Source organism: Aotus nancymaae, unplaced genomic scaffold, assembly GCF_030222135.1.
Source record: "Aotus nancymaae isolate 86718 unplaced genomic scaffold, 86718_ANA_hifiasm-v0.15.2.pri h1tg000115l, whole genome shotgun sequence".
NCBI lineage: Eukaryota > Metazoa > Chordata > Mammalia > Primates > Aotidae > Aotus > Aotus nancymaae.
The window spans coordinates 8,369,282-8,441,370 of record NW_026988530.1 but is presented as its reverse complement, the minus strand read 5'-3'; positions in this window follow the sequence as shown (position 1 = coordinate 8,441,370).

Sequence of the window (72,089 nt, the reverse complement as noted above, 5' to 3'; positions counted from 1 at the left end):
TACTTGAAATAGGGTTTCTACTGAATACATATCACTTTGCACCACAGCACATTTGAAGAATTATTAAGTCAAACCATCTTAAGTCAGGGACTCTCTGTACAGTTATAACAACTAAATTGATCAGCATTTTCTCCTATCTCCAAACATTAGTTTATGAGCCACTGAATGGGGACTAAGTCTCAGTGATACCCTAAAGCATTTTCTCAACATGAACATATTTTGCTGGATAATAACACGCTATTTTTTCTTTTATTTTTCTTCACCATCGTATATGATGATTCCCACTCATGTAACACTGGAAAAAGTTGACTCTCTACCAGAATCTCTAGACAGACCTTGGAAACTAGGATATCCACATGCCTAATATTGACTAATCAGTATTTTTTTCAGCTTTCACAATGTTGGACCATACCTTGTTTTCAAAATGTTAACAATTTGTTGTTTGCCAATGTTAAGAAATTTAATTAAGAGATTACACATAAGTATATGGATTTTTGGCTTAAAAAAATATAGACCTACATGCTTATACTTATAAATTGGCTAAATGTGAGTAATTTTCACTGGTCCCTACCCCTGTCCATTGGTCCCTGGCATTGAGTCTGACCATAACTACCATTTATCTTTATGCTAGTCCTGCTGTTTTACATACAATGCAGTTAAAATAAAAATGACTTCTTATCTCCATTAAGCTTCTGAATTTGCAATTTATAGGCATTTAAATTTGTCTCCCACAGTCTAGACATCATGAAATTAGAGCAAGGCCAATTATACTCCTTGGTTCACTGAAATTTTTCTCAAATAATTCCTAGAATACCACCATGTTTAAGAAAACATGCTTTTGTATGTTTCATGATGTCAGGGGAAGGTTTTTTTGGTGTTACTGGTGTGGACTCAGCTCCTAGAATAATGCTTAACATGTAGTAAATATTTTAAAAACTGTATGATGGATGACAAACTAGGATATGATGCCATTATTTACTATGGTCCTTATTTTCAACTTTTCTTTTCTTTTCTTTTCCTTTTTTGAGACAGATTTTCACCCTGTTTCCCAGGCTGGAAGGCAATGGTGTGATCTCGGCTCACTGAAACCTCCACCTCCCAGGTTCAAGTGATTCCTCTGCCTCAGCCTCCCGAGTAGTTGGGATTACAGGTACCCATCACCGTGCCTGACTAATTTTTTTGTATTTTTAGTAGAGATGGGGTTTCATCATCTGGCCAGGCTGGTCTTGAACCTCTAACCTTGTGATCCACCTGCCTCGGCTTCCCAAAGTGCTGGGATTACAGGTGTGAACCACCGCACCCAGCCTCAACTTTTCATAAGTACAGTCAAGTTTGGTTCTTAAGTGTTTCTCAGTCCAGCCACTTCTCTCTGGTCTTCACATCTACCTTAATCCAAATTTATACCTGTCTTAATAGGACTGTGAAATAGCTTCTTAAAAATCTTTCTGCCTCAAGACTGGTCTTTCTCCATACTATTCTCCACAGAACATCAGGGATATGCAAATATGCTCATTCCTACCCCACTGCCACCCTGTCTCCCATGACTCTTGGATATGAGTACCAATGGAGTTGGCACAAGGCATAGTACATAATCTATAGTAATCTATAGCATTATTTGATGGACAGAAAAAAACAACGCTCACTGATTCTTAATGGAGAAACCCTGTTAGAATTCTACAGACATTTGAAATTCTCATTTGATGCTGACATCTTCATCTGTGGACCCACTAGTCTTGGAGAAAAGAGAAAAGCTACTGGAGAATCATTTCTGGGAGTAGGCCCAGATTGGCTGAACAAGATTGAGTCAGTGCTTACAGGGGCCTATTATTTCTACCCTGAAATATCAAAGACTATGTTCAGATCATCAGTCTTCTTGGTGGATTTCCATGGGTTCATCTCATCTTGCTGTTGGATAATTAAGTTTGGGAGGTAGTGGACTTAGGGAAAAGGAGGCCTCTTAGCCAGCTGGGGTTATACACTACTTTAATCTGTCTGGAGCCTGGGAAGTGAAGCCACTCCCAGAAGTCCAGGATTGAGGGCTAGTGAGACCATGTACAGATTTGGGGACAAATCTTAAGGTGTAATAGTGAATTCCTTAGCCTAATAGTATTTCTCTCTCTTCTCCTCCCTCCCCTTCTTTCTCTCAACTAGCATTGGAAAGGCAGGCATTGAGAAATCCATATTTTAAATGAAAATCTGTTGAGAAAGAATACTTCTATGGACTCTTGGGAAACAATTTTCTTATCGGAAAGAAATTATAGTTTGAATTAATCATCCTTCCTGGCTGGCATCTGGGGGAACCCTATGGGACTCTGAAGAATATGAATCTACTGCTCTGTAAGAATATTCATGATCATCAAAACAACTATCATTACAATATACAAAGTTAATTTGTGTTCTACTAAAAAACCAAAGGTAAAGCTCTCTGTCAAAATAAGAGATACTAAGAAACTAGACTTTTATCGTCTCCATGTATATTTGAGCCTCACTCCATCATTTCACTTGCTCCCTTTATTTCCTTAATTGCCTTCTTCCTGCTTGTGATTGTTAATATTGAGTGTCAAATGGATTGTAATGAAGGATTCTAGTATTGATCCTGGGTGTGTCTGCAAGGCTGTTGCCAAAGGAGATTAACATTTGAGTCAGTGGGCTGGGAAAGGCAGACCCACCCTTAATCTGGGTAGGTACCATATAATCAGCTGCCAGTATGGACAGAATATAAAGCAGGCAGAAAACCGTGAAAAGGCTGGCTTAGCCTCTCAGCTTACATCTTTCTCCCATGCCGGATGCTTCCTGCCCTCAAACATCAGACTCCCAAGATTTTCAGCTTTGGGACTCTGACTGGTTCCCTTGCTCCTCAGCTTGCAGATGGCCTATTGTGGGACCTTGTGATCTTCTGAATTAATACTACTTAATAAACTCCTCTTTATATATATATATATATATATATATAGTATATATACAAATAGAATATATATATATAAGATATATACACAAATAGGATATATATATACACACACATATAAACTCCTCTTTATATATATATTTGTATATATATGTATATATATAGACACAAATAGGATATATATATGTATATATATAGACACAAATAGGATATATATATATAATGTATATATACTAATATGATACATATATGTGTGTGCATATATATATACATATAAACTCCTCTTTATATATATATATCCTATTTGTGTGTGTATATATATATCCTATCTATATATCCTATTTGTATATATACATAATATATGTATATATAATGTGTATATATATCCTATTTGTTCTGTCCCTCTAGAGAACCCTAATACATTGTTCCCTCCTACAACTTTTTGTTGGCAACATAAATCAAAAAGGTGTATGTAAGGCTAATAATTATTATGGATGAGCCATTGCATTTTTTGTTTGCATCTGTCATTTTGGCCTAGATAGAGTTTGAGTGATTTGAGGACACAAGATTCCATTTATTTGTTGTTGGGAAAAGTGAATCTATTACCCAGTCCGATGCTAGCTGGGTGCAACTTTGCTAACCTTTGCTCTATTCTTCTTTTATATTAAATTACTTTCTGGGCTATGATAACAATTTATCTCTCCTCTTCATTGCTGAATACATAAATTAAACAGAGAATTGTGCTCACATACTGTTACATAGAAAAGAACATTTTTGGAAATATTTTCTTGTGAAGAAAAACGAGATGTGTTTTACCTGCAGGTTCACAATCAGTAAATTAAAAATGAAGATAAACGGAGGGAACAGAACTATAAATGTAGAGGATTCTTGATTTGAATGCACCTGAAGGATTCTTGATTTGAATGCACCTGAATAACACTTCCTGGGAAAATACTTATGGGTATAGAGATTTATAACTTAAAAATATGATCTTGTTTTCATTTGTTGTGTTTTCACACTGCAGTAGGTGCTAAAAGCTTCCAGTCTGCTTCTGTCATTTCCTTACTGAGTCACCTTAAGTCAAGATGTAATGTAATAAGCAAAGTGTCCAGGAACCCACTAGGAGTTACCGGGAGATAAGCCACATCAAGTCACGCACTGTGTTTTAGATTCCCATCAGACAGCCTCTCCCTAGATGGCTATTCCACTAGAAGCTACAGAAATATCCCAGTGACTTACAGTTTCCGACTAAGTAGGGAAACATGAGAAGAATTTTCTGCAATGATAGAAATGTTCTATATCTGCACTGTTCAACGTAATAACTAGCACTTGATGTGTAGCTAGTTTGAGGAAGTGAATTTGTAATTTTATTTAATTTTCAGTGAGTGTGATTTAAATAGCAGTGTGTGGTTAGTGGCTACTGCAGTGTACGCTGCAGCTGTAGAGACTGTCTTGAACAATATATATGTCCACGTGTTCTCATTTTGCTCCTACTTATAAGAGAGAACATGTGGTATTTGGTTTTCTGTTCCTGCTTTAGTTTGCTAAGGATAATGGCCTCCAGCTTCGTCCACGTTCCTGCAAAAGACATGATCTTATTCTTTTTCATGGCTGCATAGTATTCCATGGTGTGTATGTACTACATTTTCTTTATCCAGTCTACCATTGATGAGCATTTGAGTTGATTCTATGTCTTTGCTATTGTGAGTAGTGTGGCAATGAACATACACATTTTTGAGTCTTTATGATAAAACAATTTTTCTCCCCCATTTAATGCTTCCGATTAAATTTTAAATAAAGTATTCTTACTTCAACAATTATTTGACTTGTTGAGGCCTCTCATTCCATGAATGCTTCCATCTTTTTCTTCTTCAATAGTTCAATACTATCTCCTCTTCTTTTTTTCAGCTTAGATATCATGTCTACTACATGTACCTGCCCTTAAGAAACACTTTCCAAGCTTTACTCTCTTTCCTTCTGTCCAAATTTATTACAAAACCAAAATCCTGGATACCCCTAATTATTGACAACAATGTTTCCTACCTAAGCAGTTGAGCAGTTGGAGCAATTGGAGAAACTTGAACTACCAAGGTGGCTTGTCTCAAATTCAATGAGCTCAGATCTCGAATAGGCACCTGGCACTGCCTGGCAATCTTACTCTATGTCCTTAGTAAGTTTGTTATCTCACACTCTAAAGGTGACCATCTGGCATCTCCTTACATCTTAAATTTGTAACATACTCCTTTGACATCAGCTGATAATCTTTCCTCATGCTTTACTGAGAAAACAGAAACAATCAGGCAAGCTCTCTTCCATCTCTTCACTGATAATAGTGTATCTGTGTATCTGTGTGTGTACAGGTATTTTGCTTTTTTTTAAACCCTATAAAACACTGATTCCTCACTTGCGATTTATATTCCTTTCAGACAGCAAACTATTCTGATCCCAGAAAGTTTTCCTCTCTTTCTTGCATCGTCAACTTCTTACTCTTTACTGGATCAATTTTATTGGTGTATAATACACTCCAGCACCACTCATCTTAAAAATAATTTCCAATCTCATGTCTTTCTCAGCTGTTTTCCCATTTCTCTGTTCTTCTCAAGACAGCCTCTCATTACTTTCTGTATCTGAAATTACTATCTTCTCCCTCTCCACTCTCTCTGTTTTTTGTTAATGGTGTCCAACTGAGATTCAGTTTCTATAATTTTATTGAAATTCCTCTTATACCAACCAACATCTTGGCATATCTCAGTTGTTAATATACCCAAATCTTCAAGAGCATTAAATATACTGTCCACTTTAATCCTTTGGAAGACATTTTCTTCATTCGGTCTTTTATCGTCCACACTTTTCTGTTTGATCCTCCTCTGTATGCGCTTCCTAAGGCTCCTTTCCCTGTCCGCTTCTTCTTTATATGACTTATAGTAAGTGAGTTCTAGGGTTGGTTTCCCTTCAGGGATCTCATTTATTCTCATGACTTTAAATGTAGCTGTGTGAAGACATAAAGCCCTATGTTTGAAAACTATCAGAAACAATATTTTAAATAATTTCTTTACGAATTATCTGATAGAGTTTTTTTCCCCTCCAAAAATATTATTCTGTTATTCTGGAGCATTTTAGAAATAAAGAAAAGAAAGGAAAAGAAAAAAATTAATGATGCTACTTACCCATTACACACATATTCCACAAACTAATCTAGTTTTTTAATTAAAATATTGTTTTATAACTACTTGAAATAATTTCAAACACATAACTTAAAGGTTATTTTGCAGATATAACTGTTTTAGTAAATTTAGACAAAAGAGAGAGCAATTTATTTCCTTACTTTGAATAGAAAGAATTAATGAGTTTTGTTTATTTGAGACATAGAATTTAGTTAAATTTAGTTCTCTCTAAGGCCTCAAAAGCAATTGCAACAAAACCAAAATTGACAAGGGAGACATAATTAAACTAAAGAGCTTCTGCATAGCAAAAGAAACCATCAACATGGTAAACAGAAAACCTACAGAATGGGAGAAAATATTTACAAATGATGCATTTGACAGAGGTGTAATACCCAGAATCTACAGGCAACTTAAACAATTGAACAAGCGAAAACCAAATAACCCCATTAAAAAAATAGGCAAAAGACATGAACAGACACTTTTCAAAGGAAAACATGCCAGCAGCCAACAAACCTGTGAAAAAATGCTCCACATCACCTATCATCAGAGGAATGCAAATCTAAACCACAGTGAGATACTTTCTCACAGTCGTCAGAATGGCTATTACTAAAAAGTCAAAAAGCAACAGCTGTTGGTGAGGCTGAAGAGAAAAGGACACATTTATACACTATTGGTTGGAACGTAAATTAGTTCAGCCACTGTGGAAAGCAGTCTGGAGATATCTCCAAGATCTTACAACTACGATTTGACCTAGAAATCCCATTACTGGGTATATATCCCAAAGAAAACAAATTGTTCTACCAGAAAAAAAAAAAAGCTACATCCGCTCACTCAATTGCAGCAGTATTCACAATAGCAAAGACATGGAATCAGCCTAGGTGCTCATCAATGGTGAATTGGATAGAGAAAATATGGTAGATATAGACCATGGAATACCACATAGCCATAACCAAGAATGAAATCATGTCTTTTTCAGCAACATGGATGCAACTGGGGGCCAATAGCCTAAGTGAATTAACACAGGAACAGAAAACCAAAGGTCGTATAGTCTCAGTTTAAGTGGCAGCTAAACACTGGGGACTCATGGACAAAAAGATGACAGTAGACACTAGGGACTACTAGCTGGGGGAAGGTGGGAGGGCTAGGGGTTGAAAAACTGTTGGGTGCTATGCACAGGACCCGGGTGATGGCATCATTTGTACCCCAAATCTCAATACCCAGGTAAGAATCCTGCATATGTACTCTCTGAATCGAAATGTTGCAAAAAAAGTTTAGTCTTCTTGGAGCCTTGCTTTAATTTTATTCTTTAGATTATAAAGCTTCTTTATTTAATTTTAGTTTTTCTATTAGCTCAAGGTAAGTTTGTGCTGTTTGAGTCCTGTATAAGAAATCTTTGCCTACCCCAAAATTACAAGGATTTTCTTCTATGTATTTTGTTGGGAAATTTTAGCTTTTACAATTAGTACTATAATTCTTCTCATGTTAAATTTTATGTGCAATGTTAGGTAAAGTTCACATTTACTTTTTTTTCATATGCACATACAGTTCTTCAAACACTATTTGTTGAAAACGTTTTACTTCCTTTTTGAATTATCTTGGTACCTTTGTTAAAATTCACTTGACAATATATATGTAGAACTCTATTTTTCTACTATTTTTCTTTTTTACAAAAGGAATAATTTTTATTTTAATAATGACTTTGTAAGTTAGTTATTATTTTTTCAAAATTTTACATGTGCTTATTTTAAAAAGGCCTAATAGTTTTATAAGAATTGTGATAAAACTACTGTACTCTGCATAAAACCTCTCACTCCTAATCTTCTCTTCACAAGCAATAACTTCACATTAGTTTTATGCTAATTCTTTTGCTATTTGCCTCCAGATATTATTCAGTAATTTGTCAAAGACATAAAATTAGAATTATAAAAATAAAAATAAGCAGATATTTAAATGTAAAAATCCAATGATAGGGTTGAAGGATAAAGTTGAGGAAATCGTCAATAAATTCTAAATGGCATAGTAATATAAAATTACAAAGAAGTATAAAATAAAAGAAATTGTGATATAGGATGAATAAGAGTGCCAGGAAGAGAAGAGAGAGAAACAGAATAAAGTAAGTCATCAAATAAGTAGTTCTAGAAAAATTTGCACAAGTGCGTATGAGTTTCCAGGTTAAAAGAGCTCATCAAAGTCTAAGACAACATATGAAAATAGATGCACACCAGGGCATTTAATAATAATATTTTAGAAAACTTGAAAAGATAAAACCTTTAAGTTTCCATAAAGAACAACAGTTTTTATCTCAGTGATAAGGATGGCATTAAGTTTCCACTTAGGACGAGGATTGGGAAACTAAGTAGTATACGTGTCAATGACGACTTTTGTGCTAAAATGGAAGAGTTGAGGGGTTTTGACAGAGAACATACGGTCTGCAAAGTCCAAAGTATTTACTCTCTATTTCTTTACTGAAAAAGTTTGCCAACACTTGCTTTAGAAAGACTAGTGTTGCAAGCAATAGATTAATTACTTCAAAATCCTGAAAGAACAATATATACAACTTAGAGTTCTGCAGTAAAATATTCAATGAAATGTGAGAGTGAATATCAAGACATGTTAAGATATATAACCTCTCAGAAGTTTACTTCTCGGCATACATAATTCTGTTTAATTCTTTCTCCCTTTATTGGTTTTTTGAACTTTCTCTTTTCCATTTAGCTTGTACAAATTTGTTAATTTTCTTAATAGTCCAATTATAAATAAAGAATTGGGAATATCTCAGCAGTGATTTTCTCATTGAAGGCACTATTTTTCATTAGAACCAACCACATCTGGAGTTAATGGGGTCAATTCCAGAGGTAGAATGGGCTACTCCATTGAAAATTTGGTTTGAATATTGAGATTAGTGACATAACACAACACACACGCGCACGCGCACACACACACACACACACACCCCAAAAAGTTATGAAAAGACTTATTACTCACATAAAGAGGTTTTCTGGGGAGAATAGGGAATGTGTCCAAACAGGTCTAAGTTGGTTAGAATGAGCAGGTATCAGAAACAATGAGAAAACTGGCTTGGGATTTTAGGAAAGTTACTTATAAAATATTTCATAAATTTTTTAAAAGTTATAGTTTATAAGGTTTTTTGATTGTTTGTTTTGAGATGGAGTCTTGTTCTGTCACCCAGGCTGGAATGCAGTGGCATGATCTCAGCTCACCACAAACTCCCCTCTCAGGTTCAAGTGATTCCCTTGCCTCAGCCTCCCGAGTAACTGGGATTACAGGCGCGCACCACCATGCCCAGCTAATGTTTTGTATTTTAGTAGAGATGGGGTTTCACCATGTTGGCCAGGATGGTCTTGATCTCCTGACCTTGTGGTCCGCCCACCTCGGCCTTCCAAAGTGCTGGGATTACAGGTGTTAGCCACTGTGCCTGGCCTATAGTTTATACGTTTTAAATTTGTTTGCAAGGCAGACAGTTCCAGTTTCTTTTATGAGGTCTAATATTATCATGACTCTTTATGAGGTAAATTTTCGATTTACAGAACATACCCAACAATGTGTTTTCTAGAATGGAATTGTTTGAAGCAAATATTAAGAGTTCTGCCATGTCTAGGGCTGATGTCTTTTCATAGTGGAAATCACATATTCAAGTCTGGGGACCCTGACACCTTGTCATTGTGGTAGCAGTGAGCAGGAGCTCTTGTGTACTTAAATGATAACTTTTCTGATGAATTTTCAGATGGATATAATCTCTAGGCAATGGATAACTCAATCATTCATTTGAGTCACGTGGTAAGGCATTTCACCTCTGTGACAACAGTATCTCAATAACCTAGATTCATACTTTGAGCAATTATAGTCCATCTATATGTAGTACTAAAATATCCCTTTATACTTTAACTCCCATAGGTAGGTTGCCTGTGGGTTGTGACAAAAAACCTTATGGTGTTCATACTAGTGTTTTTAATTTTTGTTTTATTTTATTTATTTTTACATAACACACATTTAAAAGTAGTATGAGTAGAATATTTGGAAATTTAAGTAATGTTTCCCTACAAAATTGGCATAATTTATTTTCCAAAATTTCTTTGTTGCATATTGGTAGACATTTGCTACAATTTCATGTACAAAACAATTGTTTTCATTGCTATAGACAGCCTAAGTATTTTCCTCACAGTCATTATGCTAGGCTTTATATATAAATAGATTTAATCAATTCTGAAAATAAACTTATAACTAAACATGACCAGAAGATTTTTCAGCTAACTAAAACAACCTGAATATATTAACAAATTTTTTTTCAATTTTTTGTTAGTAGAGATGGGGGTTTCACCATATTGGGCAGGCTGGTCTGAAACTCCTGATCTCAAGTGATCTGCCTGCCTCAGCCTCCCAAAGTAAGTGCTGGGATTACAGGCATGAGCCACCATGTCTGGTCTATATTAACAATTCTTAAGGGAAAATATTTAAAAAATATCAATATGTATTCAAAGCTCTTCAGAAAATATAATTAACTACAACTGTTATTTTCATGGATCCTTAAATTGTTGCAATCTGGCTATTAGATAACTCTTCTAAGTTGGTGTTATTCAGAATTAACACAGAACTCCTGAAACATGTGTATAACAATATGTACTAGACTTGCCCTCAAATCCTGTTCCAACCCTCTAAGAAATTCTGATTTCTTTCAGTAGAGGAAAAGAATGTGGAAGATAAAATTCTGTGTACCAAGGTCCATGTCCGACACACATAGCTGAGACAACATTGTTCTTAGGTTATACCAGTAAGCAAAGCTAAAAATTGTATATTTTTAAAAATTACAATGTGGACATTTTGATTTTAACAGTAACATTATCTTGACTACTAAAAATGTGTTGACTGTAACAAATTATAATTAAATAGCTTTTTCTCTGATACTTTAGCTCGCTGTACAATTACATTTTTATTGAAAATATTTAATAAACCTGAAATAATTAATTTATAAGTTAATAAAATAATGTTAAAGTTAATATAGAACAAGAATATTCTTACTTAAACTAAGAGCTTTAGTTTTTGTTGCAATGTCTTTGAGGACTTAGCCATAAATTATTTGTCAAGGCCAATATTGAGAAGGGTATTTCCTAGCTTTTCTTCTACAATTTTTATAGTTTGAAGTCCTACGTTTAAGTCTCTGTCTTAATTTTTGTATATGATGAGAGTAGGGGTCCAACTTCATACTTTTGCATATGGCTAGTCAGCAATCCCAGCAGCATTTATTGAATAGGGAGTGTTTTCCCCGATGCTTATATTTGTTGACTTTGTTGAAGATCAGATGACTGTAGGTATGTGGCTTTATTTCTGAGTTCTCTAGTTTGTTCCATTCATCTGTGTATCTGTTTTTGTACCAGTACCATGCTGTTTTGGATACCATAGCCTTGTAGTATAGTTTGAAACTGAGTAAGGCAATACCTCCTGTTTTGCTCTTTTTGCTTGAGATTGCTTAGCTATTCAGGCTTTTATTTTGGTTCCATACGAATTTTAGAATTAATTTTTCTAATTCTGCAAAAAATGACATTGGCATTTTGATAGGAATATCATTGAATCTGAACATTACTTTGGATATATGTCCATTTTAATGATGTTGAGGCTTCCAAACCATGAGAATGGAATGTTTTTCCATTTATTTGTGTCATCTCTGATTTCTTTCAGTAGCATTTTGTAGTTCTCCTTGTAGAGATCTTTCACCTCCTTTGTTAGCTGCATTCCTATGTATTTTATTCTTTTTGTGGCTATTGTACATGAGATCACATTCTTGATTTGGCTCTCAGCTTGGTGATTATTGGTATACAGAAATGGTACTAAATTTTGTACAACGATTTTGTATCCTGAAACTTTACTGAAGTTGCTTTATCAATTCCAGGAGCCACTTGGCAGAGTCTTCAGGGTTTTCTAGGTATAGAATCATATAATCAACAAAGAGAGATAGCTGGACTTCCCTTCCTATTTGGATGCCTTTTATTTCTTTCTCTGGCTAGAAGTTCCAGTACTGTGTTTAATAGGAGTGGGCCTTCTTGTTCCAGTTCTCAAGGGGAATAGTTCGAGATTTTTCCCATTCAATATGATATGGTAGTGGGTTTGTCATTGATGGCTGTTACTATTTTGAGGTATGTTCCTTCAACATCTAGTCTGTTGAAAGTTTATATCATGAAGGGATGTTGGATATTATCAAAAGATTTTTCTGTGTTTATTGAGATGATCGTATGATTTTTCTTTCTAATTCTGTTTATGTGGTAATCACATTTATTGATTTGCATGTGTTGAATTAACCTTGCATCCCAGGAATAAAACCTACATGATTATGGAGGATTATCTGTTTTAGGTGCTGTTGGATTCACTTTGCTAACATTTGTTAAGGATTTTTTGTGTCTACGTTCATCAGTGATACTGGCCTGAGGTTTTTTGTTTTTTCATTATGTCTCCGCCAGCTTTTGGTGTCAGGATGATGCCGGCTTTGTAGAATGAATTAGGGAGGAATCCCTCCTGCTCAATTTTTTTTTTTGAATATTTTCAGTAGAATTGGTACCTGCTCCTCTTTGTAGAACTTGGTTGTGAATTCATATGGTCTGGGGCTTCTTTTGGTTGGTAGATTTTTTTATTACTAATTCAGTTTTGGAACTCATTACAGGTCTTTTTCAGGTTTTCAATTTCTCCCTGATTCAATCTTGGCATTATTGTCTCCAGGAATTTATCCATTTCCTCTAGATTTCCTAATATGTGTGCATAGAGGTGTTCATAATAGTCTCTGAGGATCTTTTATATTTATGTGGGATCAGTTTTAATATCATCTTTGTCATCTCAGAATGTGCTGACTTGGATCTTGTCTTTTTTCTTTGTTCATCTAGCTAGTGGTCTACCAACTTTGTTCATCCTTTTAAAAAACCAACTTTGGTTTCATGAATTTTTTTATGGCATAGATTTTTGCATTTCAATGCCATTCAGTTCTGCTTTGATTATGGTTATTTTCTTCTTCTAGCTTTGGGATTGTTTTGTTGTTTTTTGTCTAGTTCCTCTAGTCGCAATATTGTAAATTTGAGATCTTTCTGACTTCTAGATGTAGGTGTTTAGCATTTTAAACTTTCCTCTTCATGTTGCTTTAGCTGCATTCCAAAGATTTTTGGTGTGCTGTGTCTCTGTTTTCATTAATTTCAAAGAATTTTTTGATGTCTATCTTAATTTTGTTGTTCACCCTAAAGTCGTTCAGGAGCAAATTATTGAATTTCCATGTCATCCTGTAGTTTTGAGAAATCTTCTTGGTATTGATTTCTGTTTTTATTGCACTGTATTCTGAGAATGAGTTCATTTTCTTGGCATGAGTTCATTTTTCAAAAAATATATTGAGATTTGCTGTATATGCAAGAATGCAGTTTATCAGTTTGGTTCTTTTTAAAACTGGTTATTTAATCTTTCAACTCTTGGATCATTTTGCTGGTTTCCTTGGATTCCTTGTATTGGGTTTCAGCTTCCTCCTGCATCTTATTGCGTTTCCTTGTCATCCATACTCTGAATTCTATGTCTATCATTTCAGCCATTTCAATCTGGTTAAAGACCACAGCTGGGGAGCCAGTGTGAGTGTTTAGAGGTAAGGAGACACTCTGACTTTTTGAATTGCTACAGGTCTTTGAATGATTCTTTCTCAATGATAGAGCTAGTGTTCCTTTATCTTTTAGAATTTGCTGTCATTTTGACGGGGCACTATGTTTTTATAGTCTTTATTTCTCTTGATGGTTTTACTATAGTGTAAGTTGAATACAGTCAATAGGCTTTGATTCTGGGTGTTTACTGAGGACCAAGGCTTTATACAGGAGGATCCTTATCTGTGGCTAAATTCCTGCATTGGGTTTCACAGGTCGTATATGCTTGTATTTTTTTTTCTTTGGTGGCATAATTCAGGTTACAATCCAGTAGATTGCACTTAAGAGTAAAGAGTGAAGGCAGGCAGCTAGGCTACCCACCTGCATGCATCTTTTATATTTCAGTGTGTTCACAGCAGTGCATTGTGGCGGGAGAGACAGGAAGGGAGTAGAGATGATCCCTTTGCCAGATCCATTCCCTGCCAGATACATTCCTGGGTCTTAAGGGAGCCCAATCACTGGCACTGCACCTTAGCCCCAAGTGTGGGGTGGCCTGAATGGATGGTTAGGTTGCCAGGAGGCCTGCAGCTCCCCGGTGGCCCACTGGTCCTCTATGTTTGGCAGAGTCAGAATGGATTGTGGGAAGTGTCCACAGGTGGTCTGTTAATGCAGTAGGTGAAGGAAGGGTATCTTGAGACAAAGTGGTGTTGCTGTATTTGTGGAGCTGGTGTGGCACCTGCAGCTTGGGTTTTTTGGTTTTTTTTCGCCCAACACACAGCTGCGGGTACCACCCAGCTCCCTCTCCCTCAACTGGGTCTCTTTCTGGTGTCTATTCCAGTATCTGGACCTATTTGCTACTTTTGTCCCAAGCCTTCTGTGCCCAGATAACTGGGTTATTAGATGCCTCAGGCCATGGGGGCAAGGGGCTCTCAGGCTGAGTCTGTGGCTTGTAGACAGGCCATGCCCTTTGCAGCCCTGAGTGGGGAGGCACACCCAGGTCCCACTCCAGCCTAAGAACCTGCACCCACTCTTCCCAGTGTTCTGAGAGTGAGGCTTCTTCCCATGCTGAAGCTCCAGGCACAGATTTCAGCTCTGCACTCCTGAGCTGTGTGCTATAACTCTAGAGTTTGGGACTGGACCTTCAGCTTTGTCCTCTGGCTCCTTGAAGTTAAGCACCCATTGTGCTGGGCATGCTGAGCTGCTCCCAGGCTGCCAGCAGAACATTCCAGCAAGGTTCACTGACAAAGCACTCCAGTGAGGCAGTGGAGGCTGTGCTGCCTCCCCTCTCCTGTGAGAGGGCCAGGCAGGGATCCCTGGAGGGGCCGGTAGAACTGGGGGCTGCAGATCTGATGTGCCCTGGTCTCTGTGAATGACAGCCATATTCTCTCCCAGTCTGGCAGTCAGCAAAGGCTGGAGCCACTCAGAGGAATATGGGAAGCCATGGGGGATGGGTGCTTATGGCCATCCATGTTTTCTTCAGTTGTCCAACCCCCCTGGGCTTCACACAGGGTCAAGCTCTGTCTCTGTTTACCCCCAGGGCAGTTCCCTTGCCAGATCCCCTGTCTGAACAGGGAGAGTGGGCTCTCTTGCAGCTAGGATCCTAGAAGTCCATGGTGAGAGTAGGTTGCCTCACAGTCACTGTACTCACTACTTCCTTAGGAGCCATTCAGGCCCAGAAACAAGTCCTTGCAATCAACAATCCCATGCAGGGTCCTAGCTTCTTTCCTCTTTTGCCTCCATGTGTCCTTTTCACTTCTCTATCAACTCTCAGTGTTTTTCTTGAAAGACCTGGTTAAAACGTGCTCCTTTACTCAATATTTTGGTCTCGCTTGGTGGAAGAGGCTCTTCCTAGTTGACCATCCTGTACCCTCCCTCAATGTAATTATTGTTGATATAGTTGCATTTATCTATTTTATAATTTATTTTTTGTTGTATTTACTCTCTTATTTTGCGTTTCCTTGTTTCCAACTGTCTTTTGAAATATTATGGCTTTTGCCTATCTTTCTTTACATATGTAAATATTTCTTATTTCTATTTATATATAAAAAATATTTAATTTTTAATTTTAAAATAAATTTATTAATGTTAATTTTCAAAGTTTAAATTTAAACACATTTAATTTTCAACACATATAAACATTTGAGTAAGATAATGACCTCAATAAATTATTTTGCCACTTATTATTCTTTTTATGAGATCTTAAATGATCATTTTACAAGGAGGTAAGACACACAAACAAAGCACAAATATAAATTGTATATGTGAAATTATGTTTTCCTGTTTAGTTTTATTTTTATCCAAGAACTTATAATAAGGTTCATGGTGTATAAATTTAGATAAACCTAGTTAGTCTGATTTTAATGAAAATCCTTAAATTTCCAGAAACTTTCATTTTCATATTGTGTTTAGATAGCACATTATATGATTATTAAATAGAGAAGTTATGGATATAAATAGATTTTGAGGTTTCTCCATTTTTTTAACACCTTGTACCAACCAGAACTACAGATGTAATTTCTATATATATATGTGTGTATATATATTATATATATATGTATGTGTATATATATTATATATATGTGTGTATATATATATTATATATATGTGTGTATATATATTATATATGTGTGTGTATATATATTATATATGTGTATGTATATATATTATATATATGTGTGTACATATATATTATATATGTGTGTATATATATTATATATATAATATATATATTAGTCTCTGGCTTTAAACTTTTATATATTTAAAGGTGTAGAGAAATATAGAAACTTTTTTTAGTTCAAAGTGTTCAAAAGTAAATAAAAGTGCCACAAATATCTGAGATTTTGAAGAAACTACTTTGTACAACCTACTAATTATTGAGATTATTATTTAATTTAGTTGCAGATCCATATTTAGGTTATATTACATGCCTTTAAGTATCATTCAGTTATGATAACTACTTTGACAACAAAGCAAATATAAGAAATTTAGAAACCATTCTTTCAGTTAATCTTTTTTTTACAAATATCTAAATTCTTACAAAAATTAAAATGCTGTACTTTCTAGTTAATCTTATGAAAATTTCCATTAGAGATTTAGAACCTTATCTGGGGTCTGAGGGATTTCGCCATGGAGAGATTGATCCTGCCAGTTCGCCATTGAAATCTAAATCACAGCACAAGTTTGTAGGGAGCACAAATAAAATTTTGCATTATAACCATTGCCAGAAAGTGTCAGAAGCTCTTTAATTTCATTATCATTTTCTTAGTCTTTTGCAAAATTGACATACATAATGGAAGCTGGCAACACGAAAAGTTTCTTGTGGCTTTCTCTGACTTTTTGGGGAACAAGGAATATAAAGGGAAAACTTACATACATAACATCATTCCCGCAGTGAAAATTATGGTCATGTATTTGATTAACTAACACTATTTCCTAGAATAAGAATTGTTCCGTCCCCAAGAAATTCTCTTAATAATGGAGGTTAGAGGCTACATTGAAGATATAGCTGTTGTAGTAAAATTTGACACAATGTCCTTGGAAAGATAGCACAAATGATAAAAGTCTGCTTCATGAAATATAGAGCAGGGTATGGTTAAATTCAGTCTTCTTGGGACCTTGTTTTAGCCTGATAAATCAACAAGTCAAATTTTAATTTCATGTCAGTGTCCTTATCAAGGAAAGCAAGTCTTTCCAGCATACAAATTGTGCGAATAAAGTACCTTTTAGTCTACAGAGATTGTTTCCTATTTGGAAAATAGTTGTTGTTTTTGTTGAAAAGCTGGAGACCTATATAGTTATGCAAATATATATTTTTATGTTTTTAGGATTTTTACACTTTACAAGAATATTATAAAATATTTGACATACTAAAAAAGTCATAGCAGCATTAATGGGGTTCAGGATCTGCTACCCTAAAATATGGCACTATGGCATTTGAGCAAACAGCAGGAGGAGGAAGGTAACACTGACTTTCCCATCTTCTCCAGAAAGCAGGTCATAACACCTAGGAAGGTCACTGTTTGCCCTTCTACTGCCCTTCTCCCCCAAAGTGGGTCATAAGATCCTCAACCAAAAGGTGCTATCCCTATACCTAAAGGAAAGGAGCGAAAGACACAGAGATGCCAAGGAGAAACTGAAGAAAAGGCCTTGCTGAGTTTTCCTGGAGTTTATTATCATTAGACGATATTCTTTTTTCCTCCAATTGTATTTCTCCATGACTATCTACTCTTCATTAAACTAAGGACAAAACACAAGTTTCCAAGTTTCCCTGAGTCTTCATTTTATGCTAATTTTAATATTTAATTTTTGTGAATATATTGTATGTATGTGTATATATATACACATTTATAAGGTACGAGATATATTTTGCTAAGGCATGCAATTTTTGTTTTTATGAAACCTCTAGATTAGTTACATTTTTACAAAAAGCTCCTTGACATTGCCAGGCGTCCATTAAAATTCAGCTTAGTTACTTGGTATTCTTTGTGCCCTATAAGGCATGCAATGTGTAATAGAGTAAATGAGGTAGCCATAACCTTAAGCATTTATCTTTTCTGTCACAAAAATCCAATTATGATCTTAGTTATTTTAAACACATAATTAAATTATGATTGTCTACTGTGCTATCAAATACTAAATCTCATTCATTCTTTCTACTTTTTTTGTACTGAGTCTTCATTTTCTTGTGGAGTCATCTTTATCATGTAAAACTTGCATTAAAAATTACATGGTGTTTTTCTTTTGTTAGTATTTCTTTTGTTATAAGGGGTCTTAGTCATGAACGTAGAGATTTATGTAGAGATAGATCTTTTTTTTCCCTACACCATACTAACAGAACAAAGAATCCACATGTGCCCTCCACCCAGCTGAAGGTCTAAAATATTACCAAAATATTAAAGAGATTTTGTAATTCTGTCTTATCCCATCTATCTTCCTCCTCCACAGAAATGACTACTATTTTATATTCATCATTTCCAAAAATGTCTTTATACTATTTTTAGAGAAGAATGCATGAATAGTTCCTATTAGAACTTCATATTGAAGTCTTTCTGTTTGTTGTATGCATTTCTGGCATGTTTTCCTGGGTTCCCTCTACCTCTGGAGTTTTTGTTCGTGTCTTTTCTTTAAAATCTTTAGTCTGTAAAGAAATATGTATCTTTTTTTGCCATAATTCAACTCTAATACCCTTCAGTTGTATTCTTTTACTGGAATTATTTAATTTTGCTGCTTAAATTCCATTGACTGTCTCTTTTTATTTGGACGATTATTTTCTTATATAAACTTTTGTTTTTATGAAACCTCTAGTTTAGTTACATTTTTTACAAAAGGGTTTTTGACATTAGCCAGGTGTCCATTAAAATTCAACTTAGTTATTTGGTATTCTTTGTGCCCCACAAGGTGTATCTGTCACTCATCATTAGGAATTTCCTCTTTCTCCCTCCCTCCCTCTCTCCCTGCCTCCCTTTCTCCTTCCTTTTTCTCCTTCCCTCACTTCCTTCCTTCCTCCTTCCCTCTCCTTCCCTCCCTCCCTCCCTCCCTCCCTCCCTCTGTTCCTCCCTCTTTCCCAACCTTCTTTCCTTCCTTCTCTGTATTTTAAATGTAGCTCAGGAAGAGGAGATAAAAGCATACGCTCATTTACAATCTTGATCTGGAGATGTCTTTAAGGGTTTCTGAAATAATCAGACTTACAGAAAAGATGTGAAAATAATACAAAGAATTCTCAAATATCCTCTGTCCAGATTCTCCAATTTAACATCAACACTTTTACTACATTTACATTACTTTTTTTCTGAAATGTTTGAAAGTTGTAGACAAGATATTCCTTTTTCTCTAAAGACTTCAGTCTACATTGCCTAAAAGTAAAGATTTTTTAAAAATTAACACAGAACAATTATTAAAATCAGGAAATTGACTTCGATACTGTTCTTTCAACTATAGGTAGTTAAAATTGATCAATTGTCCAACCATGCCATTCTATCCTAGTGGAAAACCTGTTTTCTCGTCCAAGGCCTAATTTGTGATTGTATATTGCATTTAGTTGTCATGTCTCTGGTTTACTTTGAAACGCTCCTAGGATTTTTTTCCATAACCTTGATATATTGTTAATAGAAGAGATCAATTATTTGTAAAATATCCTTCAGTTTGGGTTTGTCTTTTCTCATTATTAGATTCAGGTTAGGCATTTTTGGCAGGGATGCATCAGAAATTCTGTCGTCGTCACATCAGGGCAACGTATTAAAATTCACGTGGTGTCATTTGTCTATTTACTGGTGCTGACTTTGATCACACGGTTAAGATGGTGTTGAGGTCTCTGAAAATGCATAAGGAATTTTACACAAATGGTAATGAGTAGAGAGAAGTGACAGGGATGCAGAACTGCACAAAGTATTATAGGAATAAGGAGCTGAGGAAGTGAAGTCTCAAGAGAAGGAGTCAGAGGTTCAGACAGAGAGCGTTTGTCAGTGCTCCTGAAGAAGAGGCATGGGCGGAGCGCTGGATGGACCTATCAAGAAATTCCAGATGCCAAGCATGTCCAGTCACCAAAGGAGGAACATGAGGAAGGAACTTGGGGTGAGCTCTATAAGATCTTGTATCCATAGCTTATTGTCTCTGTAGATCCACAGAAAGGTTCTCGTACGAGGTCTGAGATTGCTACTGATCAGCAGAATGGGAACTATGTGGAAATAGGGAAGCCTTTCTTTTTCTTTTTTTAAGGCTTCCTTTAAACATTAATTGACAACCATACTACTTAAAATCATATTAAAAGATGACATTCCTAGGGATAAGTGTAACAAAATGTGTGCAAAAATTGTATACTGACAACTATAAATCATTGCTATATTAAAGGAGACCTAAATAGACAGAGGGATATACCATAGTAATAAACTGAGAGACTCAGTATTGTTCAGATGTCAATTATTTCAAAATTGATCTATAGTCAAATTCAATTCAAATAAAAATCCCAGCAGTCTTTTTTTTCTTTTTCTATAGAAATTGATCAGCTCTTTCAAGGTCACAGAATAACCCAAATAAGTTTCAAAAAGGAAGCAAACTTATAGGAGTCAACTGTCAGATTCCAAGAGTTTTGCTGTTCTTAATGCTACATTAATTAATACAGAATGGGTTTTCTTTAAGCAGTATAAGGAAGAAAAAGTAATATCTTTTCCTTACCTGTCACAAGGCCCATGGCTGATACCTCTATAGCAAATGGCAGATTAACAAGAAAAAGCATAACAAATTTATTTAGATAAGGTTTTACAGGACATGAAAGTCTTCAGGAATGAAGACTCAAAGATATGGGGAAAACTATGTATTTTGAATATGTACCAATGACACATATCTATGTATCTCAGTATGAGAAAAACAAGTCTTAGTATTTTGGAGAAGGTCAGTTCATCTAATTTAATATCTATAAATGACATATTTTGCTTTCAATAAGGGGTCTTTAAAGTCAGCTAGTTTATTGAGTGGTAATATAGGTTTAGGTTTGATAAAGAGTAGATAGTCACATAAAAGTGTGATTATCTGCAGAGAATTTAGCAAGACATGCCTGTTCAGATTTTTCTTGGTGTTTTCTGTCTTCATTTCTTTTCCCCAGTATATGGTAAGATCTGTCACACAAGGGTTTATGACCTACTTTCAAGGGAGGTAGATCAGAGAATTTTTTAAGAACAAGTTCTCATTCAGAAAGGTGGGAGAAAGAGAGTAATTTTTCTGCTTCTGCTGCTTTCTGAATTTCCAAGGTGCCATATTTTGAAGTAGTGATTTCTGTACCCTCTCAACATAGACATACATATCAGTGGAACAAAACAGAAATTCTAAAAACAGAGAGACAGCATGAATGAGAGAGCGAGAGAGCCAACTGCTTTCAGCAAAGGTGTCCAGGGACGTCGATGAGGAAACAAAATCAACTTTTTTTCTACATAAGATGCTGGAACAATTAAATATCTTTTTGCAACAGTATAAATCCTACTGTTACTTTACATCATATATACAAGTTAACTGAAAATGAATCAAAGTCTTAATTGTGATGCTAAAATTATGAAATTTCTAGAAGAAACCATAGGAGAAAATCCTGATGGACTTGCAATAGGTAAAAACTTTTAAGTAGGACTTAAAAATATAAGATTTTAAAATGATAAATTTATTTAACAAAAAAATGATAATTCCATAATACATTATTTTTATACCTGAAAAGCTTGAGGGTTGTTCTATAATTTCTGTCACCCAATTCCAAGAAGTAAAAAGTGAATCAATCCTGTAATTGTTCCCTTATTTGGTGTTTAAAGTCTAAATTATTTATAATAGAGGAAGTATTCTTTATAGAAAATTATTTTGTGAGCATTACCATATTTGAGAAAAATAGTAATATGTCTAGTATCTGTATAATTTGGAAAGCTGGGATACAAAATTCCACTTACCTGTTAAAATTCATTTTTCCCCAACGTGTAACAAAGTTTATAGTATTCAATCAATTTGTTGCATGATTGAATTAATAACTTAAAAAATTAAAAGAACTTATTGGGGCAAATAATTAAAAAAATAGAATTCATGTTATTTAAGTGAATAATATACAGAGAAGTACATTTAAAAAATCTGTTAACAGATAATAAGAAAAAATATTTTTGCATATTTATAAAAGCTTCATGTTATCTTTTGTCTCTTTATGGTAAACGTGCATATTGAAAACATTTTTAAAATTGTGAACTATAAAATGTATTATGAAGATACATAATTTGTATTTCTCATTCAGCTTTATTAGAATGCAATAATTAAATATAAAATTAAATGAATAGAGGTATATAGGCATATCTAAAATATATAGAAGTGAATTTAATAAATAATATTTTAAAATAACATAATGTTATGTGTTTAAAACTATGCCAAATTACTTTCTGGATTTTAATCATATAACAAATTGACATAAAGACAACACTTGTCTTTCAAGAATTATAAATAGCATATGTTTTCCTACTATTTTTAATTTTTTAAGTTTGGCATTTATTGGTCTGACATTTAAGAAATCTGAATATGAGAAAAACAACCGTCTTTTAGCATTTTGGAAAAGCTCAATTAATCTAATTTAATTTTTATAAATGACATCTTTTGCTTTCAGCAATGGGTCTTTAAAGTCAGTCAGTTCATTGAGTGATAAATGACGAACCTATTGTAAAAAATACCATCTTTATAGGAAATTGTATGATTAATTCTCTTTGAATGAATAAAATCAGAAGTAGATAATATCCATCAGCCTGTTAAGTCCCACTTTTATTCTGACATGTTAGGCTCAATTTTAGTGGATAATACACAAAAGGCTAGATTAATTCTGTTTTACAGTGGCCTTCTTAAAATGAGAGCCCAAGGAGAACTGTGCATATTACTCCACCGACTGTGTATAAAAAATTGTGTTAAAAGACTGTACTTACAAAAATAGCCAGATGCAGTGGCACAGGCCCGTAATCCCAGCTACTTGGGAGGCTGAGGTTGGAGAATCGCTTGAACCCAGGATGTGGAGGTTGCAGTGAGCCAAGATCGCACCAGTGCACTCCATCCTGGGCGACAGAGCAAGACTCTGTCTCAAAAAGAAAACTAACAACAACTGTATTTAGTAGTTTAAATTAAAAAAAAAAATTGTACAGGACCCCTGCTTAGTTCTAGAATACATTATCTAAAGGTTTATGATCAGCTAGCTTATAATCTAGCAGAATGACATACACACCGGTTTAATTATAATTTAATATGACAAAGCACATGATAAATTTAGCCAGATAGTTGCTTGAGATGCAAAAGCTAGTAGTCACCAAGTTTTGGAACCAAATGCAAGTGAACTTGCTCTATGTCTATAAATTACTTTCTTCCAGATACGGCCTTCAGTGTAAACAGAACTGTATGCAAAGTAAAACATAGTCAAAAGAAATATTTTACCCAGTTCCTCTCTATCAATGATTCTTTCTCCTACTTAGAATAAAATCCAAAGTTGTTGCAATGCCTTTTGAGGCAAACATATTGTGGCCCTGGCTATGGGTCCACCTTCCCCTTCCTCCACTCTCGTTTTGCTGTGTTCTGGTCACGCTGGGCTCTGGCTGTTTCTCCAATATGCTGGACACTTTGTTATGACAAGATTTGCATGTGCTGCTGCCCCTGCCTAGAATATTCTTTACCCAGCTGTGTGCATCACTCACTTCTTCACTTCAGCCCCTTCTTGCTCGAAGTCACTCCCTCAGAATGCCTTCCAGAAGCATCCTACAGAATAGCAACCTTCCCTTGCATTTATCATCAGTCTTCTTCCCATGATTTACTTTTCTTTATACTTATTATAATTTTTTATGGTTAATTGAAACAATTCTATTTGTTATTATTATGCATTAATACAGAGATGTTAATAGAAAAATGGAAAAATTTATCAAGGGTACACTTACATACATTTGCTATATTATCTATTCGTTTATATGCCTGTTTATTAATCATCTCCTCACTAAAATGCCAGTTCCTGAGTGCAAGAATTTTTAACATTTTATTCAATAATGCTTATTGATTAATTAATACAGTTTCATTTACTACTTTATTTAAAATAGTGTCTGGATTTTAGTAGAAATGTGATAAATACATAATGAAGTAATTATTGAGATACATCACCTTGTCATCTTTCTTGTTGGTAAATCATTAGGGGTTATCTTATATCTAGTGCCTCAAAAGAAAAGAGTCAGAAAGACTTGTGTATCTATCCCTCTTCCATGTCCCAGATATCTGTTATAATTTAATACTTCCACTGGGATAGTGATTCGTTGTCAGCAGCCTTAGATATGTGAAGTTCTAAGTCTTGCTAGCATTGACATCATCTGGAATTACCAACCAATTTGGCTTTGTTTTGACATCATTTCCGGTAACGTATTCCATTTCATTCTCATATAAAGTATTCTTCATTGTCTTCATGTCAAATCCTCTTACAAATTTAGGCCAAAAAAAGAAACTCTTAAATGCTAATTAAGAGATAAATTGACATAGTGCAGCACCATGTAGAAAATGTGAACGCTCAAGCCCAAGAATGTAACTTACAACAGTTAAGGACAAAAAGGGGGGGGGGAAAGAAGGAGCGCCTCAAGGGAACTGCCCAGTTGAGGATTAACTGGAAATGAACAGTGCACAAATCAACAGTGTACACCTTTCCCTGTACTGAGAAAGGAAGTTAAATTGCATCCACAGTACTAGGGTAAAGCAAAGATCTGGAACTGGTCCTTAAAAGCAGACTACAAAATATTTCAATTACTTTCCAATGTCACCAAAGCAACAAACATTTTGCACTGAGTTATGCGAAATGACAACTCATTAACAGTTGACTGCTTGAATCAATGGCAATAAGTTCCACTCTATTTTTGCATAAAATGATTAGCGGTGATTATAAAATCTATAATAAGTTTGAGAGTAAGGTTGGCTAAAAGTTATTTCTCATAATGTTTAAAGCGATGGGGGAGAGTTAATCAACAAAGTGGGTTCCATATACAGGGGACATTTGTAAACTCACATTTATTAAACCATTCTTTGTTATTCATTCAAAGAATGAATAGGCTGATCATTCAGCTTCAAAATTAAGAGTCTGCTTAGAGCATAGCCTATATACATATATCCTACCTTTATAGATATAGTTCAGTGATTCTAATCAGGTCGAATTGAAAAGTTGATAAGGAAAAGCAAACTTAAAATTACTGATGCCGGGTGCGGTGGCTCATGCCTGTAATCCCAGCACTTTGGGAGGCCGAGGCAGGCGGATCACCTGAGGTTGGGAGTTCGAGAGCAGTCTGACCAACATGGTGCAACCCTGTCTCTATTAAAAAAAAAAAAAATTAAAAAAAAAAGAAAAAAAATTATTGACAAGTTGTATGATATCTAAAAAACTAAAAAGTTTTTTTCACAGTGATATAAACATGAATATTTACAAAGAGTTTTAATTGTCAACTTACTAGGTCATGACATAGGTTAACACTATAGATGCAATGTGGCATAACAAATATAATTTACATTTGACCTGAGATCAAATGATGAAATCTTATCTCTGGCATTTACTGTCTCTTGCAAGTTCAAATGGTTTTGAACCTTAGTTTGCCTGTATGTAAAATAGGGGTGTGTATGTCTGTGTGTGCATATATATATGTATATATGTATATATATGTGTGTATATATAGATAGATACGTGTGTATATGTATACATATGTATATGTATACATATATACATATGTATACATATATACATATGTATACATATACATATGTATATATATACACACGTATCTATCTACATATATATATATATATATATTGTATTTTTGTGTGTGTATGGATGTCTATCTAATACCATGTATTTTTCCAGAATAGGATGTGGAAAGACCCTGAATTAAAGAAAGGTGATATCATCACAGAACTAATGGTTCAAGAATTCTAAAAGAAAGCAGAAAGACACTAGGGTGTCCATCGAACTAGCTAGTTCCTATGTTTCCCTGTTTTTTTTTCTCTAAAAGAAGCATAAGTACGACTCTTTCTTCTTAAAAGAGATACCTTTATTGTTTCAAAAGTATTTTTAAAATTAAATTTTATTGAGATATAGTTACATCCAAAATATGCGATCATTTTGAATGTACTTTTTTATGTGTTTTAACAAATTTATATACGTTTATGTAGACAACTACCACAATCAAAATACAGAATATATGCATGACATAAAAAGTTCTCTTGTACCCCATTCCAATCAGTCTTTCTTCTATTACCTCATCTTCCAGACCAGGTAACCACTGATCTATTATCTCTACTATATATTAAATTCTTATTTTCTAGAGTTTCATATAAATGAAGTCATGTAATATATACTCTTATGTCTGGCTTCTTTCACTTAGCATAATATTTTTGAGATGACTCATGGTTCTTTTTCTTACCTTATTCCACTGGTTACAACTTCCAGTAAGATGTTTAATTAAAGTGGCAAGAACCTGCTTTCCCTTGTTTGCAATATTAGGAGTAAAGAATCCTGTCTTTGGCCGGGTGCGATGGCTCATGCCTGTAATCCCAGCACTTTGGGAGGCCTAGGTGGGTGGATCACGAGGTAAAGCTATTGAGACCTTCTTGGCTAACACAGTGAAACCTTGTCTCTACTAAAAATACTAAACATTATCCAGGCATGGTGGCATGCACCTGTACTCCCAGCTACTCAGGAACCTGACGCAGGAGAATTGCTTGAACCCAGGAGTTGGAGTTTGCAGTGATCCGAGATTGCACAACTGCACTGTAGCCTGGTGACAGAGCAAGACTCCATTTCAAAAAAAAAAAAAAAAAGGAAAAAAAAGAAAAGAAAAAGAATCCTGTCTTTATCATTAAGTATGATATTTAATGTAGATCTTTGATAGCTACCTGTTTTCAAGTTGAGTAAGTTCCCTTCATTTTCTCATTTATGGAGAGAATTTATTATAAGGGTCTTTTGAATTTTGTGAAGTTTTTTTCAGCATCTATCTGCAAATAGAGATGATTTGACTTCCTCTTTTCCTAATTGAATATGCTTTATTTCTTTTTCTTGTCTGATTGCTCTTGCTAGAACTTCCAATACTATATTGAATAGGAATGGTGAGAGAGGGCATCCTTGTCTAGTGCCAGTTTTGAAAGGGAATGCTTCTAGTTTTTGCCCATTCAGTATGATACTGGCTGTGGGTTTGTTGTAAATAGCTTTTATTATTTTGAGATACGTTCCATCGATACCTAGTTTATTGAGAGTTTTTAGCATAAAGGGTTGTTCAATTTTATTGAAGCCTTTTTGATGCCTTCTCTGCATCTATTGAGATGATCATGTGGTTTCTGTCTTTGGTTCTGTTTATGTGATGGATTACGTTTATGGATTTGCATATGTTGAACCAGCCTTGCATCCGCGGGATGAAGCCTACTTGATCATGATGGGTAAGCTTTTTGATGTGCTATTGAATTTGATTTGCTAGTATTTTGTTGAAGATTTTTGCATCTATGTTCATCATGGATATTGGCCAGAAGTTTTCTTTTTTAGTTGTGTCTCTGCCAGGGTTAGCTTTTATGTTTTAGTCTATCCCAGGCTGGAGTGCAGTGGTGCAATCTCAGCTCACTGCAATCTCCCCCTCCCTGGTTCAAGCAATTCTCCCGCCTCAGCCTCCCTAGTAGCTGGAATTACAGGTACGGCCACCATACCTGGCTAATTTTTGTATTTTTAGTAGAGATGGAGTTTCATCATTTTGGCCAGGCTGGTCTCGAACTCCTCACCTCAAGTGATCCACCCACCTTGGTCTCCCAAAGTGCTGGGATTACAGACATAAGCCACTGCATCTGGCCACATTATAGTAAGTCTGTAAATCAGGTAAGTCCTATGACCTTGTTATTTTTCAAGATTGTTTTATCTATTGTAGGCTCCTTCATTTTCATACACCATTTAGACTCATCCTGTTGATTTCTAAAAAGTGGCTTGTTCAAGTTGTGATTGGGATTACATTCAATCTAAAATTTGGAGAGAATTTGTACCTTAATATTTTGACTCTTCCAATCCTTGTCCATGCCATTCCCATTTTATAAATTTCATTTCCATTATTTCAGCGATGTTTGTAATTTTCAATGTAAAGATCATACACATTTATTCCTAAGAATTATTATTTGTGTCCAATTGCATACTTCTAAAATTGATTTTATTGTGAATTGATAGTACATAGGAATACAATTAATTTTATCATTAACTTTGTATCTAGCAACATTGGCATTATTGACATGATTTCTAGATTTTTTTTGTAGTTTCCTTAAGGGTTTTGCATATACAAAATTATGCCATCTGCAAATAAATATAGTTTTCTTTCTTTGTTTAATCTTTATGTCTGTATTTATTTTTCTTGTTCAATAACATGGGTTAGATTTTCTAATGCAGAGATGAATAGAAATGGTGATGACTGAAATCCTTGCCTTGCTCATGATTGTAGTAGGAAAGTGTTTATTATTTCATCATTAGGTATATTGTTAGGTACTGTGGGGCATTGGGATTTGTTAATCAACCTGCAGGATACAAGTGAGTAAATTGTAGAAAACATTTTAAAAATAACAATACTGAATTAAAGTTACGTAGTAAAGATTTTATCGTAATATGAAAGAAATTCTAAACAAGGACAGTGTCATGGGCTGAACTGTATGCCTCTGAAAAAAATATGTTGAATCTCTAACTTCAGCTTCCACGGAATATGACCATATTTGGATATAGGGCCTTTAAAAAATGATTAAGTTAAAACAATGCCATTAGAGTGGACTATAATCCAAGGTGCTTGGTGTCCCCGTAAGAATAGGAAATTTGGACACACAGAGAGATATCAGGGGTGCACATGCACCTAGAAAAGGCCATTGCGGACACAAGCCAAGGAATGAGACCTCAGAAGAAATCAAACCTGCCTACACATTGATCTTCACTTTAGCTTCCAGAGCTGTGAAAAAAATAAATTCCTGTTGTTTAAGTTATCTAGTCTGTGGTAGTTTGTAAAGGCAGCTCTTGCAAACATATACAGCCTGTGATAAAATTCTCTTTTTAGAATTGAATATTTTGCTGGCTTAATTTCTCAAGAATTTCTGTGGTGAAACAGTCAAATTAGCACACTTTTATTATTTATCCTTTAATAGATAGTATAAAAAACTGTTAGTTAATTTAGTAAACTCCTAGTTATAGAGTAGGTCCCTAACGAACTGGACTCAGCTACACGGATTCATTTCAGTAATGAGATTTGACATTCAAGATTGTTCGAATTCACTTCAGCTGTAATTGGTGTTTACAAAGCCTGTGAGGTTACATATTTCTGGACTTAAACAGAGGATTCAAAACAAACAAGGACAGCAGAATTGTTGCAAAGTCAAATAAACAAAACTTGAGTCACTTAAATGCCCTTATGTGATCTTTTATTTTGTTTATTCATGTTTAACCTTTTACTGGGACATTGAAAACAAATTATTCATTCTCTGTAGTCTCACCTTATCAGTGGAAAATGCTGCAGAGCTAAGTTTATACAAAAGTGAAAAGGTTTTCCAGGTAAGATAGGGTGATCATTAAATCATTATAGAGTAACTCCCTCATGAACATTAATGGAACCATGCTTTAAAATCATTAATAGTTTTTATTTTCTTTATTTTGAAAGGACATTTTTGTTGGTTATACAATTCTAGGTTGACAGTTATACCCTTCAGTACTATAAAGAAATTGTCCATTTTCCTCTGGCCTCCATAATTTCTATTGACTTCAATGATCATTTGTATCTGTTTTATGACATGTAAGATTCTTTGTTCTTTGATTGATTTTCAGATTTGATCTTTAATCTTGGATGTCAGCAGTTTGACTACAATGTTTCTTTTCTTTTCTTTTTTATAAACCATTAAATCCATTTTACTATTTGTTAAATTTTATTTATTTATTTCTTTTATTGACCCAGCAGTCCCATTACTGGGTAAATACCCAAAGGATTATAAATCATTCTGTTATAAAGACACAGGCACACATATGCTTACTGCAGCACTGTTCACAATAGAAAAGACTTGGAACCAACCCAAATGCCCATCAATGATAGACTGGATTAAAAAAAAATGTGGCACATATACACCATGGAATACTATGCAGTCACTAAAAGGATGAGTTTATGTCCTTTTCAGGGACATGGATAAAGCTGACTGCAATGTTTCTGACTGTGATTTGTTTATTCTGCTTAGTGTTTTAGTGAATTTTAATATGTGGTTTGATATATTTTATCATTCTGAAAAATTATTGTCCATTAATTCCTTGTGTATTTTCTTTGCCTCATTTTCTATCTCTTGTCTTTCTGAGTCCAGTTATACATATGGTAGTTTATTTGATATTGTTCCACAGATAGAGCATGCTTTATTTTCTTTTTACATTTTCTTTCTTTTTTAAAACTTAGTGTGATTTTTTTTTTTTTTTTTTTTTTTTTGGAGACGGAGTTTCGTTCTTGTTACCCAGGCTGGAGTGCAATGGCACGATCTTGGCTCACCGCAACCTCCGCCTCCTGGGTTCAGGCAATTCTCCTGCCTCAGCCTCCTGAGTAGCTAGGATTACAGGGACGCGCCACCATGCCCAGCTAATTTTTTGTATTTTTAGTAGAGACGGGGTTTCACCATGTTAACCAGGATGGTCTCGATCTCTTGACCTTGTGATCCACCCACCTCGGCCTCCCAAAGTGCTGGGATTACAGGCGTGAGCCACCGTGCCCGGCCTCTGGTGTAATTTTTGACTCCCCAAAAACTTAACTGCTAATAGCTTACTGTTGACCAGAAGCCATCTCAATAACATGAACACATAATTCATGTTACATGTGTTATGTGCTGTATTCCTACAGTAAAGTAAACTAGAGAAAAGAAAATGTAATTAAAAATCTTAAGGAAATAAGAAATATATTTGATACTTATTAAGGGGAGGTGGATCATCACAAAGGTTTTCATCTTCATTTTCTTCATGTTGGGTAGGCTGAGGAGGAGGGAGAAAAGAAGGGGTTGGTTTTGCTGTTTTGGGGTTGGTAGAGGTGGAAGAAAATGGGCATATAAGTGGATCCATGCAGCTGAAACCCATGTTGTTCAGGGGTCAACTATATACTTAAAATTTGAGAAGAAATGTGTCAGAGGGTTTAGATGTTTTACGTTTAATGGAGAATGGAGCATCTTCTCCATGTATATGTTTGTTGCTTTCATTGAATTTTCAGAAAGGGACAAACAATTCTTTTACTTTGCTTCTTTTAATCAGAATCTCTTTTATTGCTAAATATTTTTAAATTGTAATAATTCTCTAATAATTTTAGAATTACATAAAATTATTAATATTAATGAAGATATTAACATCATTACTCCACCTTTTCAGCAGCAAAAGAATTTAAATTAGAATATTGAACCCCAGTATAAATGCAATCAGAAAAAAATAAAGTTTGAAAACTTAATACAACTATATGGCTTGAGGGATTTTATTGATTTTCTCTCTCAAATCAGTCAAATTCCAATTACACAGCTCAGTCTGAAGACATAGAAAGCAATCTATCTAATGTTGGTGTTACTTGCCAGATCTGGCTATTAAAAGAAAAAATGTCATTAGGCTATTCAGAATAAAAAGAATTTAGTTCCAGTTTAAGACTAATTCTCTCAGGGTATAGGCCTATGTAAAGTTATGTTTATAAGAGATTAATATTTTAGAGGGAAAATCTCTGTGATAATTCATTTTAATCTTTTCCAGCATTTGGGAGATATAATAAGTGGCATACACTATATGTGATTTTTTATGCTGTTTAAAGGTGACTGGTTTAAATATTATTTTCTGTAAATACTCACACGGGAGGGAAGAAAAAATGTGAAAGACTAAATCCTTGTAATCATAAAATAATTTAAAAATTTTCAGAAGTAATTTCTCTTCCTTGCTTCTTTGTTCTTATAAATAATTAAAATACAGTGACTTTTAGCTAAAGTCACGTAATCTTTTAATAGAAAACATTATATTGTGTCACAAAGAAAGAGAATATAGGGCAGTTTGTTTTTGCAGTAATAAAATTAAATGTAGCATTTTTATACACAAAGAAATGTGTTTTTCTCTTACCAGAGATTTGAATCTCTCTCATGGGAGTATATTAAAATTCTCTCATCTAAATTGTTTATGAGTGAGAAATAATATTTACTCTTTCAACTAGTATTTATATAATGTGCCATTGGTACTAAGCTTTCCCAGAGAGATAGAAACACATGACAAGGTATAAATGTGCACACACACAATTTTATAATGTATTAAAAACTTTAAAGCTATTAATGCTTTCAGAATTCTAAGAGGACAAGACTATTCAAAAGTACAAATTAGAAATTAACCTTTAATTTTCTAACGATTATCATAAAGGTTTATAGCAACTGAGTAGTCAGACTGGCTCGAAAGTGACGTGGTGTGGTAAGCAGCTTCCAAAACTGATCCCCAATGGTCATTTCTGGTATTCCCATCCTCCATTCTAGAGCATGAGCTGGACCTACTGGTTTGCTTTTAAGAAGTAGAATAAGACAAAAATGATAAAATGTCACTACCATAATTAATTGACAAAGAACTGATTTGATCTTGTTGGCATTCTCTGTTTCTTCTAAGTTTGCACACTTTGATTTAAAAAAATGAAGCAGCTGCCATATTGGAGATGCTCATGGTACCAAGGAACTGATGGTGGCATCTGGCCAACAGCCAGTGAACGATTAATGCTTTCACGTCAACAGCTCATGAGGGACTGAATCCTATGAACAATCATGTGAGTGAGGCTGGAAGTAGAACTTTCTTCATTTGAGCCTTAAGCAAAGACTACAACCCTGGCAACATCTTGACTGCAGCCCTGTGAGAGACTCTGAGGCAGAGTATTAAGTTAAACCATGCCGAAATTCTGGGCCTACAGAAACTGAGATAATAAGTGTTCGTTTTTCAAGTCACAGGTCTTGGGGTATTAATTCACTATATGATAATGGATCGCTAATACGGATGAAAAGAGATGGGATGTAGGCAAATGAGATAATGGGAATGGGCAGGATGAAGAAGAACATTTTAGATTATGGAACAGTATGAAGAAAGGCAAGGAAGTGGAATAATCATCAGGCTAAAATGAGAGAGGATGCCATGGGATACGGAGGAAAACAAACACAGATGTAACAGAATCTTGCAAGCTAAGATTGTAAGGTCATATTACTAATAACATAAATAGCAATAATAGCTGACATAGCTGAATGATACTATGTACTGTATAATTTGTTAAACATTTCCTCATTTGATCCTTACACTACCTCTACGAGAAAAATATATTCATTATTTTACTTACAGATGAACAAACTGGGGCTCAGCTCATTTATTATGAGCAGTTTTCATCTGGAAAGATCATAAACATGGTGCTTTTTCTATTACTGGCACAAATATCTTGGTTATAATATCTATTCAACTGTTTGAATAACATATTTCAATTATGTTAATACAGTATTGTGATCATGTAAATATCTCTTCTGTAAAATATTAGCTACTTAGAATTATTAATGCTTTAATAATTAAGACACAAGCAGTTTAGAGATTTTAAACTGACTCAGTTAGATTGAATAAATAGAAATTGAGCAGTTGTTGACATTAATTTTCCTTTAAGACGCTCTTTCTACTTCTATATATTTATGTCTAGGAAACAGATATAATTTTAAAAAAGATAATATGTGGGGACATCTTACCAGTTGGTTGTTTATCTCTGAGTTTTCATCTTTCATTTGATCGTAGTGTCTCACTGACTGCCAAACAAAATTAATATTTTTAATATGATAGGAACATACATTAAAAAGCAAATGTGTATGAAGGCCTTATAAGAAAGCAATAGTGTTTCTAGTCTTCCAATTTAGGAATTCCATGTCACAATGAGGACAAAATTTAGATTTTGAATTGTGAGATAACTGTAGACAGAAGAAACTTTCCTTTGCAAAATGTAAACTCAGAGTTTTGAGATTAGGGAAATAGAACTTTTCTAAGTGATATAGTTAAAAATTTGAGTTTAACTATGTGTAGCTTAAATATAGCCAGATAAAAATAACTGTAATGGATTTGAATTGTGAATTTAGGAATTAAGGCTTTTCAAAATTTATTTTTTAAAAGCTGATAATAAAGTCGCTTTAAATGATGGCTAAATGTGGATATAGAGGAAGATTTTTTTAAAAACTCAAATACCAAAAAGGGCATTCTCTTTTGAATTCATAAAACAAGTCCTTACTATCATCTTCTCATCAAGAGAGTTGTTCAGAGTTTCAGAAATATAGAAGACATCTCATTACTGTAGAAGCTAGTTAGGATTAGCTTACGTATTATTCACTGAATGATAGGGACACTAAAAAGTAAGTTTGGTTGAATTACTTATCATAGAGGTATTAGAAAGTAATCTTTTAAGACTATGAAATGCTCAGAGGTATCTTATCATTTTACTTTGAACTGTTGCAAATACATTCTGTCTTTGTTGTGGAGATAGACTTGCAGGAGAAAAAAAGAAGCTATGGAAAAAAATGTTAAGTTTTCAAAGTAAAATATCAACATTTTATTCAATCTTTTCATCATGAATATTGTACTTGTTTCTCAGTAGTCACTCATCACTTTTCCATTCATTTAACTAATCAGTCAGTGTGAGAAACTGAAGAGACACATTTAAACCTTTCTTCACAGGTGGAGAGAACTGAAAGTAGCACAAATATTATATAAAATCATGGGATTTAGAATAAATATGTTTCATTGCCTTAGAAATAGCAGAAAGGTCCTGATTGTGCTCTGTCAAGTCAAAGATACAGCTATAATTTCTACTAGAACAGATTTATCTTGTGAAAGGCCTATACGAATCTGGAGGAATTTTATTTTTGCCTATTTCCGATAAGCTCAGTGCCACAGTTTTGAAATTTGATGACTGAGTTTCGTTAGTGAAGATGCGCTGCATTGGTACTCTGTGAGATTTTTTGTATACATACATATGCAGTGCAGCATGATAAGGTTTATCCTGTACACTGGAGATGGCTCTTTTAGATTAGGACACTGGGTGTATCCTCCCAATGACTACAATCTTTCTCTGGCAGTCAGCATTTAAAACCAGGTGGTTTCCTAAGACACCTTTGGAAGAATCTCTAACTCTTTGCAAAATGGGGAGTGAGAATTATTGAGTTGAGATTGTTTTCTCCAGGAATCTAAACTTCTGTCTACCATGCCTAGCCCCTTAGGCAGGATAAAGGTATCATTTGGGGATTCCTTTCTCTATAGCCTTCTCAAGGGGTGTCTGTTTTCCCACTCATAATCCTCCCCCAAATGATCCTCAAGGTAGGACAGGTGTCATATTGCTTTTCCTTGCCACTTCCAGGCCACTCTTGCCCTTCCCTCCCAAACTCCCAGCACTGAGTATCTTGTCATTAGATTTTTTCATCTACTGTCCTAATTATGACTGCCATCTACTGATCCCAGAGTTACTTTCCATTGGTTTCTTACACTTTTAATTCCTGGATCATTGTCATTCTTTCCAGTACAACTTCAGGCTTAATTCTGGGTGATTTAGAATACATGTAGAAGATTTTTCCAATAACCTTCGCGGTCAGTATCTTCAATGCCTCTTCTCCACTTGTCCTTGTCTTGTCTTCTTCAGTCATGCAATCCTATGATCTTGTAGCAGAACTATGTCATTACTAATAACTGCAATCTGTTCGCTGTCTAAATTTTATCCCTCCCACTCTAACCTCCCCCTCCTAAGTTTTCAATTTATTGCCTCTATTATTCTGATCCTGGTAATATTTTGACTCCACCGATACCTCTAATTCATTGGTTCCACAAGCTTTCTATTGTTCTTCAGCCCCTTCGTGTTCTCTCTTCTTACTGATCATACATCCCATGGATAATCAATCTAATCACTCCCTTGCATTCTCCCATAAGCCCATTGTCTTATCCTGGATTAGAAGAACTGTACTCCTTGTCTACTCTGTGGCATTACTCATGTTGCTGATAGTGGCTGAAGAAAAACATGCATATATGTTGGGTATTCCCACTGTGAGACCCAAATGGGCCATGAATGCTGCCTTGCAGTCATAAGCCATTTCCCTAGGTTGTTCATCTCCTGTCCTAGATTGATATTTTCTACCTTCTGCCCTGACTTCAGACTCTTGAGTTCTTCCTTCTGTTTTCTCTCAGCTGATTACTTTCTTCATGTTTTCGCTGAGAAATTTAAAGGAATGAGAAAAGAACTTTCACAGACTGCCACCATCACATCTATTACTTCCTAGCACCTGCAATCAGACTGTCTGCTTCCACACCTGGGATTGAAATGAATGCTTCCTGTTGCCATCTAACACGGACTTTTCCAATGGTGGCAGTGTTTCTTTCTTTACTCACTTCTGTTGTTCAAATATCACCTTTGAAATAATACCTAAAGAGCAATGGTGCTCTTTAAAATTCTAAATTGCCTTGCCATGCTGGCAACTGATCTTATTTGCTCTGTTTATTTTCATAGTATTTGTCACCTTCTAACACACTATGTAACTCACTCATTTATGATAATTATTTTTATAATATATGTTCTCTTTCTAGAAAACAAGCTTTCTTGAAGGTAGGGAATTTTATGTTTTATTCATTATTACAACTCAAATGTTGACAACTGTGCCTGTATGAAGTAGGCAGTAAATACTTTCCATTGAGCCAATAAATTATTGTTCAAAATGATGTGAGCCATTCAAGGTGGGAATTACTGTAATATAGGAGCATATTGGTCACTTTGCTGATTTTTTTAAGAACCCTTCCTGGGCTGGGCGCAGTGACTTATGCCTGTAATCCCAGCACTTTGGGAGGCTGAGGTGGGTGGATCACGAGGTCAAGAGATCGAGACCATCCTGGTCAACACGGTGAAACCCCCTCTCTACTAAAAATACAAAAAATCATGGTGGTGCGTGCCTGTAATCCCAGCTACTCAGGAGGCTGAGGCAGGAGAATTGCCTGAACCCAGGAGGTGAAGGTTGCAGTGAGCCGAGATCACGCCATTGCACTCCAGCCTGGGTAACAAGAGTGAAACTTCATCTCAAAAAAAAAAAATCCTTCCTGTCTTGCAATTTTTACCTAGTTTGGAAATTTTTTTTAAAATTAGATTTTCTCTTTTTTTGAGGGTATAAACAGTGTCTTATAATATTTCTGGTTGCATATATTCTATGTTGTAGGCCTGTCTTGAACTCCTGGCCTCAAGTGATACTCCTGCCTTTGCCTCCCAAAGTGTTGGGACTACAAGTATAAACCAAGACTATGTCCAGCCAAAATTAGATTTCTTATATATCCACTTTATATATAAAATACATAATTTACACTTATAAAAACTATTTTGGCAGAGACCTCTCTTATGGCACACTTAAAGCATCTTTTAACAACCACCTAGGAGCAAACCACTTAACAGCACCTGCATCCTTTGCTCCTGTACTTGACTCCCTCCATATTTTCTTTTCTTTTGGAATATTGTGTTTCAGGATAGTCTCGTTTTGTACTAGTCACCATTTTGTCCTTATTTACATTATTCTAGAGCTTATTTGATTCAGAAATTGATGAGATGTTCTAAGCTGACACGAGATTGTGTTTTTGCCTACACCTAGACTATGTGCTAGATGGCTTACTCGAGTACTCCAGTACTTAAACACTGAAAACCCTGCCAGAATTTCCAAATCTGGGACGTCCAAAGCTGTTGCCCTCACTCAATCAAAATTTATGATTCTACATCACTGATGGCTAGTGATGCTTTTTTCTTCTTTAACTAATGTTACTAAATTTGGGGAAATTTCATCTTTCTCACCATTTCCCTGAGCTTATAAAAACCAAAAATACAGAAAAACTACATCATTATCTTGACTGACACAGAAAAGACATTCAATAAAATTTAACAACTTTTATGTTAAAAACTCTAGATAAAACGGGTAATGACGGAACTTACCTATATATAATAAGAGCAATTTATGACAAACCCACAGCCAATATCATACTGAATAGGCAAAAGCTGGAAGCATTCCCTTTGAAAATCAGCACAAGAGGAGGATGCTGTCTCTCACCACTCCTATTCAACATAGTATTGGAAGTTCTGGCCTGGGCAAACAGGCAAGAGAAAGAAATAAAGGGTATTCAAATAGGAAGGAAGTCAAATTGTCTCTGTTTGCAGATGACATAATTCTATTATCTAGAAAACCCCACTGTCTCAGCCAGAAAGCTTCTTAAGCTGATAAGAAACTTCAGCAAATTCTCAGGATACAAAACCAATGTGCAAAAATCTCAAGCATTCCTATTCACCAACAATAGATGAGCAGAGAGCCAAATCATGAATGAACACCCATTCCCAATTGCTTCAAGAAAATAAAATACCTAGGAATACAGCTAAAAAGAGAAGTGAAGGATATCTTTAAGGAGAACTTCAAACTACATCTCAATGAAATCAGATAGGACACAAATGGAAAAACATTCCATGTTCATGGATAGGAAAAATCAATAGTTTGAAAATGGCCATACTTCCCAAAGTAATTAATGGATTCAATGCTATTCTCATTAAACTACCATTGACATCCTTCACAGAATTAGAAAAAGCTACTTTAAAATTCATATGGAAGCAGAAAAGAGCTTGTAAAGCCAAGACAATCCCAAGCAAAAAGAACAAAGCTGGAGGTATCATGTCACCTGACTTCAGACTACGCTACAAGGTTACAGTAAGCAAAATAGCATGGCAATGGTACAAAAACAGACACACAGACCAATGGAGCAGGACAGAGTCCTCAGAAATAAGACCACACATCTACAACCATCTGATCTTTGACAAACCTGACAAAAACAAGCAATGTGGAAAGGATTCTCTGCTTAATAAATGGTGCTGGTAGAACTGGCTAGCCATATTCAGAAAATTGAAACTGAACCATTTCTTTACACCTTATCCAAAAATTAACTCAAGATGGATTAAAGATTTAAATATAAAATCAAAATCTATTAAAAAAAGTCTAGAAGAAAATCTAGATAATACCATTCAGGACATAGGCACAGGCAAAGATTTCATGGTAAAAACATTAAAAGCAATTGCAACAAAATAAAAAATTGACAAATGGGATCTAATTAAACTAAAGAACTTCTGAACAGCAAAATAAACTATCATCAGAGTGAACAGACAAACTACAGACTGAGAAATTTTTTTTACAATCTATGCATCTGACAAAGGTCTAATATCTAGAATCTACAAGGAAATTCAAAAAAATGTATAAGGAAAAAAACAAGCAACCCCATTAAAAAGTGAGCAAAGGACATGAACAGACACTTCTCAAAAGAAGACGCTTATGTGGCCAAAAAACATATAGAAAAAGCTCAACATCACTGATCATTAGAGAAATGCAAATCAACACCAAAATGAGATACCATCTAATGCCAGTCAGAATGATGATTATTAAAAAGCCAAGAAACAACAGATGCTGGAGAGGATGTGGAGAAATAGGAATGCTTTTACACTGTGAGTGAGAGTATAAATTAGTTCAACCGTTGTGGAAGACAGTGTGGCAATTCCTCAAAGACCTAGAACCAGAAATGACACTTGACTCAGCAATCCCATTACTGGGTGTATACCCAGAGGAATATAAATCATTCTTTTATAAAGATACATGTGTGTGTATGTTCATTGCAACACTATTCACAATAGGAAATACATGAAATCAACCGAAATGCCATCAATGATAGACTGGATAAAGAAAAATGTGGTACATATACTGTGTAGCCATAAAATGGAATGAGATCATGTCCTTTGCAGGGACATGGGTGGAGCCGGAAGCTATTATCCTCAGCAAACTAATACAGGAACAGAAAAACAAACTTTGCATGTTCTCACTTGTAAGTGGGAGCTGAACAATGAGAACACACACATGGGCACAGAGAGTGGAACAACACACACTGGAGCCTGTCAGAGGATGAGGTTGGGGAGGGAGAGCATCAGGAAGAATAGCTAATGGATGCTGGGCTTAATACCTAGGTGGTGGGTTGGTCGGTACAGCAAACTGCTATGGCACATGTTTACCAATGTAACAAATCCATCTGCATTATCCTAGTATTTAAGAAAATGTGTCTTAATAAAGTAGAATAGGTCTGATTATTGAAAATAGTTTTAAGTGTTGTCTTTATTATCTTTTTTAACTTTTATTTTAGATTCAGGAAGTACGTTTGCAGGTTTGTTACATGAGTATATAGCATGATGCTCAGGTTCGGGGTATGATTGAACTCATCACCTAGAAAGTGATCACAGCACCCAATAGGTAGCTTTTCAACACTTGTCCCTCTCCCTCCCCTTCTCCTCTTGTATTCTTCAGTGTCTGTGGTTCCATCGTTATGTCCATGTGTGCCCAGTGTTCAGCTCCCACTTATAAGTAAAACAGATAATGGCCTCCAGCTGAGTCCATGTTGCTGCAAAGGACATGATTTCATTCCTTTTAATGGCTGCATAGTATTCCATGCTACCTATGTACCACATTCATTTTTAAAAATTCTATCCACCATTGATGGGCACTTGGGTCCATTCCCATCTTTTTGCTATGGTGAACAGTCCCTTCACATTTTCTTTTAGGAGAAAGGAGTTGATCTTAAAGGGCAGATTTATTGTTTCAAATTTATTGTTTCATTGTAAAGAATATGGCTATCACCACACAAAAACTGTGTGGTGATAGCCATATTCTTTACATCAAAAGATACTTTAAAATGTGTAGATGTTCTTGTTTTTAAAACAAAGATTTGTTGATATACTCTAATTTCAGGCCTTAAAGTAAATTCTAAGTCCACATTTTAGTTTAACCATAATTTGAGAAGAGTTACTTTATACTGCCATTTACAACTCTTGAATATTGAATATCACTTTTCTTATTCTTTCTTCATTCTCAGCTATGTAAAAATGTTTTGTAAACAGTTTTTAGAAAACTGTCTTTAATAATATCCAGTATTATCTAATAAATAAACACTTTATTATAATAATCAGAAAGATCATCTCTTTCAAAAATATTCCCTTAAGTCTATCATTTTATTCACTCCCATCAGTTAAAAATGTTGCCCCCATGAGTACATTTACAGCCTAATAGTGTTTTCCAAAGTACTATTAATATTTTCTGATTATGCAGCAGAAATCCACAATGTCCCTGGAGTCACCAAACCTTAATTGATGTGTGTGCAAGGTAAGCTAAAATCAGACACACATTTATCATGGCTGAAGTATTTTCTTCTATTTTAGGCTGAAGTGTGCGGGAGAGGACAAGTGCCCTTCCAGCTCCCACATTTGCAGGCTGTGTGCATGCGTGGGGGTCTCCATCACTCACAAGGTCACAGTATCAGAAGAAAAAGGAACCAGAGCCGTGTGTGCCTGCCCATCCTCCCCACCCTCGCTCCTCGTCAGTGTTTTTTTCTCTCTTCTGGTCACAGAGTGCTACCAACTGTCCTCCTGATGGCTTCCTGGATTTCCGTGAACTGATCGAAGCCTCACTTTCACGCTGATCCACGGAGGGCTATTTTAGTCTGTCTCCTCTGTTTCTTCCCTGCTCATCTCTGGTAACAGAAAAAAAAACCATAATTGATAGGTGAGAGAACGGTAACAAAATATTCTTTTCTGTCTTTTTCAAAGGCAAGGTTGTAGATTTACAAGGTCAGAGTTCTGCAGTTTTTTCTAAAGGACGTCAATTCCAAGTTCCTTGAGGTGTCTGCAGTGGATAAGTAGCAACTGAAAGCGTTATTGTTTTTGAAACTTTACATGACATTTTCTCCCACAGCAGCTTCATTAAACCTGCTTGCTATTTACCTCTGACTTGCCACCCTATAGGGCTGTGAAAAGGAATTAAATTAGACCTAATTAGATACTGGAAGCTGCTTCATATTCCATTAATAAAAGACTTCCTACTTGGAGAAAATGGGATTTAAAATGTGTGAAATAAGCATATTATAGTGCTGTTCACTCACTGGCTCAATGCCATATCAGCTTTTTAATGCTGCTGTTTTGAGATAGGAAATAGGGAAATGCATAAAAATAAGCCGACTGCCTGTATTAGTATAATATGAAACATACTTCAAACTTATTGTCTATAAATCTCTCTCTCCCTAGGATTCTAAATTCTCTCCTTTCTTGATTTGCATGACTGAGACAGTGAAGTCAGCTCTTACTCCAGTGATATTATTTGGGTGCACTTAAAGTACATATAATCAGTCGGTCATTTAGCTTAAATGTGCTGATGGGAATAACCAACCTTGAGGGAAAAAGACAAAATATAAATTATAAATTTTATGATACTGGACCAAACGTGGAATCAGAAAGTGTTAGTCTTGAAGAGACTCTAGAAACAGGGTGGCCTGGTAACAAGGAAGCTGACGACCTTGAATGTTTCTGAGAAGAGAAAACTCAAAAGAGTTGGAGAGGAGGCGCTGCTACCTCTACATATTCCACCGGGCAGTTATTCAATGTAGTTATTTTAATGTACATTTAAAAAGTATCTTTATGGTCAGTTTTGTCTGAGATTTTTATATATATATATATATATATTTTTTTTTTTTTTTTTATTGCACTTTAGGTTCTGGGGTACATGTGCAGAACATGCAGGATTGTTGCATAGGTACATACATGGCAATGTGGTTTGCTGCCTCCATCCCCATCACCTATATCTGGCATTTCTCCCCATGTTATCCCTCCCCAAATCCCTACTCCCTGCAGTCCCTCTCCTAGTGCCCCCCACAGACCCCAGTGTGTGATGCTCCCCTCCCTGTGTCCATGTGTTCTCATGGTTCAACACCCACCTATGAGTGAGAACATGCAGTGTTTGGTTTTCTGTTCTCGTGTTTGGTTTTTCAGTTTGCTGAGAATGATGGTTTCCAGATTCATCCATGTCACTACAAAGGACACAAACTCATTGTTTTTTATGGCTGCATAGTATTCCATGGTGTATATGTGTCACATTTTCCTTGTCCAGTCTATCATTGATGGGCATTTGGGTTGGTTCCAGGACTTTGCTATTGTGAACTGTGCCACAATGAATATACATGTGCATGTGTCTTTATAATAGAATGATTTATAATCCTTTGGATATATACCCAGTAATGGGATGGCTGTACGTTACCAATAATGGGGGTGAATTTGACACCACTCCCAAAATTTGCTAAGTTACCCAGGAGAGGAACCTGGAAGTTGTTGGAGGTCAGAAAAAGATCAAGAAGGAAGAATAAAACCATTGATTAGTCTCAGGCATTTAACGAATGTTTGTTGAGGAAAAGACTGAGGAAATGCAGGAAAAGGAAGGAAGGAAGGAAAGAAGGAAGGGAAGAAGGAAGGAAGGGAGGAAGAAAGGAAGGAAGGGAGGGAGAGAGGGAGGGAGGGAAGGAGGGAAAGAAAGAAAAGAAAAGAATTCAAACTCTAAGGTCAATGTTAGTGGCCACAGCAGAAGAGAAGGTGAATTCAGCCAGATCATGTAAACCTAGTTTTAAAAAGGCAAAGTAATCCTTTTCTTTCCCAAATAAAATCTGACAGTAAACAGTCCAAAGTGAGGCTCATCTGGTGGAGGCTGAGGGGCTGTGTTGGAGTTCCTGGAACCATGACTTACTGCATTCTTCTTGCTAGCTCGCTGAGGCAGAACCAAGAAATCCCAGAGCTCTGTGAGATTCCATTAAAACTCACTGGATAAATTTTATTTCCCCCCTAAGATTATTTGAGACAGATTTGCTTTCCTTTAGGATTCAGTAAGCACTTGTTTCTATGGCAAAGAGTGCTGTATCTCAAGTTCATGAATATATCTGTTAGCTTATATTTAGACAACTAAAATCCCAAAGCCTTTTTATGTACTGTCCTGCCAAATCAGTTCTTCCTCAGTTGGTGTTTGGGTAGTGAATGCTCTGATCATAAATGGAAGTTTTGGTACTAATGAGGCGACTGGACCATATGGCTTGAGTATTTGAAAACAATAACTTTTCTAATAGTTTCCTCCAAAATTAGGCATAGTTTTACCCCAAGTCAGGTAATGTGGAAAATCAGAGGACTTTCTGACAGGAGTGGCCCCACATCACTCCCTGCAGAGAGCAGAGCTGTATACATGTTCTCTACAGGCACAGAAATCCTGAAGAGCAACAGGAGAAGAAAGGTCGGGGCTACAGATGCCTCATTCTTCCTTCAATTCTACCCATCAGGTAATTCACTTCCTTTCTTTTTCAGAACTGCCGTAAACAGAAAAGAGAGGGAGTAGACATCTGATGGGGTCTTTCTGCATAGAGACGTAATGTCACCATCAATCCCTGATAGATTGATCTGGAATAGGAGCTCAGACCTGGCACTGGTGGTGGGGAGGGGAAGTGAAGTTAGCCCAGAAGGGGAGGCATTTTGTCACCTAAGGGGAGGAGAGGCAGTGCACTGACAAATATGAGGGCCTCTATTTAGGATTGCGTCACTCACATACGTCTGCAGAGTAACATTCTGCTAGCTGTAGTCTTATATTGAGGTCCCCACATCTGCCCAGCTGTGTTCTTATCTGGGCCTGGCTTTCTTAGGTATTGCCAGCCGTGTAGTCAGTCTTGAGTATAATGGATCTATTTCTTGTAAAATACCCCAAGGTTATGTACAATAACGTATTCGTGAGCGCTTCTAGGGAGGCAGACTTTACAAATCTTACTGTGTTTTTGGAAATTATCATGTATGTTTTTCCACTTGGATTTTTGACACTTCTCTGTCAAAAATCCACTGTTGTTCTGGAGCTTGCCTAAGTATCACTTTCTTACTCCACACCCTAAATGAATTTGATGTAGAACTGAACACTTAAATGCTTCTAAGGTCGAACTTTCATAACATTAATTGACTTTAACCTACACGGGCAATATTTACCTGTAATTACTTTAAATCAGAATAATGTGAGCACTTGGCAAAATATCAACTACTACAGCAGGAATGGCTTTTGATAAAAGGACCACTCTCCTGCTTTATACCTGCTAATCTCATTCCCAGTCCCCAGAGGCAACAACTTTTTACCATTTATGTTTTCAGCTTCTTTGTGGCTGCCTCCGTAACTCTAGATAATATGTTTATACAATTATCTAATGTATATGTTTCTAATAATATGTTTCTGAAGCTAATCTCTTTAAACACAATCCCATGCCTTAATGCTTTCCTACTTTGAAAGATGAGAATTTAGCTCATCCTTTCTTGACCCACATTCTTCTCCATGTTTGTGCTACTTTTACTGTTACTTTCTTTGCTGGTTTACTTATGTAACGATAAATAGCTGTATTTCTCGTTCCCATCATTTTAATGAGCAAACGATGCCATTTGATAGGAGATGATGATTTTAGCTATGCTTTCTTTCCTATTTCCTATTAATACTTTTTACATTGTCGGGGATATTAACACTTTCTATAAATCTGAGCGTTAATTCTTTATATTATGTTTATGAGTTGACAATGAATGTTAAAAATCAATAAATAGCTTTTATATGATTTTTGACTACATAGATAATGTAGTTCATATTTTCAATACCTTTGGTTTTGTTTTATCATGATAGGAGGTTTTCGTAAAGCTTTTTGTAGTTCATTTCACAAGTGTATCTTTAACCTTTTAGTGTTTGTTCCATGTTCTCTGCCTATTCCTTTTGATATCACTTGATTCCTGTTTTATGAATTCAATATCTTCTTACATCTCCTGTGTACACTAATTCGATTTTTATTTAAACTTTATTGAATTATCTCTACTTTCTCAGAAATTTTTTAAAAAGGATTACTTATCTAGTTATTTCTTCTTCACGGTTTTTGTCCCATTTGTGGTCAACCTTGGGTTTTTAAGAACAGAGGCTTGTGCAAACCACATACATTTGCTTACATATCTCCTTGAGTACAATTCTTCATTAGCTAGGTCATTTCGCTGTCAGAATTACTAGGTTGCTGGCTTCTAAAATGTGAGGATCAGTAGGATATTTTCCTGTTATTCCAACTTCCTCACAAAAAATCCTAGGTCTTCTCAGCTTATTCAGTTCCCTCGATGTCTTGCTTGTAGATAAACCCTGCTGCTTGCCTTTGAACTAGGGATAAGAGAGAGCAATGAAGTGTTCACATACAAGTCTTCAGTTATGCCTCCTGTTTTAAGTCCTCTCGTTCCCTCCCAGCCTGGGGCGTGCTCACTGAGTCTCAGCCCAGAGCCTCTCTGTAATCAAGGGGCGAGCTGCTCCTACCTGGTCTGCTGCTCTCTCAACATATGTGGGAGACTGTGACTTCCTAGGGTTTATCTCTTTTGTCAGAACTATCCCACCACATTCCTAGCTCTCAGCAATTTTTGAAACAGCCTTAACACTGATGGTGCTGCCTTGCCTCTCTTCCCTCTTTCATTCTTATTCCAAATTTGTATTTATTCCATCATTTCAATGACATTTGGGAAGGGGCAGAAGGGGGAAAATACGTGCTCATTCTGCCATCTTGAACTGACCATTAATTTGTTCTAAATGTTATTGAAAGCTTGGAAGTGCAATCATTTTAATTGTGTGTGTGTATATATGTGTTTTTTAATTCTGATTTTATTGTGGGTAAGTCTAGACATGTCTATTTCTGATATGGACAGTGGGAATTATTATTTATAGCTTGTTTTACTGACAACTTGTGCATGTGGAAGGTGGGAGGCAGGAGAAGTGTTTTGATGGCAAATTACACTGTGACTAAGCTTCTGTGATGGGGAGAACTTGCTTAAACCTCTTGGTTTACCAAGTTTTCTGTATATCCCTCTCTCTAACCAGAGCTGTTAGAATTATTTTCCCAGAGGTTATTCATACCAGACCAAATTGAATCCTGGTTTAAACTGAACACCATAAAGATTATCATTTTTTAATTAAACCCAATAAAGATCATCATTTTTAAAAACCTGGAAACAGTAACAAATTGCTCTCTCATTTTCAGCAAGCTACAAGTCCCGGGTATAGAGGAAATTTCACAAAATCACAGAGCGGTCATAGTCTTATGAGTGACACACAGGCATGTGGATATAATGGTTGTTCTCTCTCTCTCTTTTTTTTTTTCAGAGATGGAGTTGCACTTTGTCATCCAGGCTGAAGTGCAGTGGCGCTATCTCTGTTCACTGCAGCATCTGCCTCCCACATTCAAGCGATTCTCTTGCCTCAGCCTCCTGAGTAGTGAGATTACAGGCATGTGCCACCATGCCTGCTAATTTTTGTATTTTTAGTAATGACAGGGTTTCGCTATGTTGGCCAGCCTGGTCTTGAACTCTGACCTCAGATGATCTGTCCACCTCGGCCTCTCAAACTGCTGGGATTACAGGCATGAGACACTGCTCCCAGCTGGCTCTTCCCTTAAATTATCTTTTTATTAAGATGGTAGCAATTTTCCAGTTATTCAGAGTAGTAGGGATGTAGTTATTAAAGATGGTGTAGTAATCTGTTCTCATGCTAATAAAGATATACCTGAGACTGAGTAATTTATAAAGAAAAAAAGGTTTAATGGACTCACAGTCCCACATGGCCAAGGAGGCCTCACAATCATGGTGGAAGATGAAGAAAGAGCAAAGGGACTTCTTACATGTGGCAGGAAGAAAAGACTTGTGCAGGGGACTCCTCTTTATAAACCTATCAGATCTTGTGAGATGTATTCACTATCATGAGAACAGCACCCTCGATCCAATGACCTCTTACCAAGTTTCTCCCACAACAGGGGGAAATTGTGGGAGCTACAATTCAAGATGAGATTTGGGTGGGGACATAGCCAAATCATATCAGATGGTAATTAGAAGATAAGAAGAAATCCTTATTCTCTCATATAGTTAATAGACTAGTATTTTCTCTGATTTTTCTGGACTTTTAATGGAGAATGTGATCGGTCAATTGTTTGCACTTTTCTTCAAAACTCAGCTACTCTGTTAAATCTCTCCTAAAATAATGGAATCAATTATCTGGCTTGTTGAGCAGGTGTTTAGCCTGTATTCTCTAAAAATAAATCATGTCAGCCTAATCTACATTTTTTGATGAAGTAACTAAGTTAATTTATGAAAAGGCATAATTTATCTTGATTTTCGCATTGCTTTTGATAAAGCATCTCTCAAAAAGCTTGTGAATAAGTCCCAACCTATTGGCATTAGCATAGGATTGCTAAAATAGATGAGTAACTGGCAAACTAGTGAAGGTAATAATACATGGACGATAATTCTTTAAGGCAGTGTTGACAGGAAGGGTTCCCAGGGGCTCAGAATTCGGGAATACTTTAAATAAAATTTATATCACTAATTTAGCAACAGACTCACAGTTCGCCAGCAATGCAATCTGCTGATGACTTGTAGATCGTAGTTTGAGATTCAGAGGAAGATAGGGCAACAGACATGAGTACGCAAGTAGGTCCTCAAAACAAAGCACAGTCTGAATTTGGAGTTTCGGGCTAAAGGAGCAGCTCAGTGATAACGATAGAACTGAGGCAGAGGCAGGTGGACTTTCCTAGTGTTTGATTAATGTCTATGTCTCTGTTACTTAATGGGTTGTGCTCTGCAACTGAACTCCTGAAGACTGGGGATTATTTCAGATCCTCTAATATTGGTTTGAGTACTCCTCATCCCATGAAAAATTTTTGGACTTCCAACCCCCTCAGGCATTTGCTAGAAAACTCTGATCTCCTCTTATTAAGCCCTCTAATAAAAGACCAGCATTCTCAGTCTACTTTGAGATACACAGAAATAATAAACTCTTTGTGCTTGAAGGTAAGGTGACAGATGATAGGAAGAAGTAAATATTTCTGAGAAATTAGGCCTCCCAAACGATGCCCTATGTACTTACTCTTCCTAGTAACTGATCTTCTTGGTGGCTTCCCACATAGGATTCCCCAAAGCTTCCCTTAACAGGGGATATTCCCGGTAGCAGTGGCAGCTTTTCTGTTGGAAGTGACTTTGAAGATTACTTATTATTCTGTAACAAAAACCCAGTCAAATTTTTTCAGTATTTCACTACCATGATCTCTCAATGATTATATCAAATCTCAAAGGTTACTCACAACCTTTTATGGTCCAGGATCCTTTGGCTGTTAAATTACTCAACATCAATTCTTCTGTTGACACACCTCCAAAGGTAACTTACAGTAACATCTGAAATTTACTTTCTAGGTTCCATTTCATGAGATTTCACAGCTTTTGGAAAGAATGTAAGTTGTTCACGAGTCTTTCGTATCTTATTACTCAGAGTGTGGCTTCAGATCAGCAGTGCTGGTACCACCTATCACTTGAGAGTTTGCTAAGATACAAAATCCTGGTCTCATTTCTGGGCCATCGAAATAGAATATGGATCCAACATGATTTCCAGGTGATTTCTATCTATGCACACTGAAGGCTGAGAAGACAGGCATAGCATTGATCTAGAAACAGGCTTAGAAAGAAAACTGAACTTTGGTGTCACAGGGTTAGGAATTGACAAAGCTTGTATGAGTTTTGTTACAACTCTTTTCCTCTACGTGATTTTCCAAGGATGTACGTGACATGGAATAGTAGGATGCTTCAGATGACTACGTTCTCTGAGTCTTAAAAATGCCTCCCCAAGTGGCATATCTGACAGTAGAAGGATGTGATTATGCAGCCTAAGACATACCCAGTAGGGAAGAAGAAACTTCTAGAAATCACCGCAGAGCACTGTGGAAAGACTCACACAATTGTCACGATACAGGAGGGACACAGCTAAGGTGATACAGTTCTGATTAACAAAGATGAGGTGGCTCATCTACGTGAGTGTCATGAACTGCCCAGCTCTCATTGTTGCGGTAATTGAACACATGCTGGCTGAAAAAATACTGTCTCTTTTTTTTTTTGAGACAGAGTCCCACTCTGTCACCAGGCTGGAGTGCAGTGGTACAGTCTCAGCTCACTGCAATCTCCACCTCCAGGTTCAAGTGATTCTTCTGCCTATGCATCCTGAGCAGCTGGGATTACAGGTGTGTGCCACAATGTCTTTGCAGTTGGTGAATTTCAGATGGGGTCTCTGAGTGGACGTCCTTTTTGTGATGATGAAGTTATTTATTTCTGTTTTTTGGTTTTCCTTCTAACAGTCAGGCACCTCTGCTGTAGGACTGCTGGAGGTCCACTCCAGATCCTGCTTGCCTGGGGATCACCTGCAGCAGCTACAGAACAGTAAGAGTTGCTGCCAGATTCTTCTGCTATCTTTGTCCCAGAAGGATACCTGCCAGATGTCAGCCTGAGCTCTCCTTTATGAGGTGTCTCTTTGGATATATGGGGGTGAGGGAGCTACTTGAGGAGATGGTCTGTCCCTTATAGGAGCTCAAGTGCTGAGCTGTGAGCTCCGTTGTTTCGTTCAGAGCTGCTGGGCAGGTACATTTAAGTCTGCTGCAGTGGAACTCATAATCGCCTTTCTTCCCAGGTACTCTGTCCTGGGAAGGTGGAGCTTTATTTTTTTAAAGCCTTTTAAAAATCTTGATTTCTAAAGTAAAATGAAAACATGATGGATTAAAAATTTAATGGATATTTTCTGGAACCAAAGTCTCAAATTTCATGGGTTTTGGGATATAATAGAAAGTACTTGGTAGATTGAATATAATTTCATGCTCTAGGATGATAATCAATAATAAATATATTTCTGATTTAATGAAGTCTACAGTAATCAAAACAGCATGGTACTGGTACCAAAACAGACATAGACCAATGGAACAGAACAGAGGCCTCAGAGGCAATGCCACACATTTATAACCATCTGATCTTTGACAAACCTGACATAAACAAGCAATGGGGAAAGGATTCCCTGTTTAATAAATGGTGTTAGAAAACTGGCTAGCAGTGTGCAGAAATCAGAAACTGGACCCCTTCCTGACACCTTACGCTAAAATTAACTCCAGATGGATTAAAGACTTAAACATTAAACCTAACACCATAAAAACCCTAGAAGAAAACCTAGGCAAAACCATTCAGGACATAGGCATAGGCAAGGACTTCATGACTAAAACACCAAAAGCATTGGCAACAAAAGCCAAAATAGACCAATGGGATCTAATTAAACTCCTCCAGAGCTTCTGTACAGCAAAAGAAACAATCATTAGAGTGAACCAGTAACCATCTGACAAAGGACTAATATCCAGAATCTACAAAGAACTGAAACAGATTTACAAGAAAAAAGCAAACAAACCCATTCAAAAGTGGGCAAAGGATATGAACAGACACTTTTCAAAAGAAGACATTTATGAGGCAAACAAACATATGAAAAAATGTTCATCATCACTGGTCATTAGAGAAATGCAAATCAAAATCATATTGAGATACCATCTCACGCCAGTTAGAATGGCAATCATTAAAAAATCTGAAGACAACAGATGCTGGAGAGGATGTGGAGAAATAGGAACACTTTTACACTGTTGGTGGGAGTGTAAATTAGTTCAACCATTGTGGAAGACAGTGTGGCAATTCTTCAAGGACCTAGAAATAGAAATTCCATTTGACCCAGCAATCCCATTACTGGGTATATACCTAAAGGATTTTAAGTCATTCTATTATAGAGACACATGCACATGTATGTTCATTGTGGCACTGTTTACAATAGCAAAGACCTGGAACCAACCCAAATGCCCATCAATGGTAGACTTGAAAAGGAAAATGTGGCACATATACACCATGGAATATTATGCAGCTATAAAAAACAATGAGTTCATGTCCTTTGTAGGGACATGGATGAGTCTGGAAAGCCTCATTCTCAGCAAACTGACACAAGAACAGAAAATTAAACACCACATGTTCTCACTCATAGGCGGGTGTTGAACAATGAGAACACATGGACACAGGGAGGGGAGCATCGCACACTGGGGTCTGTTTCAGGGGAATGGGGGAGAGACAGTAGGGGGTAGGGAGGTTGGGGAGGGATAACATGGGGATTAATGCCATATATAGGTGACAGGGGTATGGAGGCAGCAAACCACAGTGCCATATAGGTACCTATGCAACAATCCTGTGTGTTCTGTGCATGTACCCCAGATCCTAAAGTGCAATCATATATATATATATATATATATATATATATATATATATATATATAAAATAGCTACTTATGGCGGTAGCCAGTGGTTTCAAAAGATGAAAACAGTTCAGAAAGGGGGAGGTAGGAAGTGATTACTGTCTTATATTATTGCCTTTCTAGGCCTGATAATTCGAAAGAGCTCATATTCCTCAGATAAAAGTTGTTTTCTTTCCTCAGTCCCATATATAAATTGCTTAAGGAGCTGTCAATGTGAAAATTGCATCTTTGGGTATTTCACATTGTCCCAAATTTGCTATCAATTTGTTTATATATATATATATATATATATATATATATATATATATATATATATATATATATATATATATTTTACTAACCTATGTTTTTCTTCTGGAGGTTTTCTCCTAAGTTAATGACACCACCAGAATTCTAGGATCTCTTTCTGTCTACCGCCCTCCTGTTAAAAATCTTTAATTTTCATTATGTGCTTTAACTCTTTTTCCCTCTTACATGTCCCCTTTGAAAGAATTTTCTAGTGTGTAAATTAATGTAGTAATGGGTTAAGGAAGTGCTACCCTCATTTATAACTGCAGAAGGCTAGAATATGCCATCCTAAAATATGTCTCTGTAACCAAAATGTAGGTTCAGTCATTCACCACTTACAGAGTCCAATTAACAAGAGCAAAGTCTGGTATTAAGAAAGTGACTTTTATTCGAAAGTTAACTTAGGGAAAGAAATACAGGCTCCTGCCTAAAGGGTACTGCTTTACTCTTGGAGCAGGAAGTAGACACTTTGAAAAGGAAACTTGGCATGAATGGCACACAGGGAGGGAAATGCAGATGGGAGTCTGTGTGACTCACTTTAGTGCTTTATCTGCTGGATGGTAAAGGTGGTACCATTGTGGGCAGAAGGAGGCTGTACTTTTGGTTGTAAACTGATTGTCATCTCTCAGGGCAACCTCCTGGTGGGAGAGCATTCTGCTCGGAAGCTTTTAAGTTACCACACAGTTAGATAAGCTTGTCCTGTAGGGAGTGTCTCATGAAGGAAAGGTAAAAGGTTATAATTGCATGTCTAAAGAGCTAAGTAGGAAGTGGGGGTCTTAGCAAGACAAGAGAAGAGAGGAAAAAGGCTAAACTATTACTTAGAGAAATGGGGGTACTTTGTTATAAATCCCCACTGTCAAGTTTTATGCCATTTCTATGAGATTTGGGTACTATATTCATTCTGGCTACTTCCTGATGAAAGGGGGCAGAGTTATTGGATATCAGTCTGAAACTGATCTATTTGGAGTTGCAAATATTCATAAGCATCAGGACTTAAAAATGATATTTGTTGGACCATTATGGTACGAGGTCTGAAAAGTTTCTGGGAAAGCCTGTTTTGCATTCCCATATAGAGGGTGCAACAGCAGTAAAATCTACAGTAGAGAAATATGCCTGTTTTTGCAACCAGAGCCAAAATTATAAGTAGCTTCCACTACCAGGATGGTTCTGACCCAAACCAGGATTCTAATCATTGATCTAGCGACAACGTGGGGTGAAGACAAAGCTTTGATTTGTTGGTGTGTATCTCATGGGGTATCAACACATTTCCCAAATTAACTAGGAAGTATACAACATAAAACTTGACAGTGGGGAATTATAACTGAGTACCCCCATTTTTCTAAGTAATAGTTTAATTAGCCCTTTTCTCTCTTCTCTTGTCTTTCTCAGATCCCCACTTCCAAAATGGCAGGTGAAATTTGAGGTAGAGCTAGGATTGGAGTGGTTAGCATAATACGGGAGGAAAGTCAGCAGGGACTGTCTTTGCATTGGTTACTATCCTGCTTGTATGGAGGGGAAATTGCTTACAAGCAGGGATTAGACATGCACAAAAATGTGTTGCAGGCTGATTTTTACCTTTTAACTAGCTTAGTCTTTCCATACTCAGATCACTTATTGAAATGTCCTCATCATGTATCCGTCCTCCAATTCCTTCCTTTCCACACATGATTTATTTCCTTATTTGGGTGTTGCCCAAGCTAGCTTCAAGGTTAGAAAGTGTCTGATATAGCTATTCATAATTCCATGCTGGGAGCTGCAAAGGCTTAACTGAAGCAAATAATTTTCAGAAATGTTTACATTTTAATTGAGATAAGTTCTTAATAATCCAAAGTCAAATATTCTCAATGAAGCCAGTGAGTTAATATAAGAAATTTGAACATAGAGTCAGGGATGAGAGGAAATAAGATTTCTCATAGAATTCAAAATGATCCCAGGTGATGGACATCTGGATGGATGATGTAATGTGAATATACTAAATAAACTGTGTTTTTAACTTAATTCCTCGGTCCAAATATTGAAGAGTAGCATTAGTTCAACAGAACTTACCTCTAAATGCCTGCTCACTTATAAAAACAACATCTAGACAAATTTTTCTAATGTAAAGTTTTAAAATCAATGTACAAATTAGGAAGTTTTTAAACTTATGAGAAAGGAAGAAAACTCTAAAACATAATGATGCTTCCAACCTATAATGTTATATTTCTTTTTTTTTTTTTTTTTGAGACAGAGTCTTGCTCTGTCTCCAGGCACCAGGCTGGAGTGCAGTGGTACAATCTCGGCTCACTGCAATCTCTGCCTCCTGGGTTCAAGCAATTCTCCTGACTCAGTTTCCTGAGTAGCTGGGACTACAGGTGCACACCACCACGCCCAGCTAGTTTTTGTATTTTTTAGTAGAGAGGGGGTTTCACCATGTTGGCCAGGATGGTCTCAATCTCTTGACCTCATGATCTGCCCGTCTTGGCCTCCTAAAGTGCTGGGATTACAGGTGTGAGCCACCACGCCCGGCCTATAATGTTATATTTCTTTGTGCCTTTAGTGTCCTCTCATTTTCTTTTTTACACTAAAACTTATACAATTGTGATAGTTTATGCTATTAATATTATCTTCTTTCTTCAATTTGTAATAATAGCTCGATACCATTTCAACACTGACTGTTAGCCGAGGAATTTTGTGTTCTCAGGTGGTGACTTTTTACTGATCTACAATAAGCCATTTATAATTTTATTAAAGCAAACTTGGATCATGTAGGAAACTTCCTTCATAAAATGGTAGCCTCAAGGTACATCACCAGGCAAGCTACCTGTGAAAGTGCAAAACAGGAGGTTCATATATAACCTGTGAGATCATAAAACAGCAAGTTTATATATAACACTGCTTGAATTACATAGTTTATTAAATATTAAAATTTCTTCAACTATGGTGATTAATTTTTTGTGTCAACTTGAGTGGGCCATAGGCTCCCGGATGAAGTGTTGTTTCTGGGTGTGTCTGTGTGGGTGTCTCTGAATTATATTGGCAATTGAATCAGTGGACTAAGTGAAGCAGATTGTCCATTCCAATGTGGTTGGCATCATCCAATCGGTTGAGGATCTTAAGGGAATAAAAGGTGGAGAAAGGAGAATTTCAGCCCCACTTCCCTTTTTCTTCTGCCTCAGTATTGAGTTGAGACTTTTTATCTCATCTTCTCCTGCCCTTGGTCTAGGATTTACATCATCAGCATCCTTGGTTCTCAGGCCTTTGAACTTGGACTAAATTATATCACTGGCTTTCCTGGGTCTCCAGTGTGCAGACAGCAATTTACGGGACTTCTCAGTTTCTATAATCATGTGAACCAATTTCTTATATCCATCTATCTATCTGTAAAATTTTCTATTGGTTTCGTTTTCCTGGAGGACTTTGACAAAACATAAACTTTTATGCTATGTTAGTACTTTTGTAACAAGAAAAGAATGAAAATCACACAAAAGGCTGAAAAAAATAAAAACAAGGAAAAAGAATTGGATAATATATATAGAATAGAGTGCAAGCTGGCAGAAGCTGAATCCTGCAAGTTCACACGTCTGCTCCATCAGCCTTCCTTGCTGATGGTGTGGTTAGAAGAACTAGTGTAGAAGTTGGAGCAAGTGAGTCCACATATGAAAAGTGCCTTGGGCCAATGACCTACATTCGCTTATCAGAGAAAAGCAGAGACATGAATGCTTGGCACAGCTTGGCCTGCCAATGAGCCTGCTGAACAGCCATGAGTTTTATTCATGGGTCTAGAGTAGGGCACACATAGAACTGGAATGTGTCCCTGTTCAGAATAACTAATGTGGTGCCTGTTTTAGAGGAAATTGGCCTCGGCCCAGAGGTCACGTGATCATAAGTTGGTCTTACCATTTCTTCCTATATGCTAACATTCTTCTTTGTTACATTCTATGTTCTACTAAACCTACCTTTGATGTGTCCTATAGGTTACTAACTTACCATGCTCATTTAACATATCTGATGAATTCTGCCTGTGGGTTACCAGCTACTTTGTTGCTCATTCTTTATATTTGACATATAGGAGCTTTACTTGCATTTAATAAACTTCTAGCTTATTTATTATTTTTACTATTTCTTATGAATTGTATTTATCCTATATCATCTAATTCCTTAGCAGAGATAAGTGTTCTTTAAAAATCCAGTAAAGGAAACAATATAATTTGAACATGGCATTTCATCATTGATAAACTAATTTTTTTAACTCTTTGGAGGATATTTATTTAAGAAGACACTGCACAAATTTTGCTATAAAATGAATTATGTTAGTAAATAGTGTTAATGTTAACACAATGCTAGTGTTAACAGTATCAGAATTAACATAATATTACTCTTAATGTGGATGAAAACACCAAGAGTTAGGATCGAGGGTGCAAATGCTATATTGGAATCCCATTTGCTGTTGGATGCGTTCTGAAGGGCAGAAAAAAAACAAGAAAATCAATTCACTCATGGTTTTTTTTTCACTATGAAATTTAGTTTTAAAAACTTTTCTGTGATTAGCATGTTTTGTTTGTTACGAAAATACCAAAACTTTAACAAAGGAATTTCAAGAAACAACCACCTCTTGAGCATGCCAGTTGGGTGAACATGTTGGTGTCAAATTCTTCCTTCATGCTGCCTGCTAAACTGTCTCCCTGATTCTGTACGTCTTAACCGGTGCCCATCTTCCCATTATGCTGCATTCACAGAAACATTCAGCCTGCAAAAATTGGTTTACAAGTTTTTAACTCATCGAGCTAAAGATTGGTGCGTACGTTTACGACCCATACTCAGTGCAGTGTCGTGCTTGTGAGTGAAGATGCTGGAGTCAGACATTGTCATTTCAAACCTCAGCTCTTTCTCTCAATAGTTGAGTCTATTTAACCCCTTCCTGGCTCAGTTTCCTCACCTCCACAATGTCTTCCCAAGTAATAATATAGGTTACATAAAGCAGGATAGTCCTGCTTCAGAAGGTAATTATGAGACTTAAATTACATAATGCCTTTTGTATCTTCATGTAAATGTATTTAATTTCTTTTTTCTTTTTTTTTTTTTATTGCATTTTAGGTTATGGGGTACATGTGAAAAACATGCAAAGTTGTTGCATAGGTGCATTCATGGCAGTGTGATTTGCTGCCTCCCTCCCCCTCACCCATATCTGGCATTTCTCCCCATGCTATCCCTCCCCAACTCCCCCCCCTGCTGTCCCCCCCACTCCTCCGCAACAGACCCAAATGTATTTAATTTCTGAGGCTTTAGTAAATGACTCCTACTGAAACCAAGGACCTTTTTCATGTTGAAATTTTCTTGATTAGTAAATATTATTTTATATATGTTATAGATAGAAATGAGAAGACAAGTTTTTTCTTTTCCTTAATCATTGAAAAATTCACTGAACATTTACATTTTCAGAAGACCTCAGCTCCTAATATGTTCATTTTCTTGACTTATGTAGCTAAATGAGGGAAGGGAAGGATTTTGAGTCTATATTTTCTGGATTAACAGAAGACCCTTTTCAGGTAATTTTAAACTTTTTTACTTCATTTTAATGTTGTACTCTTGATATTAAAGTGTCCTTGTGACCATTCATTTAAATAACATTTCAGTCTTCTCTAATAAGTGTAATTATCTCCTACTTAATGTTTTGTTTTACATTTTCCTAAGTATAATTTTTATGTTGCTATTAAAATTTTATTGGTATACTGTGTCACTATATTTTTCATTTTCAACCTTATCTACTCAGGTATAAGAAATATTTTTAGACTATACTAATATTTAATATTTTTAACCATGTAACATTTTTAAAACTGTATCATTTGCTTACAGTAATATTACTAAAAGCAGATTGATTGACTTACTGATCATAATAAAACTTAATCATCTTTCTAAGTAAACAGCTCTCATCTAGTGTTAGTTTATCTGATAAAGGGAAATGAGTAAGTGTGTTGTTATTAAATCTGTTACACTTGGCTCCTAACAAAGAATCTGCATGGTTTACTTATCTAAAGCTTTCCCACATTTTATATTTTTCAGACTGTTAATCAGAAGACTGAGAATAATGGATATTAAAAAAGTCAACAATATTTCAGTTGATGGTTTGGGATAGAGTGTCTATGTAAGGCCAGTTTTGCAAATGACAATAGAACCTCAAGATGAAAATTGACTCATCTGCTCTGGGCAGTATCAAAATACGTATTTTTTTAAAATGTATTGCTGTAGAGATGGGAGTACCCCTATGTTTTACAGGCTGGTCTTGAATTCCTGGGCTCAAGCGGTCCTCCTGCTTCAGCCTCCCAAAGTGCTGGGATTACAGGCGTGAGATACCATGCCAAGCAAAATACAAAAATATATATATTTTGAACAAACTGATTATTTTCTTGCTGACTTGACTGGATATTTTGACATTTTTAAGAATGACATTCTTTGTACTTTCAGCATAGAAAACTCAATTTATTTTCAGAAACCAGCTTAATCTCCAGAAATGGTGTATTAGACCATTTACATGCTGCTAATAAAGACATCCCAGAGACTGGGAAATTTAGAAAAGAGAGAGGTTTAATGAACTCACAGTTCCATGTGGATGGGGTGGCCTCACAATCATGGTGGAAGGTGAAAGGCATTTCTCTTCATGGCAGCAGACAAAAGAAAAGAATGTGAATCAAGCAAAAAGGCTTTTCCCTTATAAAACCATTACACCTCATGAGACTTATTCACTACCATGAGAACAGTAGGGATAGATATGCCCACAGTATCACTCCTACCTGTTTTCAATAATTTTGATAAGATTTGGACTTTTTGCTTTGATTATATTTAGATCAGACTTTGGGCTTACTGCTACTGCTGGAAAATGTTAAGATGTTTATTTTGCATTTGGAAAGGATATACATTTTTGGTGGCTGAAAGCAGACTGTTATTGCTCTTGAATTGTGTCCCCTGAAAAAGAGATGTTGAATTCCTAAAAAACAGTATTTCAGAATATGACCTTACTTCGAAATAGTGTTACTGCAGATTAACTAGTTAAGCCAATGTCATATTGAAGTTGAGGTAATCTTTACTATAATATAACTGGTGTTTTTATTAGAAGAAAACAAATGTGGACACAGCCATATACAGAAAGAAGGCAATGTGAAGATATAAAGGAAGAAAACTGTGTGATAACAGAAACAGAGCTTGGAATGATGCATTTACAAGCCAAAAAACGCCAAGGATTTGCTGAGAACCACTAGACACCAGGAAAGAGGTAAGAAAGAATTCTCTCCTAAAGCCTTCTGAGAGAACGTGGCCCTGCCAACATCTTGATTTTGGACTTCTAGCCTCTAGAACTGTGAGAAAATACATTCCTATTGTTTTAGGTTATTAGTTTGTAATGCTTTGTATGGCAACCATAGAAAGCTAATATGCAATCATTAGATTCAAACACACAAATAGGTTTAAAGTAAAAAAATGATAAAAAGATATACCATACAAATACTACAAAATGAACTAGAGTGATGATATTCATATCAGACAGAAATGACTTTAAGACAAAAATAGATACAGGAGACAAAGGAGGACATTCGATAATGCTAAAAAGGTAAATTCATCAAGAAGATACAAAAGTTACGAAATTATATGTATCTAACAACAGAGTCCCCAAAACAATGATGCAAAAACTACTGACTAATAACCTTTATAAATTCAGGTGTATATATCCTTAACAAAATGTTAGCATACTGAATTCAGTAGTATATAAAAACAATTGTACACCTAAACCAAGTGGTATTTATTCCTGAAATTCAAAGTCAGTTCAGCATATGAAATTCAATCTGGGTGATATGTCACATTAATAAAACTAACAATGAAACCCCAAAACTCAGTAGGTTTAGAAAAAAATCTGAAAAAATCATTAGTCTCTTATAAAAAGTAAAACAAAACAAAAAACAAAACAAAACAAAACAAAATCAACACTAAACAAGCTAGAAATAGAAGGACCTTCCTCAACGTAATGAAGGGCATCTAAGAAGAACACAATTAACATCATACTTAATAGTGAAAACTTCCTCCACAGTATCAGGAATATTTCATAACATGATCCTGTGTATAGAATATTTTAAGGAATATGTAAAATTGCTATAGAGCTAATAATTCACCAAGTTTGCAGGATACAAGATTAAGACATGAAAGAAGGTTGCATATTAATGCACAAATTCTTATTTCAATACATTATGAAAAAACTGAAATTTGAATTAAAATATTCCATGTGTAGTAGCATTAAAAAAGAATAAAATGGGTTGGGCACAGATGTTCACGCCTATAATTCTAGCACTTTGGGAGGCTGAGGCAGACAGATCACAAGGTCAGGAGATCAAGACCATCCTGGCTAACATGGTGAAACCCTGTCTGTACTAAAAATGCAGAAAATTAGCTGAGTGTGGTGGTGAGCACCTATAATCTCAGCTACTTGAGAGGTTGAGGCAGGAGAATCACTTGAACCCAGGAAGCAGAGGGGGCAGTGAGCCAAGATCATGTCATTGCACTCCAGCCTGGGCAACAGCGTGAGACTCCAGAAAAAAAAAAAAAAAAAAAAGAATAAAATGCTTTGGAATAATTTTTAAAAAGAAAGTATAAGACTTGTGCACTGAAAACTGTGGAACAGAAACACTGTGGAAAAAAATTAAAAACCCAAATAAATGGAGAGACATTGCATGTTCTTGGAATGAAAGACTTAAGTACATTAATGTGGCAGTACTCCTCAAGATGACCTACAGATTGAGCACAATCCCTTCCAAATCACACCTGGTTTTTAAATTTTCTTGTGGATATTGACAAGCTGATTCTATAATCCTGTAACTCATATAGAAGTGCAAGGAATCAAAAATAGCCAAAAAAAAGAACAATGTTAGAAACTCCACACTTCTTGACTTCAAAGAAAAGCTAAAGTAATCAAAACAGCATGGTACTGGCATAGGGCAGGCATTTATATCAATGTAATAGACTTGCGAGTCAAGAAATAATCCCTTACATTTATAGCCAATTAATTTTCAACAAGGGTGCCAAGACCATTCTATTGCATGAGAAGAGTCTCTTCAACAAACAGCACTGGAACTAATTAATATTTACATGAAAAAGAAGGAAGTCAGACCCTTATCTCATACCATGCACACACACACACACACACACACACACAAATTCAAAATCAACAAAGACCCTAGTGTAAGAGTTAAAACTATAAAATTCTCGGAAATAAATACAGGAAAAAATCTTCACTACCTTGGCTTACACAGTGATTTCTTAGTTATATCAAAAGCACAAAAAAATGAAGGAAGACATAGATAAATTGGACTCATTCAAAATTAAGACTTTTGTGCTTCAAAGGAAACTATCAAGAGTTGAAAGACAAACCACAGAAGAGTAGAATATTTGTAAGACTTATATTTAATAAATGACTTATATTCAGAGTATGTAAAGAACTCTTACAACTCTACAGACTACAGATGAATAACCCAATTTAAAGGTGGGCGAGGATTTGGATAGATATTTTTCAGAGATATACAAATAACTACATTAGGGAAATGCAAATTAAAACCACAATGAGATATACTACATACCTGTTAGGATTGCTATTAAATAAAATACAGATAATAATAGTTGTTGGCAACAATATTGAGAAATCGGAGGCCTCATGCATTGCTTGTGAGAATATAAATTGGTGCAGCTACCTTCAAAAACAGTCTGGAAGCTCCTCTAATGATTGAATATAGGATTGCCACATGACCTAATAATTCCACCCTTAGTTATATCACCAAGGGAATTAAAAACCTAAGTCCACATAAGCATTTGTACATGAATGTTCATAGCTGAATTATTCATAATGGTCAAAAAGTGGAAACAACCCAAATGTCTATCAAGTGATGGATGAGTAAATAAATGTGGTATATCTATACAATGAGGTATTGTCCAGTCATAAAAATACTAAAGTACTGTAACATGCTATCATATTGATGAACCTTGAAAGCGTTATGCTAAATAAATTTCCATTTATATGAAATATCCAGCCAAAAATATCTAGATAGAATGTAGGTTAGGGATTGCTATGAGCTGGGGGGAGGGGGACGGGCATGACTAATAATAGATAAAGGGTTTATTTGGGGATAAAAAATATTCTGGAATTTGGTAGTGGTGATAGTTATACAACATTCTGAATATAATAAAGCCCACTGAATTGTACACTTTGAAGTAGTATAATATGAACCTGTCATATGATCCAACCATTCAACTAATACCCAAGAGAAATTAAGGCATACATTCTTACAAAGCTGTCTGTGCAAATGTTCATAAGAGCTCTAATTGTAATAGACAAATGTCAGTAACTACCTAAATATCTGTTCCTTTGCCTGTGGTCAATATCCAGTTGTTTATTTTCTAAAGTGATGGAAGAGATTCAGTAGTTTTCTGGAGACAAGGGTGGAGGAACAGGAGGGAGGATCACAAAGCAGAAAGAGCAAACATTTGGGGTGATTAATATGTCCATTATCTTGATAATGGTGACAGTTTTATGGGTATTCACATATGACAAAACTTATCAAATTGTATACTTTAAATCTGTTTGGTATATTGTATGCTGATTAAGCTCATTGCAGTGTTTCTAAAAGAGAAAATAAAGTGAAAGAACAAAGAAATCTGAGATCTTAGCTCTCAAAAATATTACATGCTTGTTTTGAATTTAAATATTCTTACTTGGAATCTGGCTTGATATAACACCTTACCTCGAGGCTCGCCAAGATGTATTTCCATTGTCTGGCATTGAAACTACTCAGTATTTCATCCTTAGAGTTAACTCAACTATCCATTGCTGGGTGAACAATTCTACTCAGTCTTTCATCCACCTGTAATTTTCACTGGTGGTAATTGGATGCAAATTGGCTAGTGTTAATCATTAGATGTCTCTAATTAAAAACAGAAACTGTAAATGATGCTATGAATATTGGAAGAAATGAATAAAACAGATTAGGAAATACTTCTCTATAGGGCCTCATGACTTATTCCTGAGTGTCATTAAACTGTAGGTAGCAGGTTCCTGCTAGCTTCCCTGCTTGTACTGATGGCAGAAAAGAGATAGACATAACCTAGATGTCCCATATGAAGTCAGTGTTTTCGAAAAGCTGGGAAAGTGTTCCTATAGCTCAAGCACTTTTTTCAATTTAATGAATTAGGAACTTTGAAAAAGAAATTTAATTAGTTCAAAATTGGATTCGTATAATGAAATGCAGGTCAAAAGAACAGTTAGAGCCTTTTAAAAAACTTGATTTCTAAAGTAAAATGAAAACATGATGGATTAAAAATTTAATGGATATTTTCTGGAACCAAGGTCTCAAATTTCATGGCTTTTGGGATATAATAGAAAGTACTTGGTAGATTGAATATGATTTCATGCTCTAGGAGGATAATTAATTATAAGTATATTTCTGGTTTAATAAAGTCCTCAGTAATCAAAACAGCATGGTACTGGTACCAAAACAGAGACATAGACCAATGGAACAGAACAGAGGCCTCAGAAGCAACACCACACATCTACAATCATCTGATCTTTGCAAACCTGAGAAAAACAAGCAATGGGGAAAGGATTCCCTGTTTAATAAATGGTGTTGGGAAAACTGGCTAGCCATGTGCAGAAAGCAGATACTGGACCCCCTCCTAACACCCTACACGAAAATTAACTCCAGATGGATTAAAGATCTAAACATAAGACCTAACACCATAAAAACCCTAGAAGAAAACCTAGGCAAAACCATTCAGGACATAGGCATAGGCAAGGACTTCATGGCTAAAATACAAAAAGCAATGGCAACAAAAGCCAAAATAGACAAATGGGATCTAATTAAACTCCAGAGCTTCTGTACAGCAAAGGAAACAATCATTAGAGTGAACAGACAACCAACAAAATGGGAAAAATTTTTTTCAATCTACCCATCTGACAAAGGGCTAATATCCAGAATCTACAAAGAACTAAAACAGATTTACAAGAAAAAAACAAACAAGCCCATTCAAAAGTGGGCAAAGGATGTGAACAGACACTTTACAAAAGAAGACATCGATGAGGCCAACAAACATATGAAAAAATGCTCACCATTACTGGTCATTAGAGAAATGCAAATCAAAACCACATTGAGATACCATCTCACACCAGTTAGAATGGTGACCATTAAAAAATCTGGAGACAACAGATGCTGGAGAGGATGTGGAGAAATAGGAACACTTTTACACTGTTGGTGGGAGTGTAAATTAGTTCAACCATTGTGGAAGACAGTGTGGCAATTCCTCAGGGACCTAGAAACAGAAATACCATTTGACCCAGCAATCCCATTACTGGGTATATACCCAAAGAATTATAAATTGTTCTATTATAAAGACACATGCACACGTATGTTCATTGTGGCACTGTTTACAATAGCAAAGACCTAGAATCAACCAAAATGTCCATCAACAATAGACTGGCTAAAGAAAATGTGACACATATACACCATGGAATACTATGCAGCCATAAAAAACGATAAGTTCGTGTCCTTTATAGGGACATGGATGAATCTGGAAACCATCATTCTCAGCAAACTCACACAAGAACAGAAAATCAAACAGTGCATGGTATCACTCATAGGGGGACATTGAACAATGAGAACAATGAGACACAGGGAGGGGAGCATCACACACTGGGGTCAGTTGAGGGGGACTAGGGAAGGGACAGCGGGGGGTGAGGAGGGTGGGGAGGGATAACATGAGGAGAAATACCAGATACAGGTGATTGGGGGAGGAAGGCAGCAAACCACCTTGCCATGTATGTACCTATGCAACAACCCTGTGTGATTTGCACATGTACCCCTGTACCTAAAGTACAATAAAAAATAAAAATAATAAAAATTTTTAATTTTTTAGGTTACTCTGTGATTACTGCCATTGATTTGGGCTTCTTTATAAAGACTTTTTATAAATAGTATTTAAAAGAAAGGAAAGCAGTACTTTTGTTACTAATCCATATAAATAGCTATTTTATTAATGTGATTGATTGATGATACATTTATTTATTGGTTATCAGGTAATCACTTTTAATTAAGATTATAGTCTCCCACTATTTGAAACTTATTTGACATAAGTACTTAATTTTTCCTCGTACACTGTCTGCATTTAGTGTTTCTATGTGGAATATTTTGTGTAAGGATTAATATTTTTAAAGGTTTAAAGATAGTGGCTGATTTATATGTGAACTGTCCCATAATGAGCAACAGCTGCGTGAGAGCCTTTCCAGAGAGCCTCCTGCAGTAGCATCTTCCTTCTTCCTTGTGATTTAGCTGCTACATAGGAGCAATATTTGTTTCTTACTGTGCACTTTGGTTCAAGATTTGTCTTAGGTAATAGTTAAGTGAGAATGGGGAGTTCAAAGCAAAACTAGGGCCTTCTTGGTTGCTTTCCTCTTGTCTGCTGTGTCTATCTTCCCCCTGCTGTATCTCTTTGTGCCCTATTCTCTTCTACCTAACTTCCTGGTGAACTAACTTCTATCTTTCTAGCTCTGTGGAACCCAGACTCATTTCTCACTTCTGTGAAGAGTTGTTCAGGGTATCTTGGGAGGCAGGGGGCTAAGTTCCTGAGTTACCTTCTCTGGGTACCCTGGTTCTGTTTCCTGGGAAAACCTCCCTCTCCATTACCTTCTCATGGCTTCTGATTATGCTCTCTGGAAGTTTCTCACTATGCAAATATCTGGAACGAACATGAGAGGGCTTCTGCAGTTTATTTTCTCCCTGAAAATGTTTAGGGTCTGAGAAATTGTTTTGAAGTTTGAATAAACACAGGTTTTTGAAAATCACACTCAGAATTATTTTGTCTGTACAATTTCCTAAAAAAAACATAGTGCGTTTCTGGTCTATTTATTTTGGGCATTCCATGTATGATAACATGGCCAAATTCTTGGGAAAATGATGTTTAAGCCTGAAGACTGGTCTCTTGATTATTGGTCAGTTCTCTGGTTATCAGAAACTGAAACAATGGGCTTCCATAGGAAGGCAACATACTTAAGAAAGCACAAGCAACTATCACACAAGCCCCCGTGATTGTGAGATTTCCCTACTTGCTTATTGTTAGTCCACGCTACTTATTTCTCAGCTTGAAATGAGTGAAAGCACTTGAGTGACTTTTAACCAAAGCTTACTTAAATAGATATGACTACTTTAATGTCTCCATAAATTGCCGGAGTGTTTTTGCAGCCTTATGAATTCTTTTAATGTGCTAAAATTTAATGAAATTACCTGTTAGATATTAATTGGTATGGTAAGCATATTTCTCAACTCGATATTTGGTTAATCATCTAAGAATGTTTTTGTTTTTGCCACTTCTGAATTAAAATCATTCTAGGAAAATAATTTTGGGTGCTAAAAAGTTGTCTTTGGGAAAGTTTGGATAGTCTGTGAGGACAATCCAAGTACTGTCAACCAATGTCAGCACATGTGGTATTTTTCCTATAATATTTTATGTAACTAATACTAATGTCTTAAAATCTAGCTATTATTATTAAAATATTTTATCTATCCTATACAAAACAGCTTCCTTATTGTCTTGGTGAATCGTCTGCACGTTTGACAGCAAATATTACTGAAGGCAGTAGAAAGAATGTAGATATGATACGGCTGTCTAAGAACCTATGTTAAAACATACTAGAAATTATGTTAGGAGCCAAAATCACTAGTATCTTCCAAGAAAATAAGTTATTAATAAGCATTTCAGAGAACATGTACGACAGAATCGTTTTTTTTTTTTTTTTTTTTTTGAGGCAGAGTTTCTCTCCTGTTACCCAGGCTAGAGTGCAATGGTTCATCTCGGCTCACCGCAATCTCCATCTCCTGGATTCAAGCAATTCTCCTGTCTCAGTCTCCTAAGTAGCTGGGACTACAGGCGTGCACCACCATGCCCAGCTAATTTTTGTATTTTTAGTAGAGACGGGGTTTCACAATGTTGACCAGGATGGTCTTGATCTCTTGACCTTGTGATCCACCTGCCTCGGCCTCCCAAAGTGCTGGGATTATAGGTGTGAGCCACCACTCCTGGCCAACAGAACCTTTTACTGATGATAGGAATGCTAATAAAGTGAAAGTGAAATGGGAACTAACATCTTAATTTGCAGACCATCTGTGAGATGACATCAGAGTTGAGTTTTATTCTAATAAAGCATTGACCCTTGGAATGTGTCTAGTACTAACAGTTGAATCATTCTATTAACAAGGAAATGTAATACAAGACAACAGATAGTCATCCACTTCCTCATAAATAACCTTAAAAATGCCTGAGCAGCAGGGAGTCTGCTTTGATTTGTTTTCACTTCTATCTTAGAAAATTGGTACTTCATCACATTTGTATATTAACTTAATGCTTCAAATTCTAGGCCAGAAGAGTACTTACTCAATGCAATGAAATGATGATATTTGTATATTCATTAATGTTAGGGAGCAGATTTGTGATCCACCTGTAACAATAGCAGCAGGAGAGTACCCAGGTCATTACGGAATAATAGTTGTTTCTCTTCTACAAGGGATCATGAAGAAGACAGGTCAATTCGGACTTGATTAATTTTTTCTCACTATTTGTCAAGCATACAAATCAAATAATTTCCATGTTATTGATGAAAGAATTTTTAACCAAATAATTTTGTGGTCTTGATAATTATCAGAGATACTAATAACAATCCCACTTTTTTGTGTGTGTGTCTGAATAGCCTCCAGAATCCTGATCCACTTTATTCATTTCTTCCAATATTCATAACATCATTTACAGTTTGTTTTTAATTAGAGACATCTAATGATTAACACTAGCCAGTTTGCATCCAATTACCACCAGTGAAAATTACAGGTGGATGAAAGTCTGAGTAGAATTACTCACCCAGGAATGGATACCTGAGTAACTATAAGGATGAAACACTGAGTAGCCTCCAGAATCCAAGATAATTTCTCTTTTTGCCAAAATGAGGGCTTCATCTTGGAAAATGGCAAGGATACATTATTTAAATACAGTGCACTAAATTTCCTAGGTTGTTAATGAAAAGGAATGATGTGATTTGGTTTTCCTATTTTAGAAATGAATTTCTTCTGTTGTAACTGAATGTTATTTGAACTGCTTAACCTCATAGCACATCAGATTGATGAATTTCTCAGGACTATCTCCCAGTTGAAGAAGGCCAACTATTATTAGATTTAACTTTGTTTATATTTCAGAAGGATCAGGGGTATATGGCTATTAATAATGAATTTTAAGTTTTCTTAGCGTTGTCTGATATTTTGATAGTATTTGCATTACACCATAGTTACTAGCAATAAAAGTGTGTAGAAAAAAGCACCACATGAGATGCTAGGAAAAATGGTATAAAGGAGGAATTTTAACTATTCTGTAGTAACTCTGGAATGAGAGAATCTTGGATTTTAGAATAGTTCTGAAAGCAAAGGAAGAAAGTGGAAAGCTTTGAAGTCCTTGGAAGAAATACAAAAGATATGAGTTAAGAAATGGTTTTCTGTTCTAGAACTGACAGTAGATTATGTGCACCTAGAGTAAGACTTCATTGATTCTCAAACAATAATAATTTACTCTGAGGTTCTTTCCTTCTTATATTTCCTCTTTCGATTTTTCCTTCCACAGGAATGATACAAGATAGTGCTAGTTATTTTACAGGGAAGATGTTTTAAAAGCTTGGGTATTCTGGTAGATATTTTAAAGATATTCTTAGAAATTCAGCCACAAAAGTGATTGCTCTATATTTTATCTTTTTGTGTGTTACACAGGAACATAGATATAAAAGAAGGATTTGGTACTGTATAGAGAGGTTTCCCGTATTCCTGTCTGGAGCTGTCGAATAGTGCATCTTTAGGATTCTCTGTGCAAACCAGTAAGTTAAAAAATAAAACAAGACAAAACACAATGCTCCTAAATATAGCCACAAATTTATTACCTGCTCTGTGCCAGATACAAAGCTATTTGATCCTTACAATGGTGCCATGGGGAAGATATGATCCCTATTTTGTGGATGAAGATAAAAAACCAGAAATTTAGAGCTATGTGTCAAAGTTGTAACAGTTAGATCTATCTACTTCTCAAGCACGTTCTTTTTCCATCACTTTGAACCACCTCTTAGAAAACTCCCCCTCAGCATAGAAAAAAGAAAGTACCCCAATTTTTTCTATGTTTTCTCAATGACGCTGTCTATATGGTTGCTGAATAATACTGAATAATAATAATAATATTAATGTAGTTCTTTATCAAGTGAAAAGATTTACCATCATATCGTATGAAGTATATGTTTTTGAGCTGTCTGCTAATGAGACAACTATTTTTCCTGGCACACATCTGCAATACCTTCTTTTCTTAACCACAATGGTTTTGGCTTTAATTGCCTTCTAAATACAAAGTTGCATTATAGTTGTGAAACTATGTTAAGCCATTAAACTTTCTACTACATTATAGCAAAATGATCTTAAAGGAAGAAAAAATAATTTTTAACTTTAGGGAAACTTTGATAGTGATAGTAATATAATAGCATGTGAAACATATATATATATATACACACACACACACACACACATTTTTTACACATAATGCCTAGCATTCAATAAAAATATTTTAGGTATATCAAAAGATTGAACTATAGGACTAAAATCTATGACTAAAAATAAACAACAGAGATATCCTAAAGATTAACCAGATATTAAAATTGACAAATACTTTAAAATTTATATGGTAAACTGGATTGTTTGTAAGACAAAGCATAAATGCTTGAGGTGATAGATATCCCACTTACCTTGATATAATGATTACACATTGTATACTTGTAATAAAATATTCCATATACCTACCATGTACCCATAAACATTAAAACTTAAAACAATAAAATGTATATGCTAAGTATTATCAAAAATAGAGGAAAAATATAGAGATATAGAAAATAGGTGGGAAAGTTTTCACAAGAAAATCGGAAATATAAAATGTAACAAATTGAAAGTCTGAAGATGAAAAATATAATGACTGAAATAACAACTTGAAAGCTGTATAGATGCAGCAGATAAGGAGATCAGTGAATTAGAAAACAGATTAATAGAAAAGCTCCAAACAGAATTTCAGAGAGAACAACTTTGAAAACAGAGAAAATGCAATGGAGATATGTGAGGCACCCTCAAAATGTTCAACATGTGTGCAACTGGAGTCAGAAAGGGAAGAGAGAATATGAAAGAAGCAAAATTAAAATAATAATGGCTGATAATTTTCTAAAACTGATAAAATACAACAGCTCACAGATTCAAGAAGCTATGTGAACACCAATCAAGGTAAGCAGGAAGAGAATAATACCTGGACACATCGTAATAAAAGTACTGGAAATTAAGGAGAAAAAACTCTTAAAAGAAGCAAAGACTGGTGCTGGGAGAGGTAGGGGAGACATCATATCTTCAAAGGAGTAACAGTAAAGAGGAAAGACTGGCAATGGACCTTTCAATAAACATAATAAAAACTAGGTGACAATAGAATGATATCTTTAAAGTGTTAGAAAGCGTAGAGTTGCCAAAGCTGAATCTTATTCCTAATGGGAACTTCCTTCAAACATAGAAGATGAAATGGAGGCATTTTCAGAAAAAAAAAAAAATTAAAGGATATGTCACCAACTGACCTGAATTGACATAAAAATTAAAGGGTATAAGAAAATGACTTCAGGTAACGAAAAATTAGAAAATGCAGGAACAATGAAGGACAATAGAAATGATAAATATATAGGTAAATATCAATGAGCAGTGATTGTTCAAAACAATAATAATATTTGTGAGATTTAAATGTATTACAATGTGACACAAAAGATGGGAGTGGGACTGATAAATTTAAAGATCTTCTAGAGCTGAATAAATATTAGCAGTATGTTAAAGGTAATAATTTGCTGTTGGTTGGTCATGGTGGTTCATGCCTATAATTCCAGCATGTTGGGAAACCAAAGCCATAGGGTTGCTTGAGGCTAGGAGCATGAGACCATCCTAACCAACTGAGACCCTACCTCTACAAACAACGAGCTAGGCATGGTGGTGCATGCCTGTAGTTCCAGCTACTTGGTGGGATGCTGAGGTGGGAGGATCACTTAAGCCTGGGATTTCAACACTGCAGTGAGCTGTCACTGTGCTACTGCTCTCCAGCGTGGGTAACAAAGTGAGACTCTGTCTCAAAAAAGGATAACAATAATTTGCTGTCTACTATAATAAATCAAGAATATACATTATTATATCTTGTATAAAGTAATAGTAAACAAATGAATAACAAATAATTTTGGAGTTATAACTGGATTAACAATAAATACATGGTAAATCCAACATAAGTTTAGAAAGAAAATAAAAGGAATATAAAATAGGTGCATCAAATTGAAAACAAATAGCAATGTACTGTATGTTACCACAAATATATCAGTGAATCCATAAAATGCAAATGCTATAAAATCTCCATGTAAAAGTCCACAATTGCCAGCGTGAACACAGCACCAAAATCCAATTTCATGGTGCTTAAGAGATGCATGATTTAAATATTAAT